General features: G+C 42.3%; 2 protein-coding genes across 4 annotated transcripts; both read right to left on the bottom strand.

Moving 5' to 3' along the window:
• Positions 1 to 2,985: 2,985 nt before the first annotated feature.
• Positions 2,986 to 36,561, bottom strand: TXLNB (taxilin beta). 3 transcript variants are annotated; one of them, XM_064649319.1, is made up of 10 exons: positions 36,374 to 36,561; positions 31,053 to 31,469; positions 28,990 to 29,081; positions 25,210 to 25,380; positions 18,403 to 18,597; positions 16,646 to 16,744; positions 11,392 to 11,466; positions 6,131 to 6,223; positions 4,954 to 5,049; positions 2,986 to 3,868 (listed from the first exon to the last, which is right to left on the bottom strand). In XM_064649319.1, the coding sequence occupies exons 2-10, from the start codon at positions 31,453 to 31,455 to the stop codon at positions 3,059 to 3,061; spliced, it is 2,034 nt and encodes a 677-aa protein (XP_064505389.1). In that variant the 5' UTR covers positions 31,456 to 31,469; positions 36,374 to 36,561; the 3' UTR covers positions 2,986 to 3,058. The 3 variants fall into 3 exon arrangements, with proteins under 3 accessions (XP_064505389.1, XP_064505387.1, XP_064505388.1); XM_064649317.1 differs by having other exon boundaries at positions 16,646 to 16,765; positions 36,374 to 36,560; XM_064649318.1 differs by lacking the exon at positions 36,374 to 36,561 and adding an exon at positions 36,312 to 36,361 and having other exon boundaries at positions 16,646 to 16,765.
• A 16,658-nt stretch (positions 36,562 to 53,219) lies between these two features.
• Positions 53,220 to 56,042, bottom strand: CITED2 (Cbp/p300 interacting transactivator with Glu/Asp rich carboxy-terminal domain 2). Its single transcript, XM_064649316.1, has 2 exons — positions 55,850 to 56,042; positions 53,220 to 55,209 (listed from the first exon to the last, which is right to left on the bottom strand). The coding sequence occupies exon 2, from the start codon at positions 55,200 to 55,202 to the stop codon at positions 54,483 to 54,485; it is 720 nt and encodes a 239-aa protein (XP_064505386.1). The 5' UTR covers positions 55,203 to 55,209; positions 55,850 to 56,042; the 3' UTR covers positions 53,220 to 54,482.
• Positions 56,043 to 63,199: the final 7,157 nt, after the last annotated feature.

Here is a 63,199-nt window from a genome sequence, read left to right as displayed (position 1 = left end):
ACTCTGTGCAGCCTCGAATCAGCCAGCATTTTCCCTACAATTTGTTCCTCCCATCTTGCAAACACATGAAGCCAAATCCTGAAACAAACAGCTGGGAGGGTCACTCTCCTGTGCTTTCAGTGTTACGTGTACACACTGAGAATGAGGAGGAAACTGCAGGGATAAAATGCAGTTGGTACATGGTATTAAAGAAGAGAAGCAACAGGTATGTGGGTAGAAACTCACACAGTAATAGGAATTACAAGTATGTGACTCCAGTTTTAGAATGACAAGGACAAAAATGAGGAAGGCGGAATAGAGTGGGAGTGATTTTCCCAGAAGGCTGTGTAATTATTCAAGAGGAATGATGCCGTAAGAATAAATCATAACTATGTAGGAAGTTTTTATCTGCAGGATCCTTGTCTCCCTGCTCGCTGAAGTTGGAAGGTATAAAGCAACAATTACATAATTAAAGATGTGACCATAATGATTGTGTAAAATGGAACCAACTTAAAGTTGCAAAGCCATTATTGTTGAATTGAATATTTGAATGTATAAGAAAACTTCAACAACTGAAGGCTATTTGAAGAAAAAGAAGGGCCTATTTAAAGAAAAAAAAGTTGGTTTCATGCAGGTAATTACTAAAATGGCAGCAGAATCAAACAAAATCAAGAATGAAAAAAACCCCAAAACATCAACAAGTATATAAATTGCATTAATTTTAAAAGTCACCCTAACAACAAGCAAAACTTGTACTTGTAATGGAAACTATATTTCTACAGACTTAAGTCAATGGAAACTAAAAAAAGTATATTGGATGAGTATAACTTTTTATCTTAGGACAAGGATTTGTTATAGGTTAACATTTTCACAGGCACATAACTGGCGTGGTTTTCAGAGATGGCCATTCACTTAGTGTCTTGAATATGAACATTTGATGGGATTCATGTTGCCTAATTTAAACACCTAATCACAGACATATTAAATTTAAGCTAGTTGTCTGAAGAGACATGGCATCTTCAGAGGGAAAGTAATTCCTTCTGTCTTGGATGCCAATATTACTGTGAAATATCTTGTCCTCGAAAGATTCCTTTTCTTCTCCACTGCTTATAAAAGGAGCTTAAGGTAACTAAGACTTGAATGATCTACTTTCAGGTGATTAAAGACCTGAAATAAATCCTGTAGGTCTTGTTATCTAACATAAGGCATCCACATTTGAAAAGTGTAGCCATAATAGCTACTCGTAAGGCCATATCCAAACAGGCTATTGCAACTCGTGCTCGGTATACTCCAAGAGTTAGCTCTCAAAAAGGCTGGGCCAGGCAGTGCAGAGACAGACATACTGAGCCAAGGTGTGAATCATGTTGGCAGTAAGCAAAGATTCAAACCCCACTTTTGGAGGGTGGCATGCTGGAAGGGCTCTGTGGCCACTGTTTTCCATGGTCTGCCAATGATGACATCTTTCCTCTCGGTTCACCTGTATGTCAACCTTGGCTTGAATGAGTCACTTTGTCTTCAGGGTCTTCTTGGGATTTGTCTATAAACATAAGTTTCTTTGATTGCAACATTTCCCTTTCCGGCCTCTGAACATCTTGTTTAATTGCCCTTTTCAAATTCTTAAGCTATCCAGCTCAGACTCTGAAAGGCCTAGATTGAATTCAGAAGAAGGAGATGAGAAACAAGAAATGTGCCAACAGGATTTTTCAACTTTCTTCCAAAAAGCCTTCTTACTTACTTTGCTTGAGACCATGTACAGCTGTCTGAGTTGGTACCCTCTCTTGTCTCCTTCCTTCCTCATCTCTGTTCTTGGCACTAGAATCAACCAGTTTCTGACAAGGTGGCTACATTAATAAGCAATGGTGTGTTGGCAGGCATGCAGGAAGAGCCGGTTAGACAAGAGAGGGGATAAGAATGTAGCCAGTGCCTGGGAGTGTCTGTGAAAAGGATTCCTGCTTTCCTGATACCTATTTGCTTCTGGGCTATTTACTTGTGCTCTGCTTCAATGAACAGGGTGACGAGTGTCCTTGCCCTTCTCCTGGGAGCATCAGCACATGCAGCAGGGCCAGGAGGAAGCTGTGGTGAATAGGTTCATGTGGCTGTAACTGGGAGAGATGCCACCATCCAGAAGCATGATCTCAGGGTTTTCCTCTGGAATACATCCTGGTGTCTTCCAGTCTGCTTTCTGCTCCTTGCCTAGAAACTGGGATCTGCAGCCAACTTCTGACCTCATTTGTGAGCTGGAAACAGCCATGATCCCCCCTGTTGGGCTCATGATCCCAAACAGTATGACAAAGTAGCAGTTTTCTGTTGGATGCAGAAAGGGGGTTTTGACCCCTACCTTAGGAATTGCCATGAGTTTGGAAGTTTCTTTTCAGTTGTTTTTAGTTATTTTATGGGAATCTAGAAAAGATCTTCTCCTCTTCCCTGTAGTTCTGTGGAAAACAAAACCTCTTTTAGAACACTGAGCAGAAAAGACCAATGGAAGGTAAAGCTGAAAGCTGGTGGGTGTTTAGGCCACAGTGCTGATCGGTCATTTCCTCTTACAAAAATTCACCTTTGGTTGTCGCACTACTCCTTGGATATGGCTGACCATGTTAATCATTTTACTATTTTACTTTGTAATTACAGATTCCTTTCAGCTCATTTATTAAAATATCTGTATGTCCAAGTAGGCCATCTTTTATGCAATGTCAAAACAAATAGATAGAATTAATTATGAGTCTTTAAATATATGTATGTGAATTGCCATAGGTTTTGAAACATGAAACTGCAACACTTTAAAATTATATTGCTGAATGAGATGACTCATCATGCCTGGGAAAAAAAAGATCCTGTGATTTTATTGTATTTTCCTGTCATTAAGAAAATATTATACTTCAAGCAGATGAAGGGTTGCAAAATTTGCAGACTCATTATTACTGGATAGTGGTAGCAAAGAGAAGTGCATTACATTTGCCTTCAGATATGTGAGTGTGTTTTAGCACCCACATTTTTGTTTCTTTAAAAAAAAAAGGTATCCATTTAGAGGACAAAGCAGAGCTCTGGTTTGCAGAAGACAAGCCTGGACACACCAGTGTCTTCAATCCACTGCTTCCATGTCTGCGTCCCCTCTTTGCTCAGCGAACTGACCTTGGACAGATCTATCTGCTGGGTCATCCTCACATTCTGTAGCTTTTGGTGCACATTCCATGGGTACTGACATATTCCCAAGGGGAGGGGGCATGTTTTGTGTGGGTGTTGGCATGTTTTCGGGGCTTGCTGGCATGCTTTCAATGGGTTTTGGCATATTCCCAGTGGATACTGGCACACTCTTGGGAGGTATTGGCACACTTTCTGTGGGCATTGGCACCCTTCCTGGAAGTGCGGGCATGCTTTTGGTGGGCTTTGGCATGTTCCCAGTGGGTGTTGTCATACTTTCAGTGGGTGCTGGCATGTGTTCAGTGGATATTGGTGTGCTTGCGCTGGGCTCCTCACAGTGTTTCCCAGACTCTGACTGTGGGGTGAGAGGAGTGGGGAGTTCTGGCTCCGGGGCAGCATTACACGTTTGAGTGTCACAGGTCTCTGGATTGCTGCTGTTGCTTGGGAGGGACTCCTCTGCCTTGTGGGACACACTGAAACCTTCAGCCAGCTCCTTCAGCATTCTCTTGTCACTTGCATGCAGCTCAGTGCTCGCCTGCTCAGAGGGGGAAGGGCTTGTATCAGCATCTTCTTCTTCTTCTTCTTCTTCTTCTTCTTCTAAGATGCCATTTCCATTCACCTCTTCTGGGTATTGTGCTTGCTTTATTTTCTTGTACAATTCATTCCTCTCTTCCTGCAGAGCACGGCAAAGGTTCTCTAGTCTCTGGATTTTCAACACAAAGCACTCATATTCCTTGGACCTCATGGCTTTCTGTAGTCAAAGACATCAGACAAGGGTTCATTAGTAGAACTGGCAATTAGGAAACAATTTGAGACCTAAGCAGCCTTCACAGGATGCTGCCAGGTGGCTGGCTTTCACCAACTGCTCTACAATAACTATGGTCTCTTGGATCAAAGATTCAAGAGGAAATTCATCCCTGTTACTACAATGTATTAGCATTCTCCACACATATTCAGATCAATTTCACTCAAAAATATTTGCAGGAATACCTGTTGATGATCTGTAGAGGTGGAAAAACGTACTGGATGTCTATACAGATAAGCATCCAAAAGTCTACCTGGACTTTTGGTTGGTGTGGGTGTGAATTTTGGAGGAAAACAAGCTGCATTCTACTTTTTGTTTGTTTTGCTTCTGGGTCCTGTGAGAGCAGCCTGAATTGGAACATTTTCTGCTTTTACACCCAGTGAGGAAACAAGAGATACATAAACCCATAAAAATAGAAACAGCAATAGCACAGAGCTACAAAGCTAACCAGAAAGACCTGGTCCAAGTTCAGCATATGTTTGGGGTGAAACTTCAGGCAGTCTCTTATCTTATTTGAATGAGTTCCAATGTGCTTATGAACTTCCTTTGCAATGCCCCTGGGACAACATGTTTAAAACCATGGTGAGACTCAGTACTTGCTTTGTACTCTTGGAGTTTGCCTAAACAGGAAGTTAATGAAAGGTGTGAATTTAAAGTTCATTATCTAGAACACATTAATTATCTGGATGGATGCTCTTATGCAGAAGGAAAGTAGTATGAAGTCAACTAATGCCAGTTGGCCTTTCTGGGAGAGCATTAACAATTACCCATTTTTAGAGCACTTAAAATTCACAGTTATATAATTCAGTTTCTCATGGATGTAGTGAATGTCTGCACAATCTAAAAGCCCTAGCAGCTGGGATTGTCTTTTTCTCAAAAGACATCTAATTATCAAGGTAGCTTTAAAAAAAGACCCTTAGATTCAAAAATAAAATTTTCACTGACTTTTGGCAGTGTCAGGTTATCTTATCTCCTAGTTAAAGCTTTATGTGGGGAAAAAGACGCATCTTAAGACCAGAAAGACTACTCACCTCTTCAATCATGTCCAGTAATGCTCTGTTACAGTTCTCAAACCTGGATTTCCATGTAGCAGTATCCTTTTCCAACTTCTTCATTTTCTTTGTCATCTATAGAAGCAGGAAGAAAAGCTGAATCACAACAGAAATTTCATGCTGCAGATGAAAATAGGGCAGCCCTTTTATTCGAGTCTTTGGCTGTACTCGTAACTCTGCTACCAGCAGCTGTAGTGTCCGTGCTAGGTAATAATTTATGTTAAGGGATGGATTTCATTTTAAGTAGCTGCCATATAACTTTCAGCCTCTAGTCTGTAGTCCTAAAATAGGACCAATTGATTATAGCTATCTTCCAGCATACAAACTATCACAAAAACAAAAGGCAAAGAAATGGAGGAATCATTCTGTTTGTCTCTTTACCAGACCACAGTGTTAGATTGCTAGGAAGGTAAAGAAGGGCTGGCATCTTCTGAACCATCAATGCCAAGGACATTCCCCCTGGATTAGTCACCTCTATACTACCTCCAAAACACACCACTAGCTAAATAGCCCCATTTTCCCCTTTGGTTTTCTGACTGAACTCTCTGTGAAGAATCATTAGAGACTGCTTGGATCAGGGCATGAGGATTTTGAGCCCTGGTGGCAGAGTGTTTATTATGAAAGCAGGTATAGCATGTTGGTGTGTTTCACTACAGGAATTCATAACCCCAGCTACAAGGAAACAATCTGCTTGGGCTGTTTCCACACAGTGAAAAGGTGTTGGTGGGCTTCAGCTCTGCCTAGGCACTCCAGTGGAAAGATGTGTAGCCTATGTCAAGCTCTCTGTACCAGTGTCAGTCACCCAGAAGCTTCTGAGCACTCCTGGGGACATGGTCTGACAAACATGGCTCCAGACTCCCCCTCTGGTATCTCTTAGGGATCTGTACCCAACTACCATATTAGATTTTAGGTAAAGTGTTTATTCTTACAGGAAATCTTGGTTTTAGCTGAAAGGGAAAATGAAATGTTCAGCTTGCAGAGCTGAAATCTAAGCTGCTGTCAGTTGTGGCTGAGTGTGTCCCAAATCTTATTTGAATGTTGATGAGATTTTTCTTCAAAATGTGAAGAAATAGTCCCATCTCAGGTACAATTATTACAGTGAGAAATATAAAGGGAAAGTATCAATTACAAATTTCAGGCATGAGTTACTACTCACTTTTTCCATCTCTTGTTTGAATGTGGCAAACACTTCATTGCTTTTGGTCAATGTTTTCTGAAATTCTTCAAACCTTTCAGAATAGAGAGTGATCTGCATTAACAGAAAAAAAAATATTAATTTCAGAATCTCCAGGACAGTGAACTTCTACTTTGGTAGAAGATAATAAAATAAATTTTGCATTTGGACATGGAAATTAGCTTCTGTTTGGAGAATACGAAGCACAAACATCAGGAAACAGAAACTCTACACATCTTTTTAAGGCTGCAAACTATTGTGATTCCATTATTGCAGAAAGGTACACTGAGTAAGAATAGAAAGACCCAGGCAGGTGATTTTTAAAAGACCTGGGAACTGTGGATGCCCTATTCTCCTGAATGTTCCAGCTATAGTGTTTCTACACAGGGTATCCAGAAGCAAAATAATTCCCTAGATATAGAGACTTCTGAAACATTTCCCTTGGTTTGATCCCCGACCCATCTCCATGGACACGAACTAAGCTGAGCTGGTCCAACCACTGATTCTGTGCAGGACCATGCAACAGGATTCACTCAAGGTGAGAGCCACCGTGATAATGAGCTGTGCCTAAGCTCTAAGTCTTACTTCACCACGCAGACATCACCAAACCCCTGCTTTAACCCAAGGGCATAAGCCCTGATGGACCTTAGCAGAGGAGCTCAGTACCACTTGGCTGCCCAGCTGTTCACCTGCCTTGTGGATTACTCCCCCAGCCGGGCTAGGAGCTGAGTGCTACCCTGGCTATGCTGCTTCTGATGTCCAAGTGAGCTGGGGGAGAGGCATCCCCACATCAGGCTGCAACCACAGTTTCCCCTCTTCCATCATTCTGCCTGGTGGCTCAGATTGTGGCCTGGAGCTGCAAAGGCAGTGCTCGATGTGCTTCACTGGACTCCCCTGTTGAAGAGGAGTGTCGTTGCTCACCCCACCACTAAGCAAAGCCCACCCTTCACTTTCACAGCACTGTGATTCTGCACTCTATTACTTCAAGATGCATCCCTGTACCATGGCTTGAGCAAGCTGAGGGTACCTTGTCAGCTCTGTTTTGTAGCCTGCATGTGGACTGCAGCTGTGGGCAAGGCCAGCAAAAGCAGAAGTGATCTCCAGCTGGCCTTTTCTGCCAGTTTCACTTCAGGAAGCAGAGCAGAAGAAAGGTCTGTTGCAATGTGCCAGCATTTCCGACTACTAGGGCTCCATGTTGTACTGTCAGTGTATACCTGGCAGCCATGTGAAAATTCACCAGTAGCTGTATTTTGTCAGTAATACCTATTTTTTATATCTAAAATCATTAGGGAGTTCTAAAGATCTGAAGTTAGTTTTTCTGTATGATTTTCTCATTTTTCATGTTTTCTGGTGTGGGATTTTTTTGGGGATTTTTGTGTTTGTTTCTTTGGTTTTTTGTCCTCTGGAAAGGAAGACCATCTCCAACTTATTCACTCCCTTCTAGTGCCAAAGCATCCCCAACATTGTTTAGGTGATCAGACATTTCATCTGTCCAGCCTGACAGCTCTTAGAAAAAGTGATTGGCATAACATGTGGTGGCTGAGGCAGGGTAGGTGCTTGGCAATGGGAGGTTCAAGAACAGCCTGCAGTATTCTCACGTCTGAGTGGAGGCTGGCTGCCCTCTCCACACTGGCAGGGAGCTGGCTAAATGATTAGCTAGGAGCTTTCTTTTTGTGTGGTGCCAGTCAACTCATCCCCTCCCCTGATACTACTGTGCAATTACTGAGGAAAAGAAGATTTAGAAAACATTGCTAGTGATGGAGCATGTTTAATTCTGATTTTGAAATCAGGTATGGTTATATTATGTATTATACTCATTTAAGCTAGTTGTTATGATGCCCCTTGTCACAGCCATAAATGCACTGTACTGTGGATGTGTTCCAGCTAAGTTTAACCTAGGTAGTTATGGCCCCAGTGGCTGTGAACACAGCACTGGTTGCAGCCCTTCCCCACCAAGGTGAGTGAAGACATGGGAGGTTAATCTGTACAGAGTTCTCTGTGGTGCCAATATCAGAGCTAGCTGACATGAAGCTCGTGTGTATTTATAGAAAGCTGTATCCAGAGTTGTGACCTAGGCACAAACAAAAACTCAGAGGGATTTGTTTCAGCAGCCCAAGTGCCACAGCCTAAGTGGGACACTGATATCAAGTAAGACATTTGGAATAGACGTCATAGCTCTAAGAGGAAATGCCTGAGCATCTCAAAGCCAGGCGAGGGAGCAGGGGTGGAAGTCAGCGAACTGAGGCTCTTAGCCCAGACCCATTGCCTTAAAAAAAGCTCACCTCAATTCTGTCATTGCTTTTCTCTTACAATTTTTGTTTAATTAAATTAAAAACCTTTCATGTTTGAACAGGGCAAGCTCTGACCTCAGCTGGGGCCCTAGGCAGCACCATAGCACCAAGAGCAGTTTCTGCAGCTTAAAATTGAGTAATGAATGAATGTTTTCACGGTGGCTGGGAACAGGCTGTGAGAGCTGTCCCTACCTAGGAGCACAAGCTTGTGCTCCTAGGTCAGGGAGACAAGGACCCCCCTGCTGCTGCCCACTGCCCATCCAGTGCCCTGACTGTGTGGGGAAGGAGAGCAGAGGTAGAGCTGCTGCCAGTGCAAGGCCTTGGAGAGTGGGGCACCTCAGCACTGCAATACTGAGAGGGTGCTTCTTACAAGGACACCCCTTTGGCCTTGTTATGTTCTTCTTGGTTGCCGTAGCCTAGTGGTTGCACTATGCTGGCAACCAAAAATTAAAGATCTCAGCTGTCATCTATCTTATTTTGTTTCAATGCATGAAGCTAAAATAATCTGCCTAAGCATCATACCTGGGGAGAGCGTGCAGCATCCTGGGAAGCACCACCACAGTTTGGGTGTAACCCTCAGCTGGTGCCAGATTCCTGTCACCATTCGGAGTGCCAGAATTGGCCATCTCAGGCACACTATGTGACCCAGAGACAGGCTGGCATGAAGATGATGTCTGCAGTTCCTTACAGCTCAAGGAAGCAGTGTGTGCTCATCACCTCCTCTAAAATGGAGTGGTATTTCTGTGAGGGTTATATTATGGCTTCTCCCTATCTCACTGACTAATGTCTTATAATTTCCATGCAGCTGTTCCTCTGCTAATCATAGAATCATAGGACGACTTGGGTTGGAAGGTACCTTAAAGACCATCCCTGGTGTGGGCAGGGACATGTTTCACTAGACCAGGTTGCTCAAAGTCCCATCCAACCTGGCCTGGAACACTTCCAGGGATGGGACATAACATCTATTTATTGTTTTGTGTTGTTTGCTTCAAGGAGCTCTTTATGCTCTTTCTGTTTGGCACTTGCACAAGACCTTGCATGATGGCATCTGGTCCATGAGGGAGGCCTTTCAGTGTTACCATTCTAGAAATAATAAAAGTAACAAAAATAATACTAATAGTGTTATTATTCCCAGTAATTTCAAAGGGAGGTTGATGTGTGACAGAGCCCTCACACTCGAGCCATATACAACTGTATGTTTCATTTCAGCAAATGAATCACTTAAGTTTCTCTACACAAAACTGAAAGGGGCACATGTATTTTCAATGCCTTTGCAGACTTGTTTGACTGGATTTTTTCTAAAAACAATTTTACTGTTTCAAATGTATGCTTAATAAATTCTAGTTTTTATCAATACCTTCACTTTCATTAAACTGGCTACAGAGGTCTGCCTGCATAAAAAAACCTTTTTTTCTGGTTGAACATAAAAGTTTAATTAAAACCACCCTGAGAAAATTGGGAGCAGGTTTGCAGTTGGGACAGACTCAGCTGGAGGCATTTGAGGTTTGATTGCAGAACCTGTCAAACTCGTGTCAGCAGGAATTTATATGATGTTCTTCCGTGTGCTACTGGCTTATCTTAACCCTTGAAAAAACAGTTGAAGAACCAAACCCCTCTTATCACATTTCCATGTTATCAGTTTAACACTAGCATTTCTTGGCTGCTCAACAGGTAGCAATTAGACCATCTGCAAGGTCAAAGCTGGAACAACTTACCAGTATAATTAACAGTGAGCAAGGGCTAGGAGAGGGTTTCCTAATGAGTGAGGAGATTGGCAGCTGCAAGAGGGGCTGAAAGACTGACACCACCCCTCTCAAGCTTCTGCTAATCTTTCTCACAGATTTATCAAAGAAGATAAATCTACATGACTCTTTCTCTAAGTGTAGGAAAATCTACCAATACTCTCTTTATGATGTGAAAGTCCAGGATATCATCCAGTGTTCTCACTCCTTGATTCATGGTCTCACTCGACTATTCAGTGTTGATTATTGCATTGCTCCCAAAGTGTAGTATATACTGCCTATTTCTTGGTTTTACTACCTTTCACTCCAGCCTGACTCCTGGTGTAATTTTGGCAAGTAATTTTATTTTATTGAAAGTTTCAAATTACAATTAAAACTAGCGACCCCTTTGCATGAACTCTTAGTAGACAGAATTCCTGCCAAAGTTAATGAAAACACTGCCTTCACACTCTAGTTCAGAAAAGCACATGAGCACATCAGCTTCAGTTTGGTAAATGTTTCATGATATGCATGTACTCCAGTGCTTTGCTGGATTATAAACCTGCCTGAAGGGTAGTTATGGTGTATAATCAAGCCAAGGCACATACATTGTTTTGTGGTTGAATATTGTAAACACTCATAAATCAGAGAACTATAGAGTGATTAGGGTCGGAAGGGACCTTAAAAGATCATTTAGTCCAACCCTCCTGCCTTGGGAAGGGACACTTTCCACTAGACCAGGTTGCTTCAAGCCCCATCCAGCCTGACCTTCAACACTTCTAGGGATGGGATATCCACAAATTCTCTGGGCAACCTGTTCAGGTGTCTCACCACTCTCACAGTAAAGAATTTTTTCCTCATATATAATATAAATCTCTCCTCTTTCAGTTTAAAACTGTTACCCCTTGTCCTATCACCACATGCTCTGGTAAAAAATCTCTCTCTACCTTTATAAACCTCTTTTAAATATCTAAAGGTTGCAAAAAGGTCTCCCCAGGGCCTTTTCTTCTACAGACTAAGCAACCACATGACACAGTATGATCCACAGTTGTGGGCATTACCTTACAGCTGGCTTGAAAATGACCTGTTTCCTTTGCAATAGTTTATGGGTTGTAGAACGAGGGTAGAAGGAATACACAGAAAGTAGTTTAGATACTTTACCTGGAATGGGCCTCATGGGTTAAAAACTGGGAAACAAAGGCACACCATGCAATAATCTCTCCTACGTCACCTGTGCCTGCAGGACAGTCTCTTGCTCCTTTAGCATTTTGGCCTGGAGCTTCCATTCTGCAGCTTGGTTCAGGAGCTGTGTTTTGGGCAGCAGAGAGAAAAATTGTTAGGTCTCTAGTTTATCAGTTGGAAATCCTCATTCTCCAGCTACTCATATATCTACCTCTGCTGCTGTAATAAGGAGTGATCTAACTTTCAGGTGAATGTAGTTAGAGGAGTTAGGCAAGACAGGGTATTTAGTGTTAACTTGAGACATGGGATGGGCCATTTGGTTACCAAAAGAACATTTGAATTGCAGTTCAAAAACTGCTTTGAATTAAGTGTGCAGTACAGTGGGCTATAAAAATTGTGGTATTTAACCATATCTTCACCAGACTTCTAGAGAATGGTTGTGATGCTTTTTGGCACATTCATTTCAGCACAGCTCCAGCCAAATTCCTGCCCTCCAATGAATGGCAAACTCCCTTTTGCATTAATGATCAGGACGTAGCATGGTCACAGTCAGACATGCCTCAAAAAATCTGCAAGTTTTCAGAAAGGGAATGCATAGTAAAGGCCATATATTTGCTGCTGTCTATTATCTGTGGGCTCTATTTGCATTGACAAGTGGAGAATCCCAGTTCAGCATGACAAACATCTCACTTAGGTCAAGGAGGCAGCCCAGGAAGAGCTTGACTGCAGTTTCATTCCTGGCTGCTCCTGGGAAGATGTAACTCCCTACTCCCAGGCATTTGGCAAAATTACATTCTGATATGAAGGCTTCAGATAGACCAGATGGAGGGTTGGTCGAGGCTGAATGAATTGTAAGAATGAGGTGTACAGACACCTTTTCTGGCTGCAGTTCTGAGTCAGGACTTCCAAAGTGCAGAGTAATATTTTAGCAATTGGTTTAATCTGAAAGCAGGAAACATTTAGCGAAGTGTGGAGGAAACATACCGGCCGCCTACCAAACATTTATAAAGTGTTTTACCAGTCGGGCCAAATGTGTTTTAGAAAAAGAATGCTAATGATAACTTGAGCAGTGAGACATAAAGAAGTTAGTTACCATAAGATTTTGTTCTGTTTGACTAAATTGTGCTTAAATTGTACTGTAAATTGGATTTAAAATAACACAGTTGGGCTCTAAAATTATATTGAAAATCAAAAGGACTTTGTATATCAGTGGACCCTACTCTTATACTGGAAATGAAAGGTGAATAGAACCACATGCAGGAAATGTGTTTGATTCCCAGTAAAAACCTTTATTCTAACCATTCTATTGGAAATAACACATGTAAACTATATATACCACCTGGCGAGAGAGCTGAGGATGCACCCTAAAATGCTGACTGCCTCCATCTATTTGTGGCAAAAAGATTATAAGCTCTAGAAAAATATTTCTTCCATCAATTTGGCCTTTGATATAGACTCACAGAATTGTTGCCATCTACAACTTCCTAGACAAGAATGTTTTACAGCTAAAGTATGTACTGTGTGAAGAAATGCCACATTCTATTTGTTTTCTACCTGCCTCTCAATATTTATTTTGAGAATTTAATTGGATGTTTGGTTCAGTGGAAATAAATCAAATTCATGAATTTAGATCTTATTGGCTAACATTTCAAATAGGTTGTGTCATAGTCAGTAAAAAGAGATGGTATGGGTGGGCCTGGGTTAAATGAGTTTCAGTCCATGCATTTATTCTCTTGGAAGAGGGTAGGTTTCACACACATAAAAAGAATGATTTTTTTAAAAGTTGCATGAGATCTGGATATTTGTATTTCACCTTTCTTTGATATCTACTTGTTTATGTTTTTTTTAGGAATTATAGGGTATCAGGTTTGAATGATTTAATGAAAACCTTTTTGAAAACCTTCAGAGCTACGCAGTCCCTAGGCCAGTCATTTCTTCGAAGAACTGGGCTTTTATCTGTATTGCTTTAATCTCAGCCAGGGTTACCTTCATACCCAGTGTGACTGGAATAATGAAAAGGTCCCACATCTTGTGCCATGTCTTCTGCCACAGCACAACAGATGGACAGAGAAGGCAAAGGAAGGTTGCTTCTTTTGCCTGTTAATGAAATTCTTCTCTCTTACTGACCCACATAGCTTCTGCAGCCAGTAAAAATCCAAGAGTTAATAAACTATTCTGTAATGGAAGCAAGCCACAGAGAGCCTTGCTCAAATTAGTATGTGTTCATATGCAGCCCGAGGTCATCTGCAAACACGAAGCTGGGAGAAAATGAATCAGAACTGATACATTTATTAATAGGCTGTGAAGTGGTAACAAGGAGGCTGAAGTATAAAAAAATGAATAAATATTGCATGTTGTGTTTACAAAGCAGCACTTGAGTGAAGCGTGGTGATGTTACACTCTATTATTAGAGCTATGATAGCTGCTGGAGACCCAGACAGTCACATCATGCCCAGGACTAAAAGGACCAGTTCCCATTTAATGGCATGCATCTAGGGACTGGCTTAGAGAAAATTAAGCTTCCCTTTTTGCTGTCAGACTCTGTAAATTCCAATTATGAAGAAATCTAATCAATGCCTTGCGGTCATATACTTGAAAGCCATAGATGCTTTAAACTGTGATTAATTGCACATCAAAGTTTGTATTACAAGTGCTAAAAATGTATGGTAGGGAGAAGAAATCCAGGTAGTGCTGACCAGTTACAGGATGATAATAAAATTGCATCCTTAGGTCAAGTTGGCCCTTTGTGGAGGCCACACACTATGAACCATTGCTGCTTATATAGGGAATTGCATTCTTGGATGCATGTGTAAAGTGAATTGTGCAAGCAGTGAGAGGACCTGCCTGTTGAGATGTACAGAGACTACAGGAGGGGGCATCTCTCCTCATCTGACTTAAAGAAGCTAAGGGGCAAAGGGGCAAAGATTCCTACATGGAAGAACTGCCTAGGAAGATATTAAAGTGAGCCATCAAAGAGTAATCAAATAGATAAAAGAATACAATAATTTTAATTTAAGAACATTTGCAAAAACCTGCAGCAAAAGTCATGAACAGGGATATAGAAAATACTATGGAGAGAAAGGTTCTGAAAGCCATTCTAACTTTGCACATTACTGAGCTGGAGAGAGTTACAGTGAAATGAGAGAACTCCATCAAAACCACCTTGATTTCATACATACATATACGTTACTCCCACAGACACTAGCACAATAGCTTGGTGGGTGGGACTAAGAGCATATCAATAGGATTGAGGTGGGAGCCAAGTGTAGGCCAGCTTTCTGTGTGCTGGGCTACCTGTGATGAGTCGTGACATGCTTAATCATGCCTTGACTCATTGCATGGCTTTTGGCCTGCCACTTAAGTTCTTCAGCTAAATCTAACTTGCTCTGAGGTGTTGTTAGCCATATATCACCAGCCTGCCTCAAAGACAGAGTTTTTAAGCATTAATTTGGACAGTGTGAAAAACATTCTTTGTACACTGCACATACCATTATACACCCACTGCTTAAAGGTTTTACAGCTTGTTTTTGAACGTGTTATTTCAGAGGTGCTAATCATACATACAGCAAAGCCAGAAAGAAAATCTTCCACTCTCAATTGTAGACAGTGATGACTTTTGCTACTTAAAAGGAAATGAAAATACCAAAATTGTGCATACCAGTTCTGGATAATCTACACAAAGTAGTTTTGACTAGAAACACAGCCAGTCCTAGGCAACAAGCATCCCCAAAACTCATATTCTGTGAGACACAGCAAGAAAGATCATTGATACAAGTCTGTGTATGTCAGTTTTCCACAGAGATAATGCCTGGTCTTTTACATCTTCTGTTTTGAGGGTTTTTTTCCCAGTATCTTAAATCTGGTAGTCAGTAGCAAAACTCCCAGTGACAGCAGTAAAGTAAGTTCCATATTTGCTTTACCATTGGAAGTGATTTCTTGGACATGTTTCTTGGGGTTTAAATCTGCCAAGAATCAATGGTCACAAAGGGAATTTTGGGGTTTGGCTTTACGTACGTTTCACAGTGAAAAGGAATAACTCAGCTGGACCAATCAAAATGTCATGCAGTGACATGCAGATTTGCACACAGAGAAGTCCCAGCCCCTCTTCACCCGCCCTCTTTAGCAGCTAGTAAAGCTGAGCAAGAGTATGTGTTCCATCCACAAAATCAGTGCAAAGAAAGAGGATAAATGCTCCTATGGGCAATTTTTGGTAAGAAGTGTTTGCTGTGTTTTGCTTGTGCTCTAACCCCAGGAATCAGAGCCCTACATTTTTGTCCATATTTTAAGATACTTATTAGCCATGCTTGTGCTACTGCATCTGTTTCCAGATATGGGGAGGGGATAACTGTTCTCTCTTTAGAGCTCTCTCATGCTGCTCCTGAGTTAGCTGGAGGACTGGTGAAAACTAAAGCTTTCTTCCAGCTGATGAGAACCTGTCACTCCCCCTGAGTAGTCTCAGCTGTTGCCTCTGCTGAGAAGAGGTACTATGTGTCAGCGTTGAACTCCAATCCTTTGTAGATGTGAGGGTTGCTGTGAAAATACCAGACAGTCTGACAAAATTAATTTTGGTCTGATTGAGTCATAAAATATGTGAGACTACAGATGGAGGAGTGTTGTCTTCCGATCCCAGCTGTGCCTGCGGGTGACATCCCTCCTGGATCTACTCTTCCCTATCCCCCTGATAAAGAGGTCCCCTCCTCCAGATAGGGAGGAAGAGCAGACAAGGCTGCTAAGCAGACCCAGACCCTTTCTGCCTGAAAGGTGGGCTGGCAGACCAATGTAGGGAGGGGAACTGAGAAGGGAAGGCTCTATCACAGCAAGCAGCTCCTGTGGACTCCTCCACAGGAGGATGCCTGGGGAGGATGCAGGAGGATGCCTGGGGAGGCTCCAAACCTGGGAGGATAGCAGCCTTCAGCCATGTTCTTGTTCTCCTCTCTGATTGTTTAGATGTGTGCATTTATCTTGTGGGGAGATGGCGTATCAAATACCAGAGACATTTGAAAACTGATGGCATCACCCACCCAACATCTCAATGAATCAACTGCATAGTAACAGTGAGTTAGCTAGCGCAGCCTGTACTCTAAGCTACCGCTCTGCAGTTTGCTTCTAAAACTGTAAATGCCAATGGAAGCAGCCTTCGAGAGGCTGTTCCTTTGCATTAAGCATTGATGGTAGCTATAAAAACTTCTCTGCTACTGTATCCTAGATTGGACCTGAAGAACCAATATATTAGTGAAATAGCATGCAGGGCTTGTTTTGGCTTAAAGTTAGATAAAAGACAGACAGATTAGAACGACAGGTACATATTCCTTCTCTTTCTGATGTCGCTCCTCAGCTTCTTTCATCATTTCCCGAGACTGTTCCAACTTGGCATCTACCAGTTTCTGCTGAAGTTCTCTGTGCTGAAATATTTTATCAAGGTGCTGTAAGAAAATAAATTCTGCTGAATGCGTAGGTTTAATTATCTACATAGACCTTCATGCTTATGCATGTACAGCTATTAACCAGAAATCTTGTAAGACAAAAATATTGCAAAACAAGAAGACACCCAATCTATTGCAATTACTAAAAAATCACAGCTCTAATAAGAACAAACTGTGACAGATTTTGCATGAGAAGGGAAACCAGTTTACATTATCAATTTTAACCTATTGTAGGGGGAAAAAAAAGCCTTAGCATCTTTGCCAGTTTTATGGTCTACATATGAAGTCATCACTATAATCCAATATGACTGAAGATCAAATAATTGCTCATTGATAATAAATATGCTAGGGACACACTTTTTTTTAGCTGTTCAATGGCCTATGGATCCAAGTCACTATGTGAACAAATGTGTAAATCACACCTACAGAACTTGGAAACAGGTGCACAGCCCATGCCATCCTCTATGTAAATACAATCCCCTTTGCTCTGGCCACACCTGCACAATGTGGGCATGGAGGGCCTGGGATCTGGAGATCAGACAGATGAACCAGAGGCCTCCTCTAGACTGTAAAATGTCTAGCTCCATGGTGACCTTCAGGAGATAACTGTTGCTGATAGCCCTCTTCACTCTTAATTCATTTAGGTAAAATTCATTGGAGCAAATATTCTGTGTCCCTCTGGTTTACATTTTCTTCTCATAGAAACCACAAGACAGGAATGTACACTTCCTTCATTCAGTATATGACTTCATACATGATTCAACAGATTTGGAAATGCAGGTATTGTATCAGCCATTCCAGATTGTAAAGACAGATTATTTATGTTTTATTCAGTATGTTGTCTGATTGGACTGAGGCTCACAGTAAATGTATTTAAAAACAGTAAAAAGACCCATCGTGATATTTGTTAACATTTGCCATAAAATAAAACAAAAAGGCAGTTGGGATTTTAATGGAGGATGGGGATTTTTGCGTCAAAATTTTCTGACCAATTCCAATGTTTACAGAAAGAATAATTTCCCATCTGTCTATTATCTGCTAAATCTTATGGTGAGCACTGTGTTTGCAAAAAAAAAAAAAAAAAAGAAAATAATCTATTCAACTTCAGAGGGCCTCCTTTATCTGTTGTCTTAATTTTCTGCTTTGGGGAAGGGTTAAATCACTTACATCAAAGTGTATCTGGAGGGAACAAAGTATATTTGGTGTCACCAGCAGAACAGGCTGTTCAGAAAAATGGGAGCTGGGATGTGCTCAGTGGGAGCTCAGCAGGAAGGAGGAAAGGGATGCTGGGAGATGTCCCCAGGGATTTGGGGGAGCTATGAGGAGCCTTGGGCAGTTTAGCAGACAGCTGGCACACCTTGCTGCTTGTGTGAGTTGGCACCTCTCGGCACAGCAGCAAGTCTGCCATGGGTGCCATGGGCAGGGTGCTGTCCCATACAACTCCATGGCTGCAGAGCGTGGCAGGCTTGCTGCAGGCATAGTCCCACTCAGAGGGCAAAGTATGGTGAGGACTGTCCTTATTACCTCTGTGAGACACCTGAACGATAGCCGGCAAGGCAGATAGGCTGCTGGCAATGCCTTCTGCTTTCCCTGGGTTTGCTGCCTGTCTCCTCCAGTACCCACGGCATTGCTCTCACCTCTTCCCGCAGCTCGTACTGGTCAATGATGCTCTTCAGCTTCTCTGCCAGCTCCGTGTTCTCTTGGCACAGCTTCATGTTCCTCTCACTTTGCTGCTCGATCTGAGCCTGGATTTCACTCAGTGTGCCCTGGAAGTGATTAGTTATTTCTTTCCTCTTCTCATCTTCCTCTCGTGCCCGCTGAATTGTTTCCTCCTGTTGTTAAATGGGAAGGAACACAGTAAGTTAGAGGCATAATAAGCAGTTCCAGAAAGATACTGTTTCAGAGTAGCATAAGCCCTCCCTTTGAAGGATTTTACATGTTTGCATTCCTCTTTGGAGATTTTCTTGCTTTCATCTGCTCCGGCATTAGGCGTGATTCTAAATTTACAGAGCAAATTACACAGTGGCCTTGAAAAAATTAGGGAACAAAGAATTTGCATTTATAAAGATGGATGTAGAGCAGAGCTCCAGATCAAAGCAAGCCTGAAAGAGAGGACATGTGTGCATATCTTGATTCATGATACTGCAGCACAGCTTTTGCTTTGGAAGAAGATGTTTAGTGAAGCAGTCCAAAGCTCTTTTATCGAAATTCTCTTTGACCGAATTAGAATATGACCCTTTAAAATACCTCCTGTTAACTAGGACTCTTCATATCAAATGTATGGCCTTTGGGATTTTAGTTTTAAGAGAAATTCATCAATTGCTGAAGAATCCATTCCAATTCCTCAAGTTTTCTCCCCTACTTTTTAACCAACATAAACATTTGCACTAATTTATTAGTGAGTGGAATCAAGGAAAGCTTGTGTGCAGTTTCTTACAGAATCAAAGCAGACATTCAGAATTATTTTTTTTACCTATTATTGAAATTCTGTTTTAGATTTGTTTATATAAAAGACAATGCAGAAAGAATCTGGATTCATTGCTTTGGATCCAGAAATATGGACTATTTTTAGTCATTACTTTTGCTTCCAGGACAGCTTGTCCCTCTGTGGAATGTAACCCTGATACAGAGTGGCTAGGACCATATCTGCTGTAGTTACAAATCATGCCAGGACCATCTTAAGAACTCACTCCATAGCATGCAAATGGCATACTCTAGTAAGGTTTCAACTAGCATAGTCATTTACATAAAAATCTCTGATGACACTGCATATGGATATTTTCTATAAATATATTTGAATAAAGCCTTAGCTAACTCTAATAGGGTATAATTTGTATCATGAATGCGCACAGAAATCACCATGAAGCCCTGCTGTGCTCTGCAGTTTACACAAGAACACATGTGTATGCTCACAAAGAGAGTAAAAGAAAACATGAAACCAGAAGAACTCTCCCTTTTAAGAGAAAGAAAGAATGTCAGGTGGAGCTGGGCAAGTGACTTGGAGATTGGGTTCTGGTTCAGTACCTGGATTGGAAATTGGACACATGGAAAATTTGCAGCAAGATGAAAGAGAAGCTCTCCAATTATTTTTTTTTTTCACTTGGTGAGAATGATTTTGAAACATTTTGCTTGACCAGCAGTTGAGCTGTGTTCTGTTTCTAGTCACTTTTTGTTTAAATTTTTCTAGTAAAAGAATGCTTTTCCAAAGTAGAGTTATCCCATGACTCACAGAGTTAAATCACCCACTGTGAAACTCCCCACCCTGGGGGAGGTACTGAACCTAAGCATATATAATCTTGGGGTTTTGGAACTTCTGGTACCACTTGTTAGTTCCAGAGGAGGACCAGAAGTCCACTAGGACTGCAACTGCCACTCTCGACAAGACTGTGATCATTACTTCAACAGGACTGTGACCATCATCTGGACCAACAGGTTTCCTTTCCTTTTACTTTGCCCCCAGGGGGACCACGTGGTGCTCAGCACAGGGGTAACAAACCCCATTCTATTCTTGTCCCAGGGTGCTGGGTTATACATCTGTCCTTGGGGGTTAAAACCAGTTTTCTCTGTATCACTGTATTTATTGTAATCTTTTTAATAAATTGTAACTCTGACTTGTAATCTCTCTTGAGTTGGATTCATTTCTCCTACCGGTTTACTTCTAAACCAGCACAACCTCTAATACACTGTTTAAAAAACTCTTCATGCCTCTTAGTTCTTCATTATAGAAGTGCAGCCCTGAGCAGGGAAAAGAGTGACCAGGTGCTTTCACTTCTGGAAGTCAAAGTGAGAAATTGAAGTTGCATGTCTGGAGTCCTATTTCTATGGTTTCAAAACATCCTTCCTCAAAAAATTTATTGTTTCAGTAGACCAAATACTGTTATAACACATCACTGCTGTGATTTAAAGCTCTGTGGAGTAATAAATCCAGCTGAATATATAAAAAAAGGTGGATTGTGCATCTGTCACACCAAATGGCTCTGTTACAAGGTGAAATGAGACATCCTGAGAGTAACAATCATGCAAATGTACACAAACCAACCCTCTGTGCATGTGTTCCTCAGAGGATCTTGTTTCCTGCTCTTCTGAGGTAAAATAATTATGCAATACAGAGCACAGAGACAATATATAGATTCATTGTTAAGACACTGAGCCAGCAAGAATTTGGTTGCAAGAAACAGTATTTCTCTGGATCTTTTCTGATTCAGAGAAAAATATATTTGAGGAAGATATTTGCTTGGGGAGGGGCCCTGGTGTGTGTGCCAGAGAGCTCCTCAGAGTCCCTCATTTGTTAAATCCTTGAGATCTCAGTCACAGATTAAGGCTCAGTGTGGGTGAGAAGAGCTGGCTGAGCTGAAGGACAACTGTGTGGCTACAGCACTGCACAGACTGACAGGCATTGCCTCTTCCCTGTGCCCAAGACCAAAAGCCTCTGTGCTCAGTGCTTTGTCATGAGTAGAGCTCGCTGCGTCGCTGCAAGTGCCCAGCTAACAGTAGGCCGGTGCCTGGTCCCTAAGGTAATACAGTTTTAATCTCACAGGCTTCTAAGTGCTACCAATAATACTATGAGAATAGTGATAGGACTTTGGAGGTGTCTGCTTTAAACCTGAGCCTTTACTAGCCTATGGCTGAGGCTGTGTCTGCACTGGAGCCAAGGAGAGGGCTGGATGCCCACGGTGCCAGCATCAAAGCTCTATATCCCTGCCAGCTCTGCTTCAGGGCTGTGGGGCCAGCTCCCCTTCACCCATCTCACCTGGGCAGGCACAGTCTGGCAAACCTCAAATCATCATTATCACCTAGGTTTTATTATCGCAAGGCTACAGCCTTTGTAGCCTTTGCTTGTACCAATCCCTGGCACCTGAGAAAATGCATGTTTTTCGAATACTTCCTTAGTGTTTCCCATTTCAAGACAACACAGTGTAAAGTAAAATCCTGAAGATTTCCCCCAAATGGGAGTCTTGAAGACTGATTACTGTTTTGTGTTACTGCTGTTGTAGCTGAAGTAGCTGCGTGGAGTCTAGAGCTTCTGGCTGACTTGGTTTTAGGGAGCGGAGCAGAGGGTGTTTGGGGTAGTGAATTCTCAGCATCATCATGGTTAATTCCTAACATGCATACAATGCTTGGTCTTGTCAGATGCTTCACTTTCTACTTATTCTTTTAGTTGCTTTTAATTAAGTGTTCAATTTTAGTTAGAAAAATAAAGCATTGTAAATTATTTTTAGATTTCCAGTTGTGGAAAGCTGAAGTCCAGCCATAAACTATTGTTCTTTTTTCTCTGCCTTTTCTTAATCTTCACAATCCATGTCAACCTTTCAAAGACATATTCTTGCATCCTACTGTAATATTGCTTTTGCTCAGGTGTTTTGCTGCTAAAAATGTAAGAATGAATTGAATAAAACCTTGTAAAATCAAGACAAGGATATTTTGCAGTTTGGGATTTAGCACTGGAATGTGAGATAATTTGAAAATAGAAGAGTGTGATTGTCTCTGGAATTGTCCTCATGCCTCTCTGGGCCAGCTCAAGAAGACTGTTGGTCTGCTGAAGTCCTATCAGCCAAGAGGATATAAGAGTGGAATTCTTTTTTTCAATTAACCATTTTCTTCATTCCTGGGCACCACAGTCTGAGCCAGTTTGAAGCTAAGCCCACAGTCAAAGCTGTTGACTTTTGTGACATTTGTATGAAAGTCATTGCTTAATGCCTGGTGGCAGGAAGGACAGGGGACCTGAGATGTTCATGTCACTGCAAGATACTAAGTAGCTACCAAACTGTCAGATAATTGACAGAACATGAACTCCATGCAGAGAAATTAATTGCTCTTTTTCATAGGAGACCTACTCTCTACTGCAGTGGGAATACATTTTGCTATTTCATGAACCTTTATTCTGCTTTTCTTGGAGGGAGAATTAAATGCCTGTGTAACTGCAAGGAAATAATCAGAATACCTAGGCTGTATACAAGTCAGAATTTGAGGCTGGTATCCAATACTAACCAGAAATTTTTCTTCTCTGATCTGCCCTGTGGATTTTCAATACAGCTCCACATTGCATATTCATCACCACTTGGCTGCATGGATCTCCAGTTAATGGGAATTCCACACACCAGCTGAGTGAAGATGACACTTATATGATGTGATGTGCATACAATATACCACATGTTAAGTCAGAGATGGCTCGTGATCTGGGCAGGCCAGGTTTCTCCTTTGTTATTGAAATGGCACAATCTTCTACAGATTTTATTTTTCATGATTTGGAACATAATCAGAGGTGCTAATCCCAAGCACTAAAAAATTATGAATCAGCTTCTCTGTCCTGCCAAAAACAAAATAAAAACATTTAAGTATGAGATTTTAAAAATAACATTTGACGGATTTTCCTCTTTCGGACCCTCTCAGTACAGTCTTAAGTGAAAGAAAATTGCACTCAGTTAAATAAACAGAACATGAGTTTCTGGAGAGTCACAGATCTCTAGGAGCTAGAGCTTAAAGGCAAATATTCCAAGAACTATGCTAAAATTCTCAGAGATGAAACTGGATAAAGATAATGAATGCCTTTGTTTATTAATTTAATTCACGTATATTTTGAAAGTCTATTTTGTCTTACTGTCTTATTTAACTTTGTTTTTTCTAAACTGAAAGCACAGGAACCAGAGGAAAGATGGTATATTGGCTTTCTTAAAAGGTCTCCAAATTCTTTGAAAGAAGTGGCCAGAATCTGAACACTTCTTCCTACTACCAGATCAACTCAGGTACCTTTCCTGACTCATCTGGCATAAGCACAGAATAAAAATCAGAACTGAGTCTGAAATTGATAGGTTTATTTAGAGGACCTAGTCACAAGGCAAAACAGTCCAACAAGTGGAAAGGTGCTGGAAAGAGACTTTCCTAAATGTAAAGCTGAAATGTGTGATGAAATATTTATATACAAAGGGGAGGGGGAAATCATACTCTCTAGTAACGAGATTAATAAGCATAAAGTAGCTGGGAAATTGTGTGAGAAATTCAACCAAATTTGTTCCAAAGATGTTTTCCAAATATAATTAGTTTTTCTTTATACCCCAGTCTCCACCAACTTGTTCCCCTAATATTATTTGTTTAGTAATCTCAGTTAAGGCTATGCAAAGCACTGAACTCTGTACTCTTAATTCACTTTAGAACTGGCTTGTATTTCTGTCGAAAGATTTTGCCGACAGACAGTCTGGTAAATCAGCGTAAATCAGTATTGAAGTACAGTTCAGATCTGGTACAAATTGTACAAATTACAGGCATATATTTAATTTTCACTACCAGTTCTGTGCTACTATAACTGGGCACAGAGATTTGCTTCTAGTTTCCCCATCTGTTAAACTGCTTCTATCCTTCTACTAGTGCACAGTTTAAATATATGTGTGACCATTGCCCTCTCCCAGATGTATTCTTACCAGTGTACAACGAAAGTTAGAGCTACACCCTGAAGGCCCACTCCTGAGCTGGTGGAAATGAATGAAAATCCATTACAGTTAATAGGGGTTATATCAGGTGGAATTCTTGCTGCTGACAATTCATATATGTAATTCTATACATAACTATATCCCCATAAAGAAGGGGTTTGAATAGATGAAAGCAGAGGCTTTTTGTATAATAATATAACCACCATCACTAACATGTCCTCAGAAAAAAAAGGACAATCACAACAGTAACATACTTCGTGAACCTACAATTTTTCACGAAGCATAAACATATTATAAATTTCACATTTAAATGGTGTGATGCACCAAGCAATAGGCAGACATATGGATCCCAGCCTTTTGATACTCCAGAAAATTTCCTCTTTGAACTGATTCTCGTAATCCAAATTACTTTCACAATGTTGGCATTCTTCCTGTCTTATGTTTGATGTCTTGAGGCAAATGTCCTGATTGACTGACCTTCACAAATCACTTGAAAAACCCAAGTACTCAAATTACGTGAAAATACCCACCAGCATTCTGTGAGTCCACTGGAGCAAAGCTGGTGTCCCTGTTATTCTGTCCATGCACATGCATTTTCGTCTGCAGTCTCAGGGACCTGGTCTGTTAGCACCACTGCTTTTCTCTGTGCTGAGCTCCCTGATCATGCAAGGAGGGCTTACAACTAGTGTGGGCAAACACAATATCCAAAGGTGCTTGGATATTTCCAAATGAGAAATAAAGAGGTCTTGGTGTAAATGGACCTCAAGACATATAATTACATGATATATAATTAAAACATATAATTATATATTTTATATTTTTATATATATTATATACTACATATATTGTACAGTATATAGTATATATATTGTACTTATTATAAATACAATTATAACATATAATTCTATATTGCAAGTACAGAAGCAAACGTCTCTTTGACCTGGTACTAGAGCAAGATGGGAAGGCATCAGCATCTTCTTGCCCTCCACTGCTCAATACCTTGCTAAGGCCACCACCCACCTTGAGGTTTTTGTTGTGTCTCTGGAGCTCCCGGCACAGGCTCTCCAGCTTGCTGCGGGCAAGGATGGCTCGGCTGTGCTCACTCTGCAGCTGGTCCTTCTCCTTGGTGATCTGAGCCTGCCTCTTCTGTAGGTACTTCAGCTTTTTCTGCTCAGCACGGTGTTCTTCGAGCTGGGCAGGAAACAGGGATTAAAATGAAAAAAAGACAGGCAAAAAAGAAAAGAAAATGAGCTTTTTTGGTTTAGAGAGTGTTCACACTTTCTTAACCTCTTAGGAAATGTTTTGTATTCATCAGTGCTAATGGGAGAGGCGAGAGGGAGCTGGAGAGAGTCCCAAGACTGCTCACTGCAACAGTCCCAAGTCTGCTGTAGTGTGGGTGGGTGAACATAATTTTTAACATTCTTGTCACACCATTTCAGCCCTTCCTTCTTTGGTTTGAATTTTTTTGAAGGAATCTGTGAGGTTTTTATTTTTGTTTTGGCTTTAGGAACTAGAACAGTCAGTAGTGTTTTATGCAGTGAGATTTCTCCAGATCATGAGATAACACAGTAGTTGCTCATTCTTTTTTACAGTTTCCTGAAATAAAAGTGGCTTCCCAAATACCCAGGAACCTTCTGGAAAAAATAGCAAGACAAGTGCTGGAAACCAAGAATGCTGTCTGTATGGGAGCCTTGTTGCTGATGGAGGAGAATTCTCTTCAGGGAAGAGCTTCCCAAAATGTCATGCAGGCACCTACTCTTGCCAGGCTCCTCTTGTTCACAGGACCATGTGGCAGCATCTGTCACTTGTGTTTCTGGAGGTCCTGCCATCAACAGGGGTAGTTTGTGGGAAGTGAAAACTCTTTTAGGCTCTTTATCTCCATATAGTTACTGAAGGAAATGTGGACAGTCCCTGATGTTCATTTGAGAACCTCCTGTTCCTGTGGGTGCATGGCTCCTGCCTTCCCTAGAGGACTGGTGGGGAGGAGAGTGTATTTGGAGGGGAGAATGAGGGGCAGCAACAGAATTGCTAATATCGGTCCCTGCACAGTCTGGTCATTTCTTTTGACACATGCCTATTAGAGTCTGCTTGGAAAAAATTTCCTGTACTGTAAATTAACAGTCAAGTCAAAGAAGCATTTTCCCTCTGAAGCTTTTAATGATTTCACCTCCCATTCCAACACACAAGAGCCCTCCCCACTGTATCACAGGAGTGCATACATTGTGAGATATTTCTGAAGTCTAGATGTTTTCTTGTTGAAAAATATTAGCACATGATCTGCAACATGCAAACCTTAATAATAACAGTTGCTATTAAGACTATATTATCTAATAATATGGTACCACTAATATTAATTATTAACCCTAGTATGACTGGGAAAGTCTGTGAGCACCGGGGAATGATGTGCAGCTCAAACAAGACAGTCAACAAGCATCATATTTTTACACTTTCTCTGCCCGAGGATCTGTTTTCTGCAGTTGTTCTTTAATTTATGCTTCCAGTAGAGACCTCTGCGTATTATTAATCAAATCGCACTTTTTGTGTACCACAAAACAATGCAGTCGTCAGCTTGGAGTATATTTACAGTTTATGTCCAACTTTCAGCGTGTGCATTGTGTTTTACTCCCATAGATCAGAATAGGGCCTTTCAAATCTATTCAAGCACCAAAATAATTTTTCTAGTATTGTAGGAAAAAAAAATAGCCTTTCTGTAGTTAAGGCTGAAATTTTTTTTCCTTTATAAGCTTAATTTTGTTCCCTTCCGCTTTCATTTGAGAAACATAAAAAATGTTCTTTTTGCTTCACATTTTGCATGTGCAGCCAGTGCTGAGTGGATAATGATTTACCCAAATTTCACAATTCGCTCAAACTCTGCATGAGATAGGTGGTTTAGAATAAAGTAGGTCTTAATCATAAAAAAAGAAGTCTTCCAAGCATTTTTTGCCTTTTTTTTTCCCCATTAAAATAACTTGTACTAGAAACTTGTATTTCAAAGTTCTCAGGAATATCTAAGACTACTTTTGCACTGAGAAAGGGTAAATAGGAATGACAAAAGGGCTGCCAATGATAAATTTTCAAGAATAATTAATGAAATATAAGCTAAAATTAAATGCAAATAGAAGGAATTATGATTTTTGGAAGGCTGATCTAGAGAAATAAACAGTTAATTTAGGAAAAAAAGTTTTATCTTGACCCCACTGCAGACAATGACAACACTTATATTTATTTATTTATTAGCATATGGTTCTTGCACCCAACACTTATGAGAGACCCTCAAGACCTCTGAAAATAAGCCAATCACAGCTTGTGCCCAAATGGCTATGCTGTCTTGCTTCCCCAACCTCACAGGCGGGGCTTCTTCCTTCACCAGCCCATGCTCTTCCCTGGTGCCTTCTGTTGTGTACTCGCAGTCACTACAGACTGTGCCAGGGCATGTGCTGACAGATAAATAACATATTGCTGGTTGGCCATGGGGAAGGGTCAGTGCTGCATTGGGTCCCCAAGTACCAGGAACCTCTTAAGCCACAGCCAGCCCCAACACTACCTAAAGCAGGGGAAGCTCAATCTGCCACATGGCTACATCTTCCCGTGACCTCTGCTGCTACGAGTGTTTGCGTTACCACATGGCTCACCAGATCAGGGGGCTGATCTGGGTGGAAAACAACTCAGCAAAACAAGATGTGATCTGAAGTGTGTGATGGGGATAGACAAGAGGGAGCAGAGAGAGCTGACAAGCTATTAATCACACTACACCCCTCAGCCGCACTGAGTGAGCAGTGTAAGGCTTTCTCCAACAAGATTTTAGTTGTATTTATTGAATGATTTATTTCAGTGACATTGCACAGTATATCAGAAACAAATGCTCAGTATTTTTGTTTTAGCACCTTTCTCCTCCATGGGTTACTGGAAATAAGGTCCCTGTTTTATACATTGCTGCAATGCTGTTTGAATGCACTGAAGAGTACTTTATAGAGGAAGGAGACCTATTTCAGTTAATCTGAGAGCATGAATTCCCTTTAAGCATGAGATAAAGCATGAACAGAGGATTTCATGTGAAAAAAGGGAAAGCTAAACTTCACATTATGATGAGACATGGACACATCTGTGCATAAAACCAATTACAAAGTCAATGATCTGCTTGGCACATTTTTCAGCACTCCACAAACTGTAAAATGCTGCAGCCTTTTAATTTGAAAGATTTTCACATCTTATGCTCATACAGTCCTTTGACTACTTAGAAAAAAATTAATCTGAAAATAACCCATCATCAGTGTGGAAAGAACAGAGTTGGGTAGGTGGCATTGTTATAGGGATGATGTTATGTTGGCAGAGGCTTTGTCTCTTCATTTTATTGTGTTGTGTTTTCTCTTACGATTAGTCCCAGTTGGCTATTATCTGCTTCCTAATATTTTATACGAAGTCCTGTATTATTTTCATTTTAATTAAATGACTGAAACGTAATTTAAAGAAATACCCACTTACAGATGCATGCAAAACTCCTTGCAGAAGGTGAAGAAAGAAGCCTAGACATTAGTCTCCAGTGTGGGTCAGTTTGGTAGATTTGCTTTTAAGTATGAATATTCTGCCTCATCGACGTTTTGACCCAAAGTTCAGCTTGTTTTCCTCACTTTTTACTTTTTTTCCTCCATCTTACCCATAATTATTTGACCATGACAATTATTTTGGGATTCATTTAGCACAACAGACAGTACTATTTGATTTGACCATGCTGCATGACAAGTTTTTTTATACCTTCCTGTATGGACAGATTGTACAGAAAAGAACCAATACTGTACTAACCAACTCAGCATACTTCTTAAACAACAGGTCCAACTTCTCTTCTGGAGTATTCAGTTTATTCAAGCTTTGCATCAGTAGGGTGGCTTCTTTTCCTTCAAAAAAGAAGAAGAGGAGATTTTATGGTAGTTTGGTTGATGTTCTGTTATAAAATTGGTTGTTTGATGCATGGATCTGGAAAAACTCAGAGAGAAATGAGGTATTTTGGAAGGAAAGGAATATTTTTTGCTATGAACTTCTGGGGTTTTTGCCATAAGAACAAACATGCTAGAATCTTCCTCCATTTCAGACCTCAGTAATGTGCTCTATTCTAGCAACAGCGTTATCTGTGAAATGCTTTTGTCCTGTGTAATCTGATTTTCATTGAATGTTTTTGCAACATGTTTAGGTCACATACATGGCACATGTGACTGAAATAGGGAGAGAAAGGGCCTGGACCCTGAAGGCCCAGGAATAGATCTCTTTGCAAGTGAAAGCAGATCAGAACTGGTGTACTCAGCTCCTTTGCTGCTCAAGCAGCATACATGTCATACATGTCATACATGACATAAGGAAGATTAAGTTAGGTACGGAGACTGTGGTGTGGAAGTCAACAATCAGAGAGTAGTAGGTACTGCCAGCCAGGTATGAGCTACATGATACTGGTGTAAATCAGTTCCATGAGTTGGTGAATAGAGTATGTATACCAGAGAAAGTCTGATAGCTCTCTGGGGTGTGAATAGCTAAATCACTGCATAGCCATTTAAGTATTGCTTCTCCTCTGATACCTCTCAGTATTCATTTCAGCCCCAAGCAAGAGCTTGAGCTTGAACACTGTTTGTTCATCAAATACAAAGTGTCCCTGGCATCCCTGGAGATAAGGTTGGCTGTGGTGCCAGGGGCTTAGATGTGCTTTTCCAAATGCTCCCCTTTCCCAAGGCTGTGAGACAAAATCTGCTTTCTGCTTTAGGCTGGACTTTTTCCATTTCAAGTCTAGTGCAGTCCAGAAGTACTGTCAGTGGAGAAAATCCTTTTTTTCACACTAAATTCTCTCTACAGCATCTGTATAAATAAGTTGAAGAGAGCTAAAATCAAATCCTAGTGTGAAAACTGTTGCAAGTGCAACTGGAGCACTGTGTGTTGGTAGGGTTTTCAGTGAGCTTGCTGAGGTACCAATAACTGCACCAAAGCCAAGGCAATAGAAACTGAGGAACTTTCTTCTGGAAATTCAAGGAATTTGGGAATAAAATCTATAATCTGTCCTATGATTAGTGCCTTGCCTGTAAGAACATTCTGTGGTTATTTCTCTACAGGCTTAGTCTGTGGTTGGGTTTGGGTTCTCATGCAAAGCAGAAGCTTGAAGATTGGCCAGAGTTAAATGCAGGAAGGAAAATAAATTACATGTTTGTTAGATTGGAATGTGACTACATTGCTCTCTAGTGGCTGCCCAGCAGAAAGGACAAGCTGTACAAAAACTTGCTGAGACTTCTTTCTAGCTCAGCTAACAGCCCTGGCAGGGCTGAAGTGCTCTCTAAGCACTGTGCTTAGAGAGAATAAATGTATTAGTTTATTTTGTATAGTCCATAACGAGTCCAGAGGCTTCCTAAAATTTGCTAAATCAAAAATAACCTGGGCATGACAGTGAATTTGTTCTGCAGGTTCCCACGCCACATAGTAGCACCATTAGCACCTTTGTGACTGGTGAGTAGTCATACCTGAGGAAGCAGGAAAAGAATACTGAGGCACAAACGAGAGACTGGGTTTTCCTTTGTCTGAGAAGTGACTTTGTGCAGTCTGACTTTGTCAGACTGACAGCTGCGGATAACCACTTTGGGTGGCTCAGTAGTACATTAGATTTGTGTGATACAATCCTAAGCTCTTTTCTTTTTAAAAGGACTAATATCTGATCCAGCCTACATGTTGGGTAATGCAAAAAAAAATTATTAGTTAGAGAAAAGATGTAATGGTCACTGTAATTTTCAACGGTAACTGAAGATTCCTATTATCCATGGCAGAGACTTAAAATGGAAAAGAGCAAGGGAGTTCTTACTTGTGTTTGCAGAAGGGCTGTGTACGTAAATACTTGCCTAGTCCTTTCAGGATTTTCTTCTCCAGCTTTTGCTCCTTGTTGCCGCTGGTCTCCTTTGCTCTGCAAGCATCCCCAGGAGCCAGCTTCTCTTTCTCACTCTCCTCATTTCCATCTTCATACTCTGCATCCTCCAAGATGCCTTGCTCTCCCTTCTTAGGCTTTTCAGTTCCTGTAGAAGTGTTTTCCTTCTCCATCAGGCTCGTGGCAGACCCGTAGGTTTTAATGATGTCCTCCAGCTGCCGGCTCAACTCCTCTGAGATGTCACACGTGGCTTCTTCGGGCCCGGCACTTGGCTGCTCTGTGGGGGCTGGAGCAGGGGACACCAAGCCAGGGGCAGGTTTGTCCCCACTCTGCCCCTGGGTATCCTGCTCAGGTGATGTCGGAGACTGGTCGTTCTCCATTCCTAGTGCAGTACCTGACAGCAAACAAATGGAGGGTTGACTTAAAAGCACACAGAATTAGTCATCGAACTGTTCCCAAAGCTTGGCCAGCATGTGAGTGATTTTGTGTGAAATTTGGAATGGCATCTCATCCATTAGCTCTGGCTTGATAAATATATCACACTTAAATAAATAACCAAGGTGATTTGCCTGCAAGGAGAAAAGCAAATTATATACTTTCCAAGAGAAAAACCTACCCAAATCTATCACTTGAAAATGGAAAACCTCCTATTCCCATTGCCAGCAATGACAGATGAAATGACACCTGAGTCACTTATACCATTTTCCTCCCTGCACACCATTTACCACGTTTACTTTTCTTGATCTGTTTACCTGCAACGCTGGCTACCGATATAGGCAGCTTCACTTCAGAGCTGCATTAGTTTCATTTCCTATTTTTCCCCTGTCAGCACATGTTAAGTCAATAATCATGAAAAATATTTTAAATGAAACTGGTGCACTGAAAATTGTGCTGTGCCCTTGGAAAGCCCAGCATGGTGCTTGATGTACAAGAGATCTGGTTTGGTACTGTCACAATAACAGCAAAGAATAAGATAAACAGCTCTAAACCCCCCTTCTCTTGTACTTGCTGCATGATGCTGACATCTTGTTTGACAAAGTACAAAAATAAGAATAAATCACAGTGAAATAAAACCAACCAGACATAACATGGTTTGATAGTCCATGGTGTTTTCCAGGATGCATTTCAGCTAATTTATTCCCAGTTTGCAAAGGGAAGCTTTTGATTTCTCATGTCTCTGAGCAGCTGCAGTGAGCCAGGCAAATACAGAGTCCCAAACATACCTGTGTTTCTTCAGAGCCTGCTCAGTTTACCCAGAACCTGGCAATGAGGGTGTCAGCAAGAGCATCCTAGGCACCTGCTTCTGGCTTCTGAAAGGTGTGGGCCAGCAGAAGCTGCATGTAGCTAAAAAACTCGGTGTAGAGAAGGCTCCTTCCCTCTCAGAGTGCCAGCAGAGCTGCTGGCACCACTGTGTTGCCCTCAAGAAGTAGTGCAGAGGGGGTGCACAGGTGGGCCTTGCTCTGCAACTAGCCTCTACTTCTTCTTGACTGCAGACTATACTCTTTTCAACCATGAGCCCTTTCTCGGTCTTCTTCAGGCTGATTTTTGTTCCTCTCTTTAATGATATGATTTACAATGGTGCCAGTGGGGAAGGAAGAGAGGAAGAAGCTTGTTTGGTTGGTTCTGTTCTAGCATCTGAAGCAGTTCCTTTCTTATTTTTTAAAAGACAACTTACTTTGAAAACATGGAGCTAACTGGGAAGCATTTTGTTCCCTGTTCATGCTGGCTGTAACATATATCTTCTATAGTGTCTAAATTTCTTCAGCTTTCAAAATTGTAAACTAGCATGGCCAAAGGTGGTATATGATAAGAGAGATGTCATTTATTGTAATAAATGACTTGATGTTTTTTATTAAACTCTCCCCAGTCAAAGTGATGTTTGCAAGTGAAGTGATGGCCATCACTAAAACAATGTTTTTCAAGATTTGATTTTCTATATGACTAGGCTTGCAGATAAGATAGTCAAATGAGTTATCATCTCTCAAGCAAATAATTGAAAACTTTGACTGGGGCTCAGGATGTGCTTGAAAACTCATAGCCATAAATCCATGCCCCTGCAGTCCTCCCATAGGTACAACTTGCGAGAAGAAATGGCCTAGGCAGTTGTCTGGACCTTGTTTCACAGACCCTTCAGACAGTTGCATTCCATTCTGTCCTCCTTGTGGCATTGTCATAATATCACTGCAAAATGATTGTCAAATTATATCTGTCTGATTTGATGTCATACTGAGTTTAACTTACACTGAAACATAAGACCTTATGTATGCAATTTAGGTAAATAATTCCAGATAGCATGAATATTAGCCTATAGTTTATGATCTTTTTTTTAACTAGGGCTAATTGATTGCCAAATAATTCATGGTCACTGAGAGTATTGTAAATGCTAAGCTAGAAGCTCCACAAAGTATGTGTTTATCTCTGACATGTTCAGTCTAGTGTTTACAATTGTAATCATTAATTTGAGCTAATTGGCAGTAGGAATCAATCAGCTAGAAAACCCAAGATCACCAGCTCTTATTTAGGCAGAACAAAACTCTCTGTTTTTTTAATATGTTCATCACAGAAGGAGAACAGGATTGCAAAATGTTCCATTTCCAAACATGAACTTCTCTTCTGACTATCTCCCTCTCTTTGTAAGAAGGCACAAACTGATGTTCTCATCACACCTCAACTCTCTCCCTTACATGCCTCCCAACTCCCAGCTTCATCTCTCACGGACCAGCACTGTCTGGCTAAAGGTTTCCTCTTACATTAAACACGAAGTATTCCTGCAAATACAGTAGGCTTTAAATCAACAATCGATCTATGCATGGTGTTGCTCAGTAATAAGGGAAAAGCATGGGTGAATGAAAGAGAAACTGGATTGTTAGAATCAAGATGTTTACAAGCTGGCCTTGCAGGAAATCATCCCTAACATACTAGCTAGAAGGAGATTAGTTATAATCAGTCTCTGAAACGATAGCAATGTGCATCCTCTGAGGTCCTGTCCACAAGCCCAGAACAGTAAGCAGGCAGGAACCCCGTAAACATCCAGCAATGGACCTTTAACCCAAGGATGCCCACCTGCTGGGTCATACCAGAGATTGTATTTACTCACACAAATAAATATCCAAATGTTTTACTTTGTTATTCTTCAGGCGAAACCAGAGGTCTGATAAATTCTTTCCAGCACAAACACAATGCCTGTGAAGACTTCTGTACCTTCTTTTGCACAACAGCTTCCACAGCTTCATGGAGTTTATTTTGAGGGAGACAGAGCAGCTCTCGTCCACTGATCGTTGCCTGCTTACAGCCTTTGACGCTGGGAGATTTTACTGCATTTGGCCCTGGTTCTCCTCATGCTCCAGCCTGTTTAAGCTTGATGCAGATAAGGAATTCTGCCTTATCAGGTCATAAAAGACTTTCAGTGCCAATTTCACCAAGACCCAAAGTGTTTACATTATATATTATCTTAGACACAGTAATGCCTAAAAATTAGGTGACTGAGTCCAGAAGAGGAATTCTTTGGTTTCTCAGACTTGCCTAATTTTAGACTACCCACCTCGTGAGTTTTGCAACTCCTGCTACCATTACTGTTGCCTCCAGGTACCTAAATTTCCAACACAGCCTTATCCTGTTTTATGGTAAAGGGGAGGACTGACCAGTTATCTGAGTGAGTCTGACGAATGCATCTTGTTTATTCTTTTCCTCCTGCGTTCCCAAATTCTGGACCTGTTCCACAGCTCTGAGATCAGCACCTTTCTTGGCCCTGGTGCTTTGGACGGAAACTTGACCCCAGACACTTTTGGTTGCTGCTTCTACAGATAGTCACTGTGGCCCTCCTCTTCTCCAATGGGAAATACCCTCAAGAGCCAGAGGGTGTTGCTGCCTCACCTCTGTGAGAAAGACTCTTCTGCATTCTCCTCCTTCCTCTTTTAAAAACTTGGGAAAACCCAGGAGAGCAATGGAGCTCTCAGAATAGCTAAGCACACAACACAGCCGCAGCTGCACTCAGAGGCAACAGCAAAAGGTGTGCTGCTCAGATCAGTCTCGTTACATGCTGAGTTTGTTTGTCTCTGATTATATCCCTTAATATTTCACACTTGCAGCACAACTTGCCTTCACTGCGCTTTAACAGCCGGAATTTCCAAAGTAAAAGGTCAATAGGCAAGAGTCAATGACTGATTTAGCAGAGCTGCAACAGCCATCCCTCTGCTGCTGGGGCAGCTGTTCCCATGCTGGGCTGCACCAGCCCACCTCGCACTGCTGGAGCCAACACTGCTGCCCAGGGACACTCCTGGCATGAATAAAACAAAAATTAAATGTTTTCTTCTTAGCTTTTCTTGCAGGTTGTCTTAAAGACTGTCACAGAGTTTTGTTTATCTTTGTTAGACAGTGTGCTTCCCCTTCCTTTTCATGGAATTTGTTTCCCCCTTTCCTTCTTGCAGCTTGAACTTCTAGAGGTTTTACAAACTGTTCTATATTTAGCTTTTGCCTCCTCATGTATCCAGCAGAAGGACACATGGCACCTGCTCTGCAGCCAGGAGCTATTTTAAGCATTTCTAAAATGGGTAATGGGATGGGTACTCAGCACTTTATGCTCAAAATTCACATATGCACACAATTCTCTAAAACAAAGCTTTGCATACACTTGTATATTTGCAGTGAACATATGCTGATAAAATCAGAATTCTTACCTTGACATAACACTAGATTGAACTAAAGTAACATGTCAAAGCAGAAAACATTCAACTCTGGAATGGCCCACACTACTGTAGCTCCAATTACTCTCCAGAAAAATACAAGTACCTTTTTATAGTCTAGACACCACCCTATGTATTACTTCAGAAAGTGATGATAAAGCCAGCTACATGCTACATTTGAATAGCTTTATGATTTATACACAATTTTCTAGTACAAAACCGAACAAAAGTTTGGAGGTTTCATGGCAGGTTTCCATACAGGCTCAGAAGCAGACTCAGAGACTTTCTGAAGTCCCCTGCCTCACCTCACGTTCAGCACCTGCGTCTTGATCACTTACTGTTGTAGCAAACCAGCCATGGCCCCTTGTCTCACTTCAAGGCAAGCTCTACCAAAATAATCTCAAAATTTTTTGATCACTCTTAAAAGAAGCATTTCTTACTTTCACCAACAACCCTTGACACTTGCCCATTTTCCTCAGGTGTCACATGGTGCCCAGGCTTTTAAGGCTATTCCTAGAAAATGTGTGCTGACAATCCAAAAGGGAAGTACTCACATTAAAGCCCTTGCACCGTGCCACCAAGCAGTGACTGTAAGGAAGCTATTCATCTAACTTACCAGAGCAAAGAGAAGAGCTGAGCAGAGAAAAAAAAAGTCAAGCAGAAACCTCAGACAAGGGCACACCAGCAACAGGACACTGCCTCTGTAATCTTGCCACCGAGGGAAGAGGGACGGGAAGACCAAACGAGGAGGGAAGGACAGAGTGACACAGCAGGAGCAAGCACTGCAGGGACTGAGTGCACACTTTGTAGGGGACAGTCTCTGATAGGTGCACAGGGAAGCTGCCTGCTGGCTGGCAGCGTAAGCTAGCTATGCTGGCTGTTCCCTGCTCTCACAGAGATAGCACAAGAGGTTAGAGACTCGAGCCCTCTGAAAGAGAAAATAAAGGAAGGATACTTACACAGCTGCTACCCTTCAAATTTAAGTCTTAATCCCTCAACTGCTTGACTTGTTGTGTGGTGTGAAATTTGTCTGTATTGACTATGGATTGGTCAAAATTGGTTGAATTTTTCTGTCTGTCTCTATCGCAAAGACTGGGATGGCATTCCATAATGTGAACTCCCAGCTGTGACTGCCCTTTGCAACCTGGGATTTGGGCAGGATTTGTTAAAAACAGATTGATTCTTAATCACAGACTCACTGGCTGGAAGGGACCACAGGAGGCCTCTAGTTTAACCTCTTGCTTAAAGCAAGCTCATCTCTGATCTCAGACCAGGTCTCTCAGGGCTTTATATTAGTCTTAAAAACCCCCACAGACAGAGACTGCATGACCTCTCTGGGAAGCCTGTTCTGCCTGACTGTCATGGTGGTGAAAGTTTCTCTTTACCTAGCCTTAACTTCCCTTGTTCCAGATTGTGCCTTTTGCCTCTTGTCCTCCCACTTTACACCTGTATGAAGAGCCTAACTCTGTCTTTTGATAATCTCCTCCAAAGCTGGCTCTTCTCCAGGCTGAACATCCCACTTCCCCCAACCTCTCCTCATGGAACAAGTGCTCCAGCACCAGCCATCATGGTGCTCCTCCAGTGAATTGACCAACTTCTCCCACTGAGGCAGCAAAGCTAATGGAGTAGGCTGGTGTAGCTGCCCCGCTGATCCTAGCAGCTCCCAAACAAGTGCTCTTATTGCTGTCAAGGTAAGCTGCCTGACCCACTTTCTGCATGTTACCCTGCCACCCTGCCAGCTCAGGTTGGCCCAAAGTTGTTGACACAAACAAGCAGGGTGCTCCACCAGGGAGCTCAGCTGCACACTGGTTATGCAGCTACCAGTATTTCCCGCTTCTGTGACCCACAAGCCACTCAGGCAGCATTTTGAGATGCCAGATCACCTACGGACCATCTGCCGCCCACTCCCTAGAAGGAGATGTAGGCCACTTTAATACACAGATATGCAAACAACGGAGAAATGATAGGCTGGTGCTGGAAGTGGCAGCCAGGGCTATGGAAGAGAAACTGGACTTGGTCTGCAGTGAAAAAAAATAAGGCTCAGAACAACAATACATGGAAAAACACATGTATACTACAATGATTTGGAGTAAGCCTTCAAACTGAACCATGGCACTAGAGGAACCAGAAATGTTTTGTGCCTAATTTACAAGGCATGTAAGAGAAAACAGTACTGCACAGCTCAGTATCAAGAAGTACCAGTTCAGAAATAGCCCATGTGTTACCAGCATCCCAGACTTTCACTGGAGAGGACTAAAGGTCTTGTTATATTTGTGGAGGCAGAGTCTATGGGACAAAAAGTTCACACTTGGAGTGGTTTCTCCTTAGTCTTATTTCTCTGCTTGGAAAAGGCAGCTCCTAGAGTCTGGGCATGTGTGGGCATTGCGGCTTAAGGGAAAATCAGTTCTTACAATCTTCTTCAGACACTGATGGTGGCTCAGTGGTGGTCCTAAGGAAGTCAAAGATTTAAGGGTAATGAAAAGGAGCTTGCAAGGCCAGGGGCTTCTGCAGCAAATCTTGCAGAGAGAGTTGGAAACTGGCTGGACGTGTTTTGAGAGAAGATAAAGCTCTGGGGATGTTTGTAACAGGGAAGCGTGAAAGAGCAGAATACCAGTGAAGATAAGAGAGTTTGTGTGGGCTCTTCGTGCTCCTCCTGATCTGATTGGAGAATTCTCCTGTTTCAGTCCCCTGTTCATTTTTCTGTTGAAATAAAAGCAGCTCTGAGATCAAAATGCACAACTGAGCTACCAAGGAGCTCAGTAACAGCTGAGATGCAGAAAGTTACTCCAGCATATCCAAACTCCTTAGCAAACACAAGGCAAGACACATTCAGCTTTGCTTTCTTTCACTGGTGGTATAGCTATTACATGTCAGCTCATTTTTTTCAGCAGCCTGACAGCATCCACACAAAACCCTTATCACAGCTCAAATGACATGCTGGGATTCACTGGGCACTGGGAACTTGGTTGTGTCCCTAAGACATCAGTGTGTACTGATAACAGGAAATTAGTTGGGATCATCATTATAAAAATTAGTTTGTAGTACAAAGCTACATATTCTGAGTTGTTCCTAAATAAGCAAGTACATAGAACAGTCTCTGGTACAGTCAGGAAATAGAAAGAGGCAGACAAATTCTATGTTCCTGAGTTTGTGGGGAGTATGTGGGTGTTACTTCAGAAGATGAAAGGGATCTGATGGATTTTGGCCTGTGAATTGAAATAACCACCTTAGGAATCGAAAGTGAAACTCAGACAGAGAAATTTAGAGGAGTGTGTTGAAACTACCACGCAGGCAATTTACATGCTGAGGACAACCAACTGACTGGCACTCAGACTCTGCACACTGGGATGGTTGCATCTGGCAAACTGAGGAGAGAGCTGACCAAAAATGCTCTCTGTGAAATCTGCACTGTTTCTGAGGTTTCTGCTTTTGCAATGCTTTCAGCATTTCATGTCCCTATTTAGGGGAAGAGAAAGAAATCTTTCTCTAAGACATGAGAAAGAAGAGAAATGCACCTTTGTTACATTAAAGCTAGATGACTCCTTGAAAATTCGCAGTAACAAAGCTGAATTTATCTTACAGGTGTGTTCAGCTGTGAACTGGATTGCATATCAATAACTCTACACTCTCTTTGTTGCTTAGTGGTATTTACACAAAGATCATTAGGCATGTTACAGAGAAACTATCTGTTTCTGGGTTAAACATATTGAGTAGCAACATAAATCTACTGAAGATACAGGCTTCCCAGGGAGGAAAAAAATTTCCACTTATATTTATCATTTGCTCTATATAATATTCAATGTGTTCAGCCTTACCAAACAGAAGGATAAGTTCACCATTAAGTCAAGGCTATTGAAGCTTTTGGGGTTTCTTCCTATCTTTCTCTGACATACTTTTTCCTTTCTTTGTCTAGGCCATTTTCCTCAATTACAAGATTCAGGTCTCACATGCTGATGCTCCCTGCTCTCCTCCCTTCCTCCAGTGCTAATGTGCTTTTGGGAGTTTTGTGTATTCTTTTTGTGTCCCATAGGAAGGTTTAGGTAAAAGACCAGTGGTTCATGTTTAGAGTCTCTCTCTCTCAAATGCTCAAGGGCTTTAAAAAACTCAGTCTCTCTCTGAAGGCAATACTGTGTTGGTTAAAACCACTTGAAAAAGTTTTGAGGGGTTCTTTTTCACCACAAGCTATGGCAAGCCTTAATTCTTCTTCCACCCAAATTGTAGCTGCTCTGCTCCATGAGACCCTGGCTGCCAGCAGCAGAAGAAAATCTGGAGACAATCGTTCCCAGTCTTGTCACACACAAAGATGCAGACTTTAGTGGACTGCCATGGTCTGCTACTTCAATGCCAGATCTGTATGACTGAGAGCACCATTTTTTTATTCTTTTGCAGGAACTTTCACAGTTTTCCTGTTGAACAGTTTGTGATTTATTTTACGAAAGATACAGGTTTTTCATATTATATTGCACCTGGACAGAACCATTTCCTGTAATACTGTTATTTCAGTCAATTATATTAGAAATATAATTGGAAGGCCAATCACATCCTGGGTTGCATCAAAAGAAGCATGGCCAGCATGTTGAGGGAGGTGATTCTTTACTCTGCTCTCATGAGAGAGTACTCACCTGGAGTACTGCATCCAGCTGTGGGGTCCTCAGCACAAGAAAGACGTGGACCTGTTGGAGCAAGTCCACAGCAGGGCCATAAAAATGACCAGGCAGCTGGAGCACCTCTCCTGTGAAAAAATGCTAAGAGAGTTCAGGTTGTTCAGCCCAGAGAAGAGAAGGCTCTGGGGAGACCTTATAGCACCTTCAAGTACCTAAAGGGGGCTTATAAAAATGAGGGAGAGTGACTTTTTACATGGACAGGTAGTGGTAGAACAAGAGGTAATGACTTCAAACTGAGAGATGTTAGGTTTAAATTAGATACGAGCAAGAAATTCTTTACTGTGAGGTTGGTGAGTCACTGGAACAGGTTGCCCAGAGAAGCTGTAGATACCTCATCCCTGGAAGTATTGAAGACTAGGTTGGATGGGACTTCCAGCAACCTGATCTAGTGGAAGGTGTCCCTACCCATGGCAGGGAGGTTGGAACTAGGTTGTCTTTAAGGTCCCTTTCAACCCAAACCATTCTATGAAATAAAACTGATCTGTTCTGTTTAAGTATAACTATAATATATTCATGTCATTACATAATAACATACATGCAATATGATAATATACAGTAACAAGCAGGCATGTAAAATATATAATGAAAGTACAGTGTCTATGAAGGATTTAGAAATGCCTATAACATAATTCACATAATTAGAATTTAGAAAGAGCCCTCATAAAGGGTCTTGGGACACAGAAACATGTTCACATGTGAGCAGTGGTCTAGAAGTCAGAAGCTTGTTGAATCTGGCAGTGTTCTTCTGCCACTGGCAGCTATGACTGAACTGATATTGTGAGAGTCCTATGCTGTCCCAATGAAAAGTTTGTCAAGACTAATCTCCACTGGGCTTAATTTACTTCCATAGAAATGTCATAAACACCTGGACCAATAAGACATTTTGCATGGTGGCCTCTTGTGAATCATTTCTCTCTTGTTTAGTCCTGTGTCAATGTAAAAAAAAAAAAAGGTGGGGAGGAGTAATATAATTGCATTTATTTGCATATACAAAGCAGGTATTCCACACTGCATCAATTTTCTATAGATTTCCTAGCTCCAAATCAATCTCAAAAGGATTGGAAGGTTATGATTTGCCTTCTAATAAGATTTTATGGCCTGAAGGGTTTGTCATATACCTAATGTTTGACAGGTCTTTTTCTTCTACAGCTCAAAGATCCTGGCTACCAATGGCAGTTAATAATGCAGCCAAATTAGCTGACACAAAAAACCCCAGTAGGCAACTGACTTAACTATTTTAAGCAAATAATTTAATTCTTAATCTACATCGCTAAGAATATAATTTCTGAATTTTAGCATGAAAACCACTTCAAGAATCTGAAGGGAATCCCTATGCTCTGCTACTGAACGGTTTTTGATTTATTCTTGGAAAGATTCAAGTCTTTTGAAACTTTAAGAGCTAGCAAAATCAATTATCAGGGTTTCAATTTTCTCTGGGCAATTTCCACTTCTTCAGCTTGCCCAGGAGACAGACTCTACATAAATATATTATGCTACGTGCTATTTGGAGAATTTGGCAAAGTTGAGAATAGCTTCACTTGAAAAGTCACACAAAAGGTAAGGTAAACCCTCAGATGAGGCATGCAGTCACACTTGAATGTATATCTGCTGTTTGAAAATAACTCTTCCCCAATATATAAAGGTAATTTATTGGGAAGGGAAAGAGCAGTGTTAGCTGTTTCCAGTTATTCTGGTACTGCAGTGAAGTTACTGATGCTTTACACCATTATAAGCAAACGTAAATCTAGCATGAAACTTCAAAAAGGTACTGAATCCTGAAACAGTCTATTTTTGTAATGTAATTGCATTTTAAAACGATGCTCCTCTAGCTAGAAATTATCTTCTATCAACACACGGTGAGAACAGAGTTGGGCCAAGTCAACTATCATTGGACATTTTCTAAACCTGCCAGGGGAAATCTCTGGGCCCAATTCAAATGTGATCATGCTGTAAAATCACATATCTAGTGTAATTTTGAAGTCTTTTAAATGCCAGTGGTACATTCGTCAAGGGTGAGTTATAGAGAGGAAGTTATTGACTCCTGTATGATAATGTAAACTGACTTGCTTTGTACAAGGCAGTTTCTTTGGTCTTTTCCTCCTTTTTCTAAATCCTTCCATTTGCTAGTAATGTTCAGTTGCATTAGTTTCATTATCAGTATGTATCATTTATTTTAGATTGCTGCTAGAACTGGCTTGTAAAAATTAGAAATGGAAAAGACTCATTAAAGGCTCAGTCCTGCAGCTGCTCCGTGTGTGGAGCTGCCATTGATTTTCCTAGCAGCACCTGCTGGTAAGCAGCACAGAGAATAAAGAAAATTAGAAATTGAAGGCTTGAATCTCTCATCTGTATGGGCTGTACATGGGCAAGAAAGTGTCTCATAATTGGAGCCAAACATCTTTCTCTGGAAAGGATGAAGTCCAAATTCTGCTGAAAATCATAAGTAAGCTGAGGGGGCCAGGGGGCAGGACAACACTGAGGTTACAACTAACCTGTCTAGGACTACTGGAGGGAAGAATAGGGGCTAACACAATGGGAACAACACAGATTGATATAACACTTAAAACACGCTTGGAAATTAGGGGAACATTGTGGTGAAAGATAAAGATCTGTAGAAAGATGGGGGGAAATAACAGAGACAGTGATGGTGAAATAAGTCCTAATGAGGATTTTATAGGATAATGATAGGGTGGATGAGGAACTGTTAGTTCAGAAGGAATGCTGCAGTGATCAGCAGAAGTGGCAGCGCTACTGTGTGATGTCTAAAACTGCTGCTGATGTAAATACCAATGACCTATTTTAAGGCATGCGTGGAAAGAGAATGACTACATGGAAAATGCAAAAGGTGTATTGGCATTGGCAGATCAAAACTGTGAAACAGTGTTAATTGGATTTTTCTAAAAGGATTTTCTAGCTATCTGGGTAGAAGCACCTTATTAAACATAACAACGTTTGTAAGACCAAATGAATGAAGAAGAAAATAAACCCCAGGAGATGAAAGGATGAATAAAGAAGAGATCAGGTGAGATTGACTTTCATATTTTACTAAGCTGACAGACAAATACAAGAGGTGGCACAGTGTCACAAACTTGTTAGAATACGGCAAGTCTTTATTTTGTGTAGATAAAAAGCCCATGCAAGTAATATTTAATGTGAAAAGCAATTTGGTCTCTAATTTAGATCCTGGATTGAATAGGAGTATATAGACAGATATGTGCATAATATTTAGCCTTAGATACCTACAGATGTGTCCCCAGAACCCTATTACTAAGAATTTAAAGAGTATTTTTCCTCTAATGGCACTCTGAAGGAGAGGATGGGTCAAATCTCAGTGCTTTTCAATAGCCTCAGAGCAGTTATCTAATGTGAGACTCCCAAACTATTTGGAGTATGCGGAATTGCTGAACTACGGGGGGAGGGGGAGGGAATCAACTATTTAGCACCCCACTTGGAATCACAGAGAACAATTCTAGTTCACTTGGATACTCATCATCAGCCAATCCATAATAGTGTCTGAGTTCCTATAGCATTCCAAGATATATCGCTACTTACTATTTAACTCTGTGGCAGTGTTTTCCAGTTGTGTAGTAGCTTGCATGCAAGGATCTAATAAATTCTATTAAGTAACTCTACCATGAAGCAGCGATGAACTGCAGAAAGCTCATTGTACTCATTATTTGAAAGGGTAAACTAAGACATAAAGTGTTACATGTTACATGCACAATAAATAATGACTTGCCCAAGGTCATGCAGATGGGAACAAGATGCGCTCAAACTCTTCCCTACTTTAATTGTGGCATGCTTGTTTTATACATGAGGACCAGAGTTACATAAAGCACATAAAGACACCGAGCATTTTTGTGAAGTGGACCTCCCTTTCACTCTGAGCATGTGTCTTCACTTTCTGCAAAGGATTCGCATCAAATTTATAGGACCTGTCCAGTCAGCTTGAATAAAGATGGCCTAAAAACCACGCTGCTTTGAATAAAAGAGGACTAAAGTAGGTAAATTATAGGTCTGGAGGGCCTAAATGTTAACGAATATAAAGGAATCTTCCCTATACAAAGGAACTGTACTTCACATGACCACGGAAAAACGTAATTCTGATTTTCATTAAATTCAGAAGACTTCTTTGAGATCTCTGAGACATTTCAGAGGTTGTGACTATGACAACCCACAGAGAAAAATGTAAATATAATCCAAGGACTGTCATATCAATATTCTAATGACTAGTAAATATTACCTCTTCTCAGTTTTTCTTTTTTTCTTTTTTTTTTTTTTCTCTCATCATTTGGTATCTTACCTGTCTTCCCTGTCTTGTAAGGTAGCCAGTAGGTAAGTCACCCAGAGCCACTGTTCTGTTGCATGCTTGTGCTTCCCTGACACAGCATATTCCTGCTGTCTAGTTGGACCTCCAGGCTTTTCAGTGTTAACTTCTGTGCCGCAATCGTTTTTCACTAGGAGATCAGGTAGCAGAGCAGGCAGGAAGGGTAGTCACCATTTGTCAGACTGTGGACTATTTTACAAACAAGGAAAAGGAAAAAAAATAAACCCAGTCTTTAGTCCTATTCTTTCTCACTTATTCTCCAATCACAAAGAAAAAAACATATTGGAGGGCATAGAGGTCAGTGGGGCCCCCAGCAATCTCCTATGTACCAAACAACAGCAAAAAGAAGATACAGTTCTTATAAGACTGGTTTGCTCTGTCTTCTCTTTCCTTTTATGTCACCAACTCATGTTTGACTAGCTGGGTCCCTGTGAGGCTCTATCAATTTTTAAATCCTGTTCTGTCATCCCGTTCCTTCCTAGATGGTAAAGTGCCAAGGAAACCCACAGGCCATCAATCTTCCAGGTAACCTTCATCAAAAAAGTGGAAGAAGAAAGACATGAAGCATTTCAGCATCATCATCCATCTCAGACAACAAACACCGAGGAATCATGAATCTGGTAACTTCTGGCACAAGCAGGTATAAACTGGCAACTTGCCTTTCTAAAGGAAAGTACAAAATCCCCCTGATAACCATGGATGCTTTTCTGCAATGTGAATTGATTTGAATATTAAATACTACATGCATCTATAGCAGAACAACCAGAAAAACAAAAGTGTCTATAACCGTAAGATGCAACATACATGAAAGTGAAACATGAGTGTACTTAAGCTTCCTTAAAAAGCAAAATGCAATTTCCTCACAATGAAAGAGGCTGACGAAAGCCACTGAAGAAAAGCACTTTGGAGCTGTTCATTTTTGTGGGGGAGGAAGAAAATTAGGAAAATGTTAGTAAATCAGATTTTCATCTACCTTCCTTTCCTTCTCAGTAGTTAAAGGCCACTTGCTACCGGGGTGATTCAAAAAATCACAAAACTAAGAAAGAAGACATTTTCAAGTTATTTCTCTTTTGGCTGAGGAAAAAAGGTAATCAGAAGGTCCCAGTAATTCATTATCAGAATTATTTCAATAGTAAAAAAACCCAATAAGCTCATGTCAGAGGAAAATACAAATCAGAACATGCTCTAATCCATTCCTGACCCCAAACGCCACTTTAAGATTATACTCAAATATATGATGTTATATTTGAACTAAGTTAATAAGGACTTTGGATAGACTCTTAGTCATCACAGTTATCATGAATCCTGATTTAATCCAACCTGAAATTGTCATCATTACACAAGATGTTGTAGTTACAGTTCATGTCTGCACCTGCAATGCTGTGCTCATGCAATGTTTTGACTTGATCAAGCAGGTACTCCAGCGACATCACTCCAGACTCTCAAGACGGACTTATAAGACCCGAGACTGATTTACACCACTATGGTGTACCCTGACCAAGCAATATATAGTCCTTCTGAAACAAATAATCTGTTCTGAGCACTTTTAGGCCCACTGATACTGGGGTGGTGACTTAGGGGAAGCTGAAGAAACTGCATGAGACTTAGAATAAGCAATGCAGTTTTGGCATATAGTACTGCCTGTACTCCAAAAGGGATCCCAACACTATGACTATACCAGGTAAGCCATCAGTCAGGCCTTGATTTTTAACTTGGACTTCACTGGCCAAGCAATTACCTATGTCAGATGAACCCAGAGACCACTGATCTAGATTTTGGTGATGAAGCTTCTCTGGAAAAATCATAGGTGAATAATAATTTTAAGTCCTGTTATTCTTCACAATTCATAAATTGAGACCACTGTCTTTTGAAAGCTAACCATAAAAAAAAAAAAAAGGGAATAGAATGTAGCTCCTGAGCTTTGCCTTATCTTCAATCACAGTCAGGAGAATACCATTCAGGGCAAAGTTGTTATGTACAGTAAAAGCTAGAGAGATCTGAAGGAGAGGCAAGGAAGACAAGTAGTCTCCTTTTCTTCCTTAGGCCAAAATACTGATAGTTCAGCTCTGGAATTTAGAAGTGCTCTGCTTCACTGGTTCCTCTGGAGACAATCTCCTCCACCAGCCCTTGGTAACAGAGCCTTGGGGAAAAACACATAGTCCTCTAATAGAGCACTTTGTTGCTTGCAATATTTACAGGTAAAACAAAGCATGTCAAAAAGACTCCTGGACTAGAAGTCTGGGCTAAAGGAACCAGTAGAATAAAGAGTCAGTGTGAGTATTAATCTAATTTTTATGAAGGCATTGTGGAATTGCCAAGATGCAATTCTTGCATTAGGTAAAGGCTCTACTCCATAAGCATCCATCACTATTCACTCTGACTACATGCATTCAGTTAAAATGTATAAGATAAATGAGATTAAAAGGCTGCTTTTTTAAGTACTTTAATCAATAAAAAAGGCAGGGCTTCAGCTACACCTAGCTACAAGCTCCCAGTACTGCAGCCTCTCTGCAGCTGCTCTGACGCCGAGGCTTTATCTGTTATAGTAAATAACTAGAGCTCTGCTTCAATATAAAAGCTGTAAAATGAAACTAGGCACCTCCAAGTATCAAAAATCTAAACAGCTTCTTGTAAAAATCTGTGTGATTATCTGTTCATTGTTATCATTCATGTAAAGCACTTAATTGAAACGTCGGGCAAGAGGATCCCATCTAAAAAGGAGACAGCCTAAGAAGGAGACCAAGAAGTTAGGCGATGAGATGGCGGGCTGCCCTGCAGCAGGTCCCTATCTGAGAAGCCAGGAACAGGGTGAGATGCCTGTCAGAGGTTGCTCTTCTCCATATAGGGCAAAGTCACACACAGGGTGACTTGTGACAGACCAGCTGTCGCCCGCCCCTGCCATCCCAGGGCACAGCTGCAAATCCCCATCACAGTGGCTGATCGTGCATCCCAAAGCAAACACACTGCTGCCTCAAACACTTTCAGTGACTTATATTTGCCCTGATTAAACTGAAGTGAGGACATGAGGAAGCACAGAGCTGTGGTGCTTCCTGACCACTAAAAGAGAGTCCCACTAGATGAAGCTGAGATGCTTTATTACAGGGGATTTAAAAAGAGAAGATGGTTTTCAGAAGTAGGACTGAGCACAGACTTCAAGTCTAAGTTTTGGATACAACAGTTTCCAGTGTGATGACTGACTGGGAATGGGACTGCTCCCTACTCGCATCCCAGGAGCAAGGACGCACATCCTGTGTCCGTCCTCAAGAGCAGAGAAGCTGGTGCCCAGATCTGCAGGCTTCATTGGTTCCATCTGACAGCATCTTTGCTCACCTGCATCCACGAAAGAAAATTCAGTTTTTTGGTGTAAATAATGGTCCATGAAGAAGGTTAACACCTCACATTTTCTTGAATTCTCTACTTTTCTGGCATACAGTGTTGTGCCTGTCAGACATGACAAGCAAAAACAATCTGTCCCCATCTCTCCATTGATAGGCACCTGTTCATTGCATGTGGTTTAGGATTTACTAGTCTTCAGACTTTTTCCCTAAAACTTCATCTCTGATGGTCATAACTAATTTTTTTTCTGCCTGCTACTCAGAAAGACTTTATATTCTTCTTTGTACATGTCCTTGAACCTCGTCTTTCATCTCCTTTTAGGATCACACACTAGCCTTAGTGCAACCTGCTGATAAGCAACCCAGAAGCAACCCAAAGTATAATTATATAACCCTTATAATCCTATAAGCAACCTAAAACTTTAACTATTTAGAAGCTTGGTGTCCTTTCCCATCACTGGAAAATCTCAGGAATCCATTTCTGCCTTCAAATACATACTCTACTTCATACAAAGTTGATGTAAAAACCCCCTATAACTGTAGGGGGTTTATAGACAGAAATAATATCAATTATTAGACCAAATAATGTAGCTTGAAGAAAACAGAAAAGATGTTGAGTAACAAGCCTTTAAATACTTATCCCCGCAGGGAGAGAGAGTGAAATCTAAAATACTCTGCATTACCTCTGTTTGAACAGCAGCAGATAAGACATTTTACATACTTTCAGAAACATCACCCTCTCCTGCACAGTGCACTAGTGCTAGCAAAGCAACCTGCAGTAGGAAACTCACAGGGCAATTGTTAGGAGGCTCCTGGTTAAAACTGCACATAAGTAAGTGTGCCTTCAGTATCTTGTGATGAGCGTCTGCTGAATATTTTGAACTTAAGAAATGTTGTGCATTCACACTAATAACTTAAGACACAGTTTTAGGAGCTTGACAAATCTGAAAGTTTCCTTTATTTTACTTTATTGCTTATAAAATAGATAATATGTTGTCAAATAAACACTGCAATAGAGAGAGATAACGAAATGGCCCGGTGAAAGAAAAATGTGTGAAAAGTGGTTAGCATTTCATGAAGCCCAGTAAGGTGGAAAATGTTTTGCTAGTTTTTAATATGGTAAATATGTCTTTCAAAATCTGTTTCAGGCTTGTGATCAAATTGGCCCTCTGTAATTTTTTGAGAGAGGGAAGGGCACAGCAGATGGAGAGGGACTGCAATACCTGAACCAACTCTATTAAAAACCTGGTGTTGCAAATTTTTTTCTAAAATGAGGCAAACAGAATAACAGAGAACCTACCATAACAGCAGCTCATCTGTTCAGTCATTTGATGTATCTCATTATTGTTGCAGTTACTACGACTCAGCTTTATCTTATGCGTGAGCTCAATAGTGGCACCATATTGAAATGTGTAAATATATTTTCATAAACTATGTAAAACACCTCCTCTGTACTGACAAAATGATGCACTTAGAATACATGAAATTCTGAGAAAATGCTGTTGCCTTGAGATCCAAAATCCTCTATTCCTCATCTGAGTTTTATTGCACATGCAGTGTTATCTGAAAAATATATCTGTCAGACTATTTAAAAAATACTTTGTCTTATAATTTAAACAGCTCCCGTCAATGTTACCTAGTCCTTGTTCACACTGCTATCCCTATGAGTGATGATACAGAAATAGATCAGGTTAAGGTCGGTGCGTGTAGCCCAGATCTGTGACATTGGCATTTCTTATTCCTGCCTGCAGTAAACCTGCAGTGAGTATTTTTGAGGAAATGAAGGCTTCAAAAAGGACAGTTCTGGGGCCAGGGACAAGAACTGCTTTTTCTGGCTTCACTTGCCTCCCCTCTCATGCCTGTGCTCACCCCAGTTTTGCTGGGTTTCTGATACAAGTGTGTATTGGCCCCTTGGGTACCAGCTCACACATTAAGCCCTGCTGTGCCACACAGCTAGGAGGGAGCAGAGGCAGAGGGCAGGAGGAGCAGGGTCGGAACAAGGTAAGAACAGGATGACTCCTACAGTGAGTTCTCTCAGAAGCCACTCATGCCCTGAAGAAGTGCTGGCACTCAGTGCCATGGTCTAGTAACCACGGCAGTGTTGGATTAAGGGTTGGACTTGATCTCTGAGGTCTTTTCCAACCCGGTTGATTCTGTGATTCTATGACTCTATAATTCTATTCTGTGGGGCTCCACAGACACAAGCATTTGGCTGAACACCAATGATCCACTGGGATGTGTATCCAACCCAGTGTGGAAAACATTTCCCTGGGGGAAAAGTAAAAAAAAAAAAAAAAAAGAGAGAAAAAGAAAAAAAAGAAACAAATGAAAGGAACTCTGCAAATCCAGATGTTGGAATTTTCCAATCTTCCTAGCAAGACAAGATAAGCAGGGGATAATCCTTGTTTATATAACTTTTTTTTACTTTTTTTTTTCTTTAATAAAACCTGAGACCAACGGGCATGTTTTCACAAGGTTTGTTTGCTTCTCCTCCAAACACACCACGAGAAATTTCGGGAGGGCAGGGTGCCGGGCAGGGCCGCCGCCCCCGGGCACGGTTCTTCCCGGCACGGCGCTCCCGGCACGGCACTCCAGGGGCCCCTCGGGCAGGGCTGTGAGGAGCACTTGGCCGGCTCCCCTCGCTGTGAGCCATGCCAGCCTCGGCGCGGGGCCCTGGCCCCGCACTGCCCACGGCCGGGGCTGGCACAGAGCCCCCGGCCCGGGGGCGGCTCTCGGCGCCCTCGCCCTCCGCGCCCGGCCGTGCCCGCGGCGGGGCGGTGCAGGGAGCGCGGCCGCCACCAGGGGCCGCCGTGGCGCCGCCTCCCGACCGCGCAGGTGGCTGAGGCCGCCGGGCCGGGCCGGGCCGGGCCGGGCCGGGCCTCCCCCAGCGCCCCCGAGCCCCGTCGGTAAGGGGGTAGGTGCTCCCCCACTGCGGCCTTCAGCCCAGCGCCCACCCGTGAATTCTCTATTCCGAGGGAAGAAGGACGAGGACTGCGCTAATCGGCGCCTGATTTCCCACCGAGCGCGCCTTGCGTGGCGGGGCGGCTTAGGGCTGATCTCCCTTCCAAATAAAGCGGCGCGGCTATTTATGGCCGTGGCTTAAAGAGGAGCAGATCTCATGTACCATGTTGGAAGTTCTTGAAAAACAGCCAAAGTACAGAGGTCAAGTTTCCTGCACTGACAGAAACTTAGCGGGACGGCAGTGTCCTTCGTGAGGAGCTGGAGAACTGGGTCGCCGTGCATCCTTCACTAATCGCTCGGTTCCAATAATAAATTACTTCAGTGTATTTCCAAGCAGCGTGGAGGCCAGAGAGGACCTACTTGAAAGTCTGTTACTGCCTCAGCCATCGGGAGCATTGCCAAGGGGTTCACACTGGCAAGATGAGGGTCAGGCCCCCAGAATTACTTGGTGGATATTATGAATAAGAAAATACACAGTGGTCTTATCCACTAGGATATGACTCTTCATTAGAAATTAAGGGACAAGGTAGATAATATGATTGTTGGGCAAATTTCCCCAGGGTCAACTTTTAAGAAATCATAAAACCCTTGGCGATGCATTGCCCAAAGCCAGTGCTTTCAGTAGCTGCTGTTACTTAGAGGCAGCAGCTCTCAGGAGTTTTACAAGGTGTTGTACGCAAATAGACTCTACCAGTGTGCACATGGAACTGCCTATTCTTGGAAAAGCTTATATGGAAGGATTTAATGTTGACAGACTTAAGTAGTGATGTCTCAACTGTGAAGAATCTGTTGTTTAACCAACTTTATGAAGCAAAAGTGCCTATCATTAAAGCGAGAGTATTCCCTTTTGTTTTAGGAGATTGCTGAGGCTTTAAACATCTATGCAATTCGGTATGCACATAATCTGATAGTCTGTTTTACAAGAAGTTGATAAGAATCAGAAAAGTCACCCTCCCAAACTCCAGCAGAAGAGGGCAATGAAACGTGCACCAATCAAACAGCCTTAAAAATGGAAAACGGATTTATATAGTAGCAAATTGGGCAATGAGTCTTAAAACAACAGCTGTATTCTTCTAAACACTCTTAACGTTATTGGTGAGTTAGTAAGTTATCATTCACTGCCATTTGATGTTAAATTTACTGTCACAAAACGTTAGCCATCACTGGCTGAAACCAGAAGGTTGCTTTTTTTAAATTGTTGGGTACTGAGAGTTGTCTAAGAATGGGCTGTCACTGCCTGCAGAGAGAATTTTGTCATCTCAGGTTTTCCCAGAAGTGTACACTTCCTTTTTTCTATCTTCGCTAATACTTCAATATTTACTTGGGGTTTGGTTGTTTTTGTTTTGTTGTTGTTTGTTTTTTTTTTTAACATTCATAACACATATTAGCTGCTTCCTGTCTCAAGGCAAAGAAGGCCAAGTATCACTTTTCTCACCAGCTGGGACAATCTTAGCAATAGAAATCAGTTTAACTTCCCCGCTGGATTCAAAACACTGCTATTTACACTTCCATTGTGTGGTGATATCCTCCGTTGTTTATGTGACAAGGTTTAAAATTTAACTATATCCACCACACTGGTTTTCTTCCTAATAAAGTGGGAAGATGTGGATTAAAAAGTAGGCAAAAAGACAGCACGGTGATACTGGTCCGGTATCGAACTTGGGAAGCATGGCTAAACAGGATTAAATGTATTATTAGGGTCCTAGTCCCGCAGCCCTCACTGAACTAAATATTTGTGCAGGAGCTTTGCCAAAGGGCCAATGAGGGCAGAAGGCAGCAAGTTGGCAGTAAAGGAGCAAAGTATCAGCTGCCTTAAAATAAAGGGCATTTTCCCCCAAAATATTTAAAGTAGAACTGCATGGATTTGTTTCAGTGACTTCAGTTGGTAGCAATTTGTGGGAGAGGAGGGTCAGAGATATCCCACTGTGGAATACTTCAAGGATATATGCTATGCCCCTTCTCCTAAGCCACTGAAAATGAAATGCAATCGGCTCCAGTGTGATGCAGGTCTGGATTGATGCAACAGTCTCCTGTGAGGTGAGAGGGACAGGATGACACCCACCCCACCCCCCCTTCCATTACAAATACTTTTTATATCTGTCTTTTTACATAACTCTTCCAGGTGATATAATAAATATACAAAAGAACAAAGTCTACTATATAAATGAAAGCAGATTTATAAAATTACAAGTTTAATAGATAAATATAATAAATACTTTATGCATCATAACTCTGGACAACTACATTTAAAGCAAGTATGTTGGCAAGTCACAAAAAAGTTGCGCCTTGGCAACTTTATTTTTCAGAAAAACCACACTGACAGGCATATTACAATGTTACGCATGAGGCTTTATGCTGTAAGTATGTTCAAATCCCACTCACCTACTGAGTTCACCATGACGTATATATGGGTGTAGTGTACTTTCTATTTTGGAATGTCTTTTTGCACACCAACACGGTTGTACAGATAGATGTTCTACTTACCAGGGACAGTGGGGAAGAGTTTTGAAGAAAAATACTGGTAAATGACTTCTAGAAAAACTAAAGAATTTCTTAACTTTTTATTGACATTGGCAAATTAAAATAGAATAAATTAACAATATTTTCTCAAAAAAATGTTTTGTACAAAAATACTGTCAAAATTTCCTGAAAAGCTTTCAACACAGTAGTATCTTTTCATGTACTGAATAAACTATATTAGCACAGTGTCAAAACGCTGAAGACAGAAACAAAATAAAAAAAAGATCTGTGAAATGTTTGCCACTAGTCAACATTCCATCCACACCATATTATTGTCTATACATATGGGGGAGGGGGAATGGGTAGCAGACTTTTTAAGTAACAGTATTACTTTTCCTGATCCGGAAAGGTTTGGCCCACATCTGTTAAGCTTCCAGTTTAGCGTATTCAGAAAAAAAAAATTAGTCTGCACTGCAATGCATAGTTAAAAATTAAGCAAGATGGCAGCTTTTGTGCAGTAGTATCTGCCCTTCAAAGTTCATGCAACCAACTAATGAATGCAATTTTTTTTTCCCTGTTCACTCAGAATTTGAATGCAGTTCAAGTCATTGAAAATCATCGTTTACAAAATCCACAAGATTAAGGAATTTGCCAAGATTAATATCTAACAGTTCAGCACTGTGGGAATTATGGGCATGTTACTGCAAGGAAATTAGGAGAGGGAGGTGGGGAGGGTAGTGACCAACATAAAAAGGCAGAGTTTGCTAGATATTATTACTACAGGAGGGGAGGTTAGTGACAAAGCTACAAAAAAAAAAAGTGGTGGCAGCGATTTAAAAAAAAAAAAAAATTATACAAGCGCATATTTGACTCTGCTTTCCAGATTCTCACCTTTTCAAGCCCTGAAAAGTGAGACACCGTGTCTAGGGGAATGTTTTCATTCGCACCGATAAAAGTCCTTTGTTTGTTTTAAATGAATCAGCAGCTCACCCTACTGGGCTGCTGTTTGCAAACGAAGTCTGTCATGAAGTCAAACTCGTTCTGTCCCAACCACAGCTCGGGAAGCTCCTTGATGCGATCCAGCCCCATTTCGATGACTAAGGACATGAGGACCTCCTCGTCGATGAAGTCCGTGTCTATGACATTGGGCGGCAGCATTGCCGCGGGGACGTGGGGGACGGCGGGCGGCAAGCCGCTGCCGCCGCCGCCGTGCTTGGGGTTGCAGTCCCTGAAATGCTGCTGGCTGCTGCCGTTCAGCTGGTGGCTGCCGGGGTGCAAGTCCGGCATGTAGTGGCTGTGGGGGTAGGGGTGGTGGCTGAAGTACTGGTTGTTCAGCTTCTGGAGCTGCATGCTGGCGCTCAGCTGCCCTCCTGGGCTGGCGACGGGGGGGGCCATGAACTGGGAGCCGCTGAAGCGGGCGGGGGGCGGCATGCTGCCGGCCGGGTGCCCTCCGTTCACGCCGCCCGGCCCCATGGTGTGCCTCACCCCGCTGCTCGCGTTCATATTCCCAGCTCCGTAATGTATATGGTCGCCCATCAGGGCGCTGAAGGCGTGTTGCTGCGGCGGCTGCTGCTGCTGGTGGTGGTGATGGGGGGTGGGAAACTGCCCCATGCCCATCCGGTGCGCAGGGTGGTGGTGGAGCCCGCCAGATCCGTCGGGAAATCGCCCGTGGTTCATGGCCATCATGTGGTCTGCCATTGCTCACCTGGAAAGTTAGCGTGTGAATACATTAGGAAAATACACCCTTCCTAGGACATCCAGCCGCCCCCTCCCAGACCAGCTGCATCTGCCTGGACATGGCAGAAAATACTCCGCTGGTGCTGCAGTCCTCTCCTTCTCGGGAGAGGGGGAAAAGAACCAAACCAACCCAAACCCAAAAATATACCGTGGCTCCACCATGGAGTACAAAGGGAAAAATAAAAGGGGAGCCTGCGGCACGAAAATCCCGGTCCCCTCCGCTAATCCGGTGGGCAGCGCGCCTTCCCACTCCAAGTCGCGCGTACCTATCGGCGGGGAGCGTCGCGTTCGGCCTCGGCAGCCGCCTCCCCGCGCCCCGAAGGCGCCCGAGCCCCCCGGCTTCGCCCGGGAAGGCAGCGAAGGATTCCCACGGCACTCGCGCTAACTTGGGGGAACAAGCAAAGAACTGGCAAGTCCCACCTAGCCGCTGTCAGCAACTTTCGGAATTAAGTCCCAATTATTTTGTTAAAAATACGGTAGTGCATAGATAAAGACGTGAAGCCAAGGCAGCTGAGAAACACCTTTCCTCGGGTGTTTATACAGTCACGTTTTTCCTGTTGCACACAAAAGGGACACCCGGCACCAGCCACGAGAACCGCCGCACTCACCTCCCGGCTTCTTTTTCTCCTTCAAAGGTGGCGGTGGAATCAGTCAGCGAGAGTCACCCAGCATAGAGAGGGCTTTCCCGACTCCCTCTCCCCGGCGCTGACGTGACGGCGCCGCGATCGCTGCCGCAGCCCCGGACCTGGTTCTCGCCTCTCCGCGAGTCGCATCGGCACTTGCCAACAATGAGCTATGTTCCTTACACGGCTTTGGCCGCGGCTAATATAGGATTTCAGAAGGGAGGAGCAAAACCCTTACAGGCAACCAGAAGTAAAACCTGGAGCAAGCGGGGCGGGGGGGAGGGAAGGAGGTGTTGGGGGGGGGAAACTGGGGGGGGGGCGGTAAGCCAAACACTGAACGCGCAGCGCGCGCGCGCAGACAGCGGGGTACGCGCGTGTAGGGAGACACGCGGGAAGGGGCCCGGCGGTCGGGAAGGCACCCGGGCACCCCGCTCCCTGCCCCTGGTCCGCTCTGCGGCGCCCCTCTCAGCGCCTCCCCTGGGAACAAAGCGGGGCTCGGCGGAGGGGTGGCAGGAGCGGCACCCCGCGCACCCCGCCGCCGCTCACTCTCCGCCCGCGGCCCCGTCCGGCTCCGCGTCCCGGCATCGCCGGCGGCCCCGGCGCCCCGTCCGCTCGCGTCGCTGCAGCGCGGCGGGCGCGGACACGCGTGGGGCTGAGCGCTCCAGCGGCGCTGCCCGGGCAGGGCGAGGCCCATCCCTCCGGCGCTTCCGCGGTGCAGGTGCCCGCATCCGCCGGCGTGAGGCCACAGAACCCGCGTGGGCGTCCTTGGAGCCAGCCGCTCTCCCAGAGGCGAGATCCGAAATCCACCTTTTTCCACAGACACGGGCGCCGCATGCGGGAGGTGTGTGTATGAGGGTGCCGGCACTCTTCCTACTCCCACGTCCTTCCATCCCTTGTTTTTGCCCCACAGCCCCCGGGTCTGTGCAGGACGAGTGCCCACTCACTCTTGCCCTTGGCCGGTGTGATGGGGTTTATTATTGTTATTTACGATTGTTTTCCTTGCAATGGCAAAGACGAACAGAACACGAGGAGTGCAGGTGGGCACAGGCTTTGCACGGGCAGTCGCCCTGGCTGGGCACGTCCGCTGTCGCTCCTCCTGCTCGGCAATGCCCTGCCTTGCTGCACAGCCCAGGCGGGGCCATGTGTATCCAAGACACCCCCTACCCTACCGGCGCTCCTGCCTCTTGCTCCTGATCCACCAGCTCCTCTCTGAAGGGCAGCCATGCTGAAGTAGCAGGGACGAACTGAAGGGCCAGGGGAAGCATGCCGCAGGGCAGTGCTGGATGGTGGGCCCGTTTTCCATAGTGGCTTCTCCTGGCTTTCTGCTTCCCCTCTTTTTTCCTGCTTTCAGCTGTCTGCGGGCACAGTGGTAGATAGGACACTCCCCTCAGCACCAGGAATTGTGAATTGGATGTCAAAGCAGCCATCCTGTAGGTTTCCATGAGGTTTCTGCTCTTCCAAGCAGTTTGCAAGGATGCAGTGGTGCTGGAGGGCCTCCCTGGGAGGCACAGGTGAGCGCAAATGGGATACTTCAAGATGCAGTCCATGTGGCATGTCCTGCCCCCTTTTGGGTGGGCTACGTCCTTGGCTGCAGCGAAATATAAAGGTGAAATCAAAAGGAGGGTAACCTCCACCTCATCTCTCCTTTGCATGGAGCCAGAGCTGGGTTCCTGGATGCAGTGAGATATAATGGATGAGTGATTCCCCGTGTGGCTGGTGCAATCCTTAGCAAAGCCATGTGGGCAGGTGGTAGTGGTTTGACACCAGGAAAATACACAGCTGACACCCCAGCTGTGAGGTACAGGGGTGGAACCAAAGCACTGGGAGGACAGGAAGCTTTAAAAGTGTCCGAGTTACCTCAAGGAAGTTACCTCATCCTGCAGCTTCCCTTCCTGCAGTGATCAAGTAGGGTGCCCATCATGATTTCACCTTTTGGTCTTCAAATGCATGTGAGTAGGTGGACATCTGGGAGTTGCAATTGAGTGAGGACCTCCAGTATGGCCAGGGATGATCAGAAAAGTGACAGTACCTTTCTGGAGTTTTTTCCTTCTCATTGGTGTGCAGGTTTTGTGGGGCAAAACAATGAATAATAAGAAGATCCTGTTCCATTTGGCACGTAGTCAGCTGTGTATCATGACAAGTGGTTTGTTTAATGTCACATATCCATGGTGATACTGGTATGTCTTTTTACTCTCCACTGCCTTAAGTTTGCAATCCTTTTTAAAGCCAAGCACACATTGTATCACCGACCTGCAAATGCCCTTTCCTATTTTCAGCTTTCAGATGCTGGAAGCTGCCGGCTTGCCAAAGTGAGTTATGGACAATTGGCATGAGACTGCCAGAAGCAATAGTAGGGAAGTCACAGCCATGATGCCTCACTCATACTAAGCATATCTTCAGGTATTTACAGTCCACATACAGAGAATTAGGCAGGACGGTGTTTTCTTCATTGGGGTTGCAGTGGGGTCCAGATAAGGCTCAGCTGAGTGGTGCCAGATGAGCCAAGTCTGTCACTGTTTATGGCCTTAGCAAAGTGGGAACACAATCAGTTGGTTGCTTTCCAGGAAACGGCTGGAAGACTTGTGACAGGCAGCTAAGGGAATGCAGGACAAAGCATGAGCCCATCACTACCGATCTCACAGGAAACCCCAAATCTCATTTGTTTGCCTCTCCTGATCTAAGCCACGGTTATTTAAAGAAATCTTTTCACTTATATTCTTCAAAGTCTTCTGCATACATGTGTTGGTTCCTCAGTCAAACAGCAAGAAATCAGGGCACTGCATATCAGGAGAAAGCCAGAGATGGCCATGGGTGGGAATGAAAGCAGCAGGATTCACAGAGTTGCTTCTTAAGTGAAGAATCTGAGTAGAGTTGAAAGCAGAATGTGACTTATGTGCCCATTGAGGAAGAATCACTGAGAAATATCAAACAACAATGGAAAAGAAAGGGAAAGATGGATCCTGGGTTGAGTGTTAACATTTTGGATTGGAAGGTCAGACAGGCACTGAGGCTGGCTTGCAGATGCGTCCCTGTTCATTCCTTCCAGACTGGAATGTCTGTAGAGTATGGTGAAAGGAAGGAAAAGAAAATCAAAAAGGAGAATCCCACATGGTGTTTTTTCAGGTATTTACTGGAAATGTTTAAACCAGCTGAATACCGGGGCATATCACTGGAACAAGATACATGAGGCAACCAATTTCAGGGGGACTTGGATCTCCAAGTAATTTTTTGCAACTCTGAGAGTATAATCCCTAACTCTCTGTGACTTGTCTGTCCCAATGATCATGGAGGTGAGTTTCTGTGTCTTCCCTCCCATGCTGACACAAAACAGTCAGGAAAACCCAGGTCAGGACATCTGCTAGGGTTATCTGATAGGAAATTTTATATTAGAATGATATCCTGGAAGAAATGCCCTTTCCGTAAAAATGATTATGCTCTGCTATTGGGAAGACAAGCCAGGATTTTCTGGCTGTTCTTGTTTTTGACCTCTTCTCAGCTTCCTTCAGTCCCACCCTTCCCAGAGGCACCTGGCAGCTTGGAGAGAAGAGGGAACTTTGGTACAGGAGGTCCCCAGCTCTTTGCTGGGTGGTTGCCCTGGTTCCACTGTCCACTCTGAAGAAAGCAATGACAAGTTTGTGTAGATGGGCACCCAGGAAACAGAAAAATCTGTTTATGCCTTTTTTTTTCCTTTTTCTGGAATTCTCTTTGTGAGAAGAACAGTTGGGAGGTTTTTTGCCATTGGGGTTTTGACTAAAAGGGAGTTCCATTTTCTGACTTGTTTTACTGAGAGACCTATTATTCTTATGTGATTGGGGGGAAAGACTGGACACAAGATGGATCTGGTTATGTAATTCTCCGAGTATCCAGGTGGGAAGGATACTTGGCATGTTTGTTTGAACGGCACCAAAGTCCAGACTATGGCAGAAAACATAGAATTAACTCAGTTCACTTAGTTCAATACCAGATACAAGCTTCCTAAAGCCATCACAGTTCCCCTCTGTTGGTCCAGACACCAGCCAGCTATATCTCCAGATACCCAGAGCTGGGTATCTGCCTTCCCATTGCAACAATCTGCTCTCTTGGGGAAGGCCACTGTTCAGTGAGGTAGTGCACCTGACTTACAGGTAGGCAGCCTAAATGTGGAAGAGATGACCCATTGGGGTTTTCTTTCAGTGGTAGCCTATGTTACAAGGAGTTACTGGAGTGATGTCAAAGCAAATCTATATTGTGTTCCTAAGAGCTGGCTAGTGTGGGAAAGTCAGTGGAAATACAGAGAGAGACACAGAATGTGTCTCCATTAGTCTGCGCAGGACTAATTTTTTACTTGCCAAATTTCACAGGATAAACCATCTCTGTGCTGATTGGAAGAGGTTACTCTGCTGATAATGGGGGTTACAGGTATATGTTTTTAGTAGCAAATCATTTTGAAAAGCAAAGAGTTAGAGCAAGGAACTTCCTTGAAGCATTAGGGGATATGTTAGAGGGCTTTATGTGCTTGAATCTCTTGTTGGTATGCCAGGAACCAAAGATGTACGTATCAAATTACTGGCCAAAATTAAGGAACATAGGCTATGCAAATTGTGCTACTCTCTTCCCACCCACATTTTTTTGCGTTAGTTTAGATGGCTCAAGATAGTAACATGCCAGTGTATTTTATTTCAGTAATAATGAATATAGCTTTGCACCCTTCATCTGCATCATCTTTTTTGTGTGAGACTGTGTTTGGAAGCATGACAAACTCCATTGTTTTACCCTTATATGCCCTCTCAGAGCAGTCCTTCAAACTTATGTGATCACAACTGAGATTCTTCCTTAAGTGTAATTTCAATACATGACATCTTCTTTGAAAAAGTAACTCTGCAAAAAATTGGAAAATTTATTAAGAACATTATTTCCTGAAGATGCTCAAGAGGATGTAAATATACAAAAATAAACATACACATAAGCAAATAATTAATCAAGCATAATTCCATTTGTTCTTTCTCACACAGAACTTCAATTTGGAGTTCACTACTCTTTACTTTTGGGTATCAGTGGGAACCAGAAATAACAAAAGGAAACATTCAGGTGCCTTTGACAAAGCCATAGTAGCTTCTGTAGTAAACTGAATGACACAAGGTTCAAATAGAGCACAGAGGTGGAAAGCAGTCACCAGCTAGACTGTATGAACAAATAGTTGTTTTGTTTGGAGACCAAGCCAAGTACTAGTGCTACTGGATTGGGTCAACCAAACACTTTAAAAAAAATCTAGGTAGAATGAAATGTTTTATTTAATTAGAAATTATTAGAAAGCAGTGTACATACTTTTAAGTATGTATGTGACCTGGATGAGTACACCTGAAGTGTTCATTGCATACATTCTGTAATTAATTGAACTGTAGTTGACAAGTAATTTATTTGAAGTCCGCCAAATAAGTGAAACTTATTATTAGGATGAATTGGAATGCTCAAAAAAAAAAAAAAAGAGAAAGATTTATGGTTACAAATATAGGCCACAATATAAGATACATTTACACACATGATTAACATTCACGTTTTTTAGGCAGATCATTTCATACCCTACCCTACTCCCCTGTATCTGCTTACAAATATTCTATTTTAAGTTGGTGAGGCCATGGAGGAAATAAGATACCACTCAGTATGAGTAAGTTTGACAAAATTTTAACTTCTCAAACCACCAACTGATCAAATTGACACAACTTAAGTCCAACAACAGTCTGTACTGGGGACTGGATTTTGAGGTGGTCACATCTTTACAGTACAGCAGTCCACTTAAAACACTCATCTGTGTGAGTGTCTGGCCTGGAATTTAATAATACTCAATCTAAAATGTAGTTATATTATTGCATTGATTAAATCCACATTTTCTCTTTGCAGTTTCAATATTTCCAACTTGAAGAAAATGTTAGTAAAATTAACATAATGGTTATATAAGAGATGTTCTGTTGCAATGCTGAACGTCAGTTTAGATATGGGTAAGCACATACTTTGGGTGTGCTAAACATTGGACTCAATGGTATCATATGTAGCAGAACCTCTCTAAATCACATGAGAAATGCTGACTTTGATGGGACTCTACAAAGGTTCATTGTAGAGCAAACAAGTGTGTGCCAGAATGGTATGGTAGTATGTAGGAAAGTAGTTGTTCTGTATAGTCGCTGTGGTCATTAAGGCTTCTCCAGCATCTTTGCCACTTTGAATTTTTATTTAAATAAATAGGGAAGTAGTTTAGTCCTCCTCATGATGATAAAGGGTTACCAGACAGCTGTGGTGTTGGTCACGTGTCACACATTGTCAGCAGACGGTTGCAGTTTCAGTTACATTTTCTCCTTTGATTTGATTATGTTCTTCTCCTAAATTAAATAATTATAATGTGTGTACTGTGTGGTACTGGCAGCACCATCCATTCCAGGCCTTCAGAAATATGCCGTGGGTTCAGGAGAATTTGTAAGCCATAAACCTTCTCATCTTGTTTGGCTTTTTTAGGCAACTTACTTTGCATACATCTTCTCCAGTGGTTTATTTTTTACAAGTATGAAGAATCTGGGAATCATTCCAGTCTGACCTGTTTTTTCAGTGTTTTTTCCCTGCTTTTCTTTGGTTGAAGAACCTTTTTACTGCAAAACTGTATTTTGAGGTTTTATATTTCAAACTGTGTCTCAGTCCAGCACTTCACGTTGTGTGTTCCCTGAAACACCAATAGGTTATCTTTGTTTTCTGTGGCAAGGGTTAATCTCTCTCAGACAGGCCATTCTCAGTGTAGAAGATGCCTATCTATTCTCCCTTCCTGAATGCTTGCTGCAGAGGAGCCTTGCTGCTATCCATCTCAAGATTAGTTACACACTTTCTATTACTTCCTGTTTTCCCTCAGCCTTTAATTTTGGTTGGCACCAGCAAGTGTTGTTTCCATTTGTGTAAGTAGCTGTTTCATGGGCCATAGGATTTGGAAACAACAGGGCAGACTTCAGTAAGTTTTATGTTTTGGTCTGAAATACGTAAAGTCAGTCAAAGCCCTGAAAAATAATGAAATGTAAACAAAGTAAATGTAAATATTCAAAATAGTTTATATTTCCTAAAACTAGTTAAAACTCAAGTTTTGTGGCCTCTTATTTGGAAATATAAACCCTATTTTCTTATCAGACATATATTTGTGAGTGTTGCAAACTACACTGGTTTTTTCCAATTGATTATTTTTGGTTTCAGTTGTTTTTAGGGAGGCACAATAGATGTCTGTAATTTTCACACTTTGCTGTTCTTATGTGTCAGCCTGATGATATCATACTCAAGCAGTAATAATACTACTACTTACCTTTTACATAAATTAGCACCTTACAG

This window comes from Pseudopipra pipra, chromosome 3 (assembly GCF_036250125.1).
Source record: "Pseudopipra pipra isolate bDixPip1 chromosome 3, bDixPip1.hap1, whole genome shotgun sequence".
Lineage (NCBI taxonomy): Eukaryota > Metazoa > Chordata > Aves > Passeriformes > Pipridae > Pseudopipra > Pseudopipra pipra.
This window is presented reverse-complemented; position numbering and strand designations above follow the sequence as displayed.

Bases quoted from the DNA above. Each gene is read 5' to 3' on its own strand.
- TXLNB (XM_064649317.1), bottom strand. From the start codon at position 31,455: ATGGAGAACGACCAGTCTCCGACATCACCTGAGCAGGATACCCAGGGG. The intron at 29,082-31,052 runs GCAAGTATTTAC...TCTTTTTTGAAG, and splicing joins GAAAATCCTGAAAGGACTAG to GAAAAGAAGCCACCCTACTG. The intron at 25,381-28,989 runs GTTAGTACAGTA...TTTCCTGCCCAG, and splicing joins TTAAGAAGTATGCTGAGTTG to CTCGAAGAACACCGTGCTGA.
- CITED2 (XM_064649316.1), bottom strand. From the start codon at position 55,202: ATGGCAGACCACATGATGGCCATGAACCACGGGCGATTTCCCGACGGA.